Below are 72,089 nucleotides of genomic sequence, written 5' to 3'. Positions count from 1 at the left end.
CTTTACTAAAAATCTAAACTCCTTACCATGGCCACCTCTCTTTACCCTCCAGCCACACTGCTGTCTTTCATTTACTTAAAAGGGCCACGCTCATTCCCACCTCAGGGCATTACCTGAGTTAGTGCACTCTGCCTGGACCCCTCTGCCCCGAGGTCTTTGCGTGGCTGGTTCCTTGTAATCTTCTCCTCAACTACCCTACCTAAAGGCGTGCCCAGTCACCCATCACTCAGCATCACGTCGCCGTGTTTTATGTTCTTCCTAGCATTACTTTCTCCCTTTAGAATGTAAGCGTCATGAGGGGAGCAACCTTGCCTGACTTGTTCAGAGCTGGACAGAGTAGATGCTCAATAAGCATTTGTTGGGTGAATCATTTGTTTGAAATTTTACAACTAACCATCTCAGTTAGAAGTAGCACCATGCCCGGTATCATTAAATGGGATTTCAGGTCATTCCTAATTTTATATATTCAGAGGATTAAATTTGCTTTACGTTTACGGTACTATGCCAGCCTTTTCTGGTTTGTGCTCCTATTTTCTAATTATTTTCTCATTAGAACAAAAACTATTCTTGTTTTGTGGGAGAAGACCATGAGTAATAGAAATAATGCAAAAGAGTAATATTTTCTGTCTCAAAGCAGGGACACGAATAGACATTTGCAAACCAATGTTCATAGTAGCATTATTTACAATTTGCCAAAAGACGGAAACAATCCAAGAGTTCATCAACAGATGAGTGGATAAACAAAATGTGGTATCTACATGCAATGGAATACTATGCAGCAGTAAGAAGGAATGAGGTCCTGAAGCACGCAACAACATGGATGAACCTTGAGGACATAATGCTGAGTAAAATAAGCCAGACACAAAAGGACAGATATTTTATGATTTCACTAATATGAACTAACTAGAATATGTAAACCTGGGGTCTTAAAACATAGAATATAAGGTACCCAGAGATAGAAAGAAGGTAGAGAAAGGGGAGCGGATGCCTAATATGTACAGAATTTTTAATGAGGGTGAACTTAAATGTTTGGAAATGGATGGAGGTAAAGGTAGCTCATTACTGGGATTATGAGTACTAGTGCTATATGGTAGGTGAATTTGGTTTAAAGGGGTTGTTTAGAGTTATGTATGTCACTGATTTACACTACAAATAAAAGTCCTTGCATGAACTAGTACAAATATATGGTACTTGTAAAAAGAGTTAATAATAGAGTAGTTTATAGGGAAAATTACCTGTGGCAGGCTACAGACTATGATTAACAGTAATACCTTAATGTCCTTTCATCAACAGTGGCAGGTGTGCCACATAGATGCTAGGGGTCAATAATAGGGGGGATAAGGGATATGCGGTGTTTGGGGTTTTTGTTTTTTAATGTCTATGTGATATTTTTCTTCTTGGAGCAATGAAACTGGTCTAAAATTGAGTGTGATGATGATTGTACAACTTGGTGATGGCACTGAGATGTTAATTGTATACTTTGGATGGAATATAAGATATGTGAATATATCTCAATAAAACTTACAGATAAAAAACAGTAATATCTTCTGTATATCTCTTTGACTTGACTTTTCACTGTAGACAAAAACAAAAATAATTGTACCTCTGCTATTTAAAAGAACAGTGAATCTATAATTTCATTCATCAATTAAATAAGAAATTGAAAATATATCTAAGCCAAATATCTTTTATAAATAAAGCCTTTGTACTTCCAAATAACATTAATTTAAAATATTAATAATAATAGCTAACATTAATTAAGTTCTTTCTCTGGGCTGGGCATTATCCTAGGATGTTATTTGTTTTAAATCATTTAATCACCACAAAAACCCTATGTTGAGGTATTACTGTTTTCCTTATTTTATGCATAAGTCACATAGTTGATAAGCACTGGCACCAGAATCCAAACCCAGAGTTCCAAATTCCAGGATTTGCAATCTTAATAGTGCACTATATAGCTCATTAGATTAGAGAGAACACAAATAGGTTAGAGATAACCTATATAAAATTCCCATCATGAAGTTTGGAACATCACAGATACTCAATACCTAGTAGATAGTGTTCTTATCAACATTTTATTTTCAACATTATTTGAAAGAAAGAGATTCAGGGGACACTGGTCCTTACCGGGGACAGGTCACAGGTTCTGTACCCTGAGCTTGTGAGGAAAGATTTATCAGAGTTGAGACCAGCCTATCAGACTGGGGTCAGAAACACAGAGGTCAAGGTTTAGGAATAAACTGAAGCAGAAAATAGGAGGTCCAGTGAGTAATGTAAGATATGAGATTGTCAGACCAATATCAGGTACACTATGGAATAAGGTCTTTTAGATGAAGCCAAGGTCAGGAACAACAGAAATCAGGGTGTGGATTAGAAAGCAAAGTACAGGCTGGACCCAACAGTATCAGAGAAGCAGAATATGTCCGGAGAAAGGAGACGAACTGAGGGCTTTTATATCCAATGACCTCTAGGGGTGTTTCCTTCCATACCTCACTTTGACTCACAGGCTAACTCTGTGTCCTCAGAACCCCCTGCATGCCCCTGGTCCTTACAACTCCATTTTAAAATGGAAGAAACTAATTTGTGTTTGTAGACAATGTCAGTAATGTTCCAGAGAAACCACTTATCATTCATCATGGGAATGGAATTTACACCTAGGTGCTTTTCAGAGCAAAAGCTAAAATGACTGAGAGAGAGGACTATCCCAGTACAAAGAGAAATCACATCATCCATTATTTTTCTTCCTTATTTTCCTTCCTTATTGAAGGGCAAAACTTGAGAAAAAGAACGAAAGGGGAAAAGCCAGGAATAGGAAGGACAATTAGTCTCACCAGTCTTGTTGAACAATGGCTGAGGGTGACTTTTTCCCCTCATCAGCAGTGTCTCAGCTATGTCTGGCTGGTTCCAAGGGGAGAAAATGACTTCCATTTAAGTCTTTGGGAAAGCCAGGACATGGCTTATGTTTCCAGGTATATTTTTAGTAAGGCGTCAGAAGTAGGATGCAAAAAATAAGGATTAAATATAATCTGAAGATCTGTCAGATGCAGAAATACACAGATACACACACACATCGTTTTAATTTAAAAGACAAAAAGTAGTTCTTGCCTATTTTGAGTATTACTAGAAGGCATCTCTCTGGGTGAACAATTATAAGAGGATTCCTTACAAGTAACAACTCTTACTAGCCTCTTGATTCATTTCTTATGTCCCATTGTTTGCAAGTCTCTATGAAACTGAATAAGAACATGTAATCATTTCTAGGTTAGACCTAAAGAGAAAGAAGACAAGGAAAACAGTTCTTTAAAGTTGGAAGCACTTTCTCAGATATGACCAAAAAGAGAGTCAAAGATGTTGTGAGGTAATACATTAGATTTCTGAACAATGTAGAGATTTTCTGAATTGTGTGTCTAATCCTATATTTTCCCTTAACTTCTTCTGGAATAAGCTTCCAATTTAGAATCCCACCAGTAAAGCAATAGAAATTATCTACTCACAGTCACCAAGAAAATGAAATTTAATGTTATGGCAATCTGGTAGTTCATTATCTGATGAAAAATGTCTACATAGTCAGGATTATGAATGTCACAAATATGTCTAAAATCAGCACGTGTCAGTCATCAATATTCATATTGCTCAAACAAAACAGCTCATACTGTAGCTGCTCATAAATCTGGCAGAAATGGGGGAAAGAAGAGAGAAAAGCGAAGAGATAAAGAAAGAAAGAGCTCAGGGATATATTGAACACAAGAGGGGACTCCATTCATTCAGTCTAACATCTGCTCAGCCTGAAGTGGAACCACCTGTTAGTTTATTAAATTGCAGAATTAATTTGTGTGGAAATAAGAGAGGAGGGGGAAAGGAGGCTTTAATTCATACCAAAACAAAAATCCCCTACTTATTCCCATCTGAAAAAAAAGCCTTTCATGGGCAATAATCAGTGCCATGAACACCTAGCTCCATTATATAATTAATTGAAAAAAAATGTGTGTTTCCCATGACTGTTACATAAGTATATTGCCTGTAACATATTCGTCAGCCATTTCTTTGGTTCTCCTGGAAGATAAAACCACTGGTACCGTCCTTAGAGATTCCACACCAGCAGCAGCAGCAACAAAATTAGCAAAGGCAATTCCATGAAGGATTTTAGAAGCACCAAGGAAACTCTTACCTTCTAAACACCCACCTACTTACCCAAAGTTTGCAGGAGATATTTTCATTTCTCTTCAGCAGAGCAGATGAGAACAATATAGCAGCAGCTAAGGGATCGTAAGAAACCTGGCTCTGAGTAATGCAGAAGTCTCCATTAACCTCTCTGCCTCCTCTAATGAAAGACATACTGCTTTGCTTCCTCCAATATTCTCAAATCTCAGGATCTCAAATTTGCTGAATTAAAGTAGTGGATATTATACTACAGTTGATTTCCTCCTAAGTTTGCCAAGAATGTCAGATGGTCATCAAGAAGGACAAATATGAAAGGAGATTAGAAGAACTATCCAAACTTTAATATGAATGTAGATGGATATTTCCCAGCATCTCTCACATGTCATCATGTCATCTTTTTATAACCAACCTGTGGTCTGATTATCCAAGTTGATCACACATACCTGAGGGACTGTATATGACATCCTCTGTCAAGGTTCAATTACAAACCACAATCTAGGGGTTTCTTTTAAGGGTGTGCGTATCTGTGTGTTTCTCTTTAGTTGCATTTTATTGTTTATTCAGACAACTAATGCTGCCCTTTTCTAAAAAGCATTTTTTTGTGTGTAACCTAGACCTTATGAGGCAACTTCCTTAGGCAATGCTTTTGTATGATTAAGGCCCATAAACTCACTTGGGTAAAAATGAGAAGAGATTATTTAAAGTCACATCTTTTTGGTCTCTTGAAAAAGTTACCAAAAAATTGAGGCCAACTTTCCATAAAGGTTTTTATAAAATGTAGTGGAGAAGCCAGCTTTCCCTGGAGACTTATCCAATTACACAGACTGCATGGTCTTACCCTAAGAGAGAGGAGCATTCAAAATTGTGTTTTTCTGATCATGGCATTGAGTGTAAAAAGAGAAATCTAAGAAATTCAATTATCTCCCTAGATGCCACTCAGCTTTGGGACTAACATAATTGGCTATAAATAATACGAGCACATTTCAGGCAGAACCTCAGTGGGTTTCATTACAAATCCCCTTGCCACTGAGTTGCTAACAATTTGGGCTTGCCATGTAGCTTAGCTGAGGTTTCAACTGCAAAGAGTAGTTTTCTCATATTCAGGGTCCTCTTTACATACTTTAATTAACATTCCCAATGTAACATTTTAAGCATCTATTGCCTTTTCAACATACACCAAAATGACCTTTTAAAGTAATCATTTAAAAGCCCAAAGCAAAGCTTAATTAACAATTTAGTTCCACATAGTATAACTTTTCTCTTCTTGCACTCCTGAAATGTAATGGCATTCTACAATAGAAAATGTATGAATGGCCGATGCAATAGAATTCCAATTCCCAAAGGATCATGCTAGTGGTGGCCCATGCTTACTTTGTCTGTATGGGGATTTCCCTTGACCACACTCCAGTAAAGACTTCCCCAGTTGTGCAATGGAGAAAATGTGGCTCTCTATGGATTGCATGTAGTAGGCAATCAACAAAATTTGTTGATTTTAACTAAACCTTTGAAAACTAAAACATATTGATAGAATGTTTGAATAGTGCCACAGAAGACAAGAGTTCTGTAACCATACTCACGTGGATAGAAAAACCCAGATGTATTTCGAAGTTGTCCAGTGTTCTAAAAGGTTTTTGAAATGTTTTGAGTTTAACCAAACCCTAAACACATTGTGCCAAGTACTATTTTCCTTTAAGTTTCAAACCCATGTGAATTGTAAGGGAAATTAAATCCACATGTTTCTGATTCCTTTTTACTTAAATCATTAAAATGCTGTTTTGGATGAGCCATTTGACTTCCAAGAAGCTTTTCTTCACAAACTCCTTTACGCCTTTTTGGTGTGGGGTCAAAAACAGGAACATACTCCGACAATGATAAATTAATTGTGACATCAAACACTGCAACTCCAAACTGAAGTACTCTAACAATATCTCAGCAGTTGACGAATTCATTTTCTTAATTTTCTGTCAGAGAATGCATGCATTTTTCTTCACTTTGCCAATATAACCTAAGAAACAAAACGTCTCACCTATAAGTGCTATGCCATATAGAATCCCAAGCTTTATCCAAATTCAGCTATTTTGAATAAATGTCATATAAAACTTGATAATAAATTACCTGGAACATTGCAAAGAAAACAGTCCATCTCATTTACCTCTTGAGTTCGTGTTTCACATATTTTACCCTTCACTCTTAAACAGCTTTCACTCCTATCGACTCTAACTTCAAGTGTTCACAAGCCTTCCCCCTCTTTGGGAAAAACAAAACTCTTGACCTGGTAACCTGCTCTAGCTATCTTCCTGCATCATTCCTTCCTTCCACTTCCAAACTTCAAAAAGTTAATGTCACTAATCATTCTCTCCTTATCACGAGCTGCCTCCTTAACTTCTTCTGCTAACATTTTGAATATACATTTTTAAGCTTGACTCCAAATCTTTCATTTTCAAATACTTACTGAACAATCCCACTTGGATATTGTGAGGGACCAGGGTCTGGGGCCCTGCCCCCTCTTCCATTACTGAGATAGATGCAGCCTGACCATGCAACCTGACCAGGCAACAGGCCTCTCCCAACCAAGGGGGCAAATATTAAAACTTCCCTCACCTAAAAGAGAGAGAAGATGGCAGCATAGAGAGCAGTGGAAGTTAGCTAGTCCCCCTGGAACAACTAATAAACAACCAGGAACAACTAGTAAATAATCTGGAATAACTGCTGGGGGACAACCGTGACTGTCCACACATTGTACATCAACATGGATTGGGAGGAATGCCTGAGATCGCAGCATAGAATCTGTAAGTAAATACTGCAGACCCGAGCCAGGAGCCCCCTCCCCCAAGGCAGCCCGAACTGCAAAACCTCGCTGTAGTAGAAAGCAGCACTCTCTGAACTAGCAAATATACCTCAGTCCAGTTCCAACTATGGTTTTAATTAACAAATGTGGACTGCTCAATACAAGCTACAAATCCCCAACAAGCAGACAGAGGCTTTTAGCAACAACTGACCTTAAAGAGTCAGAAGAATTCTCTGTCCTGGGAGCGGTGCCCAGAGGATGAGGTGCTATCTCTGGCTGATGAGTGAAACTGGGGGGCCATGGGCTGGCTCCCTTTTTCTCTCTCTCTCAACCTGAGCGGCTCAGTGGAGAAAGCCCCAGCCAGTTTCAGTTTGCAGAGCTCTGACCCAGAAAATGGTGTAGATAGCAGAGTCAAAGAGACAAAGGAGCTATTCAAATGCAGATGATAACTCCCTAGGGGTGTATCTTCCCTGAGAAGAAGGAGGTGGTGCCCAGTTCTACTACCACCTTCCATTCAGAACCAAACCCCAGAGCCTGGGGGAAAACAGCCAAAACAGAAACTAAGTAGGCCACACCTCCTTTCACCAGTTGGGAGCAACAGGCTGACAGGTGCCACCTGCTGGGCAGGTTAGGAAAAGCACAGTGGCTTGAGGCTCACACGGTGTGTCAATCTTCAAAGACACACCCTCAGGGAAACCTGATACTGAATATTTCCCCCTTCTGAGACTGAGCATGTTCTTGTCTGGGAAAACCTGATTGGGGTAACCAAGGAAACCAGATGCCTAGACAACAGAAAACTACAACCTACACTAAGAAAAACAAAGTTATGGCCCAGTCAAAGCAACAAACTTACACTTCAACTGAGATACAGGAATTTAAACAACTGATGCTAAATAAATTCAAAAAGTTTAGGGAAGATGTGGCAAAAGAGATGAATCATATAATGAAAACACTGGGCATACACAAGGTAGAAATTGAAAGTTCAAAAAAACAACTGGCGGAATCTATGAAAATGAAAGGCATAACACAAGAGATGAAAGACAGAATGGAGACATACAACAGCAGATCTCAAAAGGCAGAATAAAACACTCAGGACCTGGAGAGCAAGACACCTGAAATCCTCACACAAAAGAACAGATAGGGAAAAGAATGGAAAAATATGAGCAACATCTCAGAGAACTGAATGACAACATGAAACACATGAATGTATGTGTCATGGGTGTCCCAGAAGGGGAAGAGAAGGGAAAGGGGGTAGAAACAATAATAGAGGAAATAATCAATGAAAATTTCCCAACTCTTATAAAACACATAAAATTACAGATCCAAGAAGTACAGTATACCCCAAACAGAATAGATCTGAATAGCCCTATGCCAAGACACTTAATAATCAGAATATTAAAAGTCAAAGACAAAGAGAGAATCCTGAAAGCAACAAGAGAAAAGTGATCCATCACATATAAAAGAAGCTTGATAAGACTCTGTGCAGATTTCTCAGTAGAAACCATGGAGACAAGAAGGGAGTGGGATGATATATTTAAGACACTGAAAGAGAAAAATCACCAACCAAGAATCCTATATCCAGCAAAACAGTCCTTCAAATAAGAGGGAGAGTTTAAAATATTCTCTGACAAACAGACAATGACAGAGTTTGTGAACAAGATACCTGCTCTACAAGAAATACTAAAGGGAGCACTACAGACAGAAAGGAAAAGACAGGAGTGAGAGGTTTGGAACACAATTTTGGGTGATGGTAGCATAGCAATGTAAGTATCCTGAACAAAGATGACCATGAGTATGATTGAAAGAGGAAGGTTAGGGGCATGTGGGACACCAGAAGGAAAGAGGATAGATAAAGACTGGGAATGTATAACAGTGAAACCTAGAGTGCTCAACAATTGTCATAAAATGTACAAATATGTTTTTACATGAGGGAGAACAAATGAATGTCAACCTTGCAAGGTGTTAAAAATAGGGTGGTACTGGGGGAAAAATACAATCAATGCAAACTAGAGACTATGATTAATAGAAATATTGTATTATGCTTCCTTTAATGTAACAAAGGCAATATACCAAAGCTAAATGAATATAAGAGGGGGACATAAGGGACGGGTATGGGACTCTTGGCATTGGTGATGTTGTCTCACTCTTTATTCTACTTTAGTTTAATGCTATCTTTCCTTTTGTTGCTTCCTAACTGTCATTTTTTTTTTCTCTTTCTTTTTTCTTTTTCTTCTCTCTCTCTACCTTCTTTGACTCTTCGTCCTTCTTTGTGGAAGTAATGGACATTCCCTTATATAGATAGTGATGATGGTGGTGAATACATAAATACGTGACTGTACAGGGAACCACTGATTGTTTACTTAGGATGGAATGTATGATGTGTGAACAAAACTCCCTTAAAAAAAATTGGTTGATGAAGAAACCTTGAGGGCACTATATTGAGTAAAATAAGTCAGACACATAAGGACAAATATTGCAGCATCTCACTGATATGAACTAATTATAACATGTAAACTCATAGACATGAAATATAAGTTACCTGGATATAGAATGGGGCTAAAGAATGGGGAGTAGTCACTTAATACGAGCAGAATGTTCAAGTAGGTTGGACTTAAATGTTTGGAAATGGACAGAGATGAGGGTAGCACGTTGTGAGAATAACTAACAGTGGTGAATGGTGTGTGAATGTGGTGGAAAGGGGAAGCTCAGAGTCATGTATGTCACCAGAAGGAATGTTGAAGGTTAAAAATAGGAATGTTTAAAACAGTGGATCTTGTGATGGGCAATGTTTGTGGTTAACTGTACAAATATTAGAAATTTCTCTCATAAACTAGAACAAATGTATGACACTATAACTAGATGTTAATAATAAAGGGGCACATAGGAAAAAAATACATGCCTACTGCAAACTATATACTACAGTTAGTAGTATTTTAATATTCTTTCATCAACAGTAACAAATGTACTATACCAATACTGTGAGTCAATGATGGGGGGCGGGTAGGGATACGGGAACATTTGAGTTTCTTTTCTCTTTTTTTGTCTTTATCTCTTTTCTGGAGTAATGAAAATGTTCTAAATATTGAAAAAAAAATAATTGTGGTATTGGATGCACAGCTCTATGATGGTACCAAGGGCAATTGATTGTACACTTTGGATCTTTGGATAATTGCATGGTATGTGAACAATCTCAATAATAATAATAAAAAAAAAAACTTCTCTTCTCTAATCACTGTTAGTAACTGTGCCGGTTTAAATGTATTATGTCCCCCCAAAAAGCCATTATCTTTGATGTAATCTTGTGTGGGCAAACATATCAGTGTTGATTAGATTGTAATTCTTTGAGTGTTTCCATGGAGATGCACCCCACCCAACTGTGGGTGATGATTCTGATTGGATAGTTTCTGTGGAGGTGTGGCCCCGTGCATTCAGCATGGGCCTTGATTAGTTTACTAGAGCACTATATAACCTCAAACAGAAGGAGCGAGCTTGCTACAGCCAAGAGGGACACTTTGAAGAATGCACAGGAGCTGCGAGAGTAGCTGCAGTTGAGAGACAGTTTGAAGATGGCCATTGAAAGCAGACTCTTGCTCTGGAGAAGCTAAGAGATGACAAATACCCGAAGAGCAACTAAGAGTGAAATTTTTGAGGAACTGCAGACTAGAGAGGAACATCCTGGGAGAAAGGCATTTTGAAACCAGAACTTTGGAGCAGACATCAGCCACGTGCCTTCCCAGCTAACAGCGGTTTTCTGGATACCATTGGCCATCCTCCAGTGAAGGTACCCGATTGCTAATATATTACCTTGGACACTTTATGGCCTTAAGACTGTAACTGTGTAACCAAATAAACCCCCTTTATAAAAGCCAATCCATCTCCAGTGTTTTGCATTCTGGCAGCATTAGCAAACTAGAACAGTAACCAAATCTCAGGAAACCTTGTTGTAACCAAATCTCGCAAGAAACTCCATTGTCACAAACCTTTATAAGTACCCACCTTGGCACTCTCTCTGCAGAATGGCAGAATACTGACTTCACTCTCCCAACCTGCCATCATTGGGAAAAATCATCTCCAGTTTTGTAAGTCCCTAATTAAACTCATGGGTAACACCATGCCAGGCATTTTCTTTGGTCTTGGGGCTAATCTGGGTTGGAACAGATATCTTGCCACCACTTCAAATTAATCTGATGAACATTCAACCAAAACTCACATCCTAGTGCCAAATTTCACTATTGTATAATTTGTACTGAGCTTGAAATGACTCTGTCATATATCCAGCGGGTAACCAATTTTTTGACAATTCAGCATAATGCACCTTGCATTCTCCTTTTCTTACCATTAATAAGTCTTCTTCCACTTCATAACTGTGCCTACTAAATGATATGGCTGTCTCCAGTTTTCCCCTAATTTCAAGCTATGTTTGGCCCACAGATTAATCTTTCTGAAATACTACCGTGATGAATTTACTCCCTACTTCAAAACTTCACTGGCTTCCCACTGCCAACAGAACAAACTCCTTAACTTTAATACATAAAGTAGTTAAAAGCTCTGTATGGTCTGTTTTTAACCTAACTATCCATGAATTCTTTCTTCTAAGATAACTGATCAGATAACTGTTTCCTAAACACAATCTGATGGCACCCTACCCCCATCCTTTTGCCTTCCTTCTACTCCACCCCCTAAATCTTCCCTATCCAGCAAGGTCCAGCTTTCATCCATCCTCATCCAGGAGGCTTTCCCAGATTACCACCAGTCAAAAAGTTCTCCATTACTTTATACACATAGCCTTTATTTTCTCTATTATAATAATTTATGCTGTCATACTTTCTATAGAGTTCTGAATTTGCTGTTATTTTCATATGGTTATAGCGCTAACTACACTGCAAACTCCATAAAGCCAGGGGTCGTCTGTTGCTCAAAATGTCTAGCATAATACACAGTGTTTCGATAACTATTTGAGTACTGGACTATTGATATCAAAGAAAAAAAAGAGTAAGGCATCATCTTTAAAATTAAATAGTTATTAGTTTCAAGATTTTAAACATGCTTAGATGCTTTAGTCATTGTCTTATGCACACCTCAGCACTATAAATCTTAGACTCATATTTCAATACCATGAAGTGATAAACTGTTGAGAAAGAAAACTATTCCAGTCATATAATGATTCCATATGCTAACACAAACAGATCATTTCACTACACTAGAGAAGTAGAGGTATGCAGAAATATTTGAAGACAGGGGAAATTTATATGATAAAATGGGACTGTGCAAGTCATTGGTAATGGTCCATGCCCAAAAATTTAACAGCCATCACATCAATTACAGGGAATATTCTATATTCTAGTCTCTTTGCAAAGCCCTTTACACATATTATATCATCTAATCATCATAATAACTCTGTAATGTATACGATTATTCCCATTTACCATTGAAGAAAGACCAAGGCTCAGAGAGGCTAAACAGTGTGCCCAAAGCCACAGAATCTGCCAAATATGATATCTGGTTGAGAGCCCAACATTAGCTGAAACCTACACCAGATATTTTAAACCCTAAATTATCCATGTCACTCAACTACATCTATTTGGAGTATGCACTAGATATGGTCCATTTTGTATTCACCAAAGATTAAACTTTTCACTTTCAATTTTATTTCATCAGTCTCCTGCCTAGAAAACAATGTATTGTATAACATAATTTTTATACAATGATTTCAAATTAAGCTTAGTTTTAGATATGCCAAAAACCCAACAACATTTTATAGTGTCTTAAAACTGAAGCCAAAAACATCACTGATCTGAATAACAATATATCCCTGTCTGAATGTCACTTAAGGAAGAGTACATTACATGTAGTGTAATGAAAGATGTTCTAGATGAAAAGCCTGGAGATGATATTTACATAGATTACTCAGCCAAGATGCATGGCCTTTCTAGGCCTTTTGTTCTTCATCTGTAGAATGAACTAGGTGCTCTCTAATAATCTCTTTCAGATTTAAAATTCTGTAGTCCTACAAACATTCACAAGTTTGGAAGCCATGAGGGATATCAAACATTTTCTGGACATATTCCAGACTCCCAATAGCATTATATATAAAATTCAAACCCTGGGTTGAATTCCCCATTACCATTACAATCATGCTGTTTCATCATACCTCAGTCCTGTGGAACTTCCTACCTAGACAATAAGCTCCTTGAAGAAAGGGACTGAGTGTTATTTAATCCTATATCCTCAATGCCTGGCACAGGATGTGGGCTTCCTACTTACTGGCTGAAAGAATAAATGGAAGCTCAGGGATCTATAGACTATACAGGTAACAATAGTGACCTCAGCTAATACAGGAAATGAAGATTAGCAATAAATAACGCAAAAAAAAAAAAAAAAAACTTTTTCCAGTACAAATAGTAATTGCAAAATAGACACAAAGTATGCCTTTCTGATGCCCATTCTTATCTAGCAGTTCTCAAATGAGGGCTGCAGATGATTGGGGATGTGAGGAGTTGCTCTATCTCAACTGATAGAGTAATTTTGGTAGCTCACGGAATCAAACCTGATCTGATATTGAGCTACATTTGTCCTCCAGTTTCAAGAGTTAAAAGAATCTTTTAGCCTAGTCCTAGTAAGTCTCTGAGTTTCAGTCCAATGCCTTGATTCAAAAATTTATGGACTTGAACTTGTTACTCCTTTTCTTTAAGTTGCCCAGGCCCCATAGTTGCTATACCTAAGGATCTAGGGGTTGAAGGCAGGAGGCTTCCACATTTTGGTCTATGAACTTGTGTATTATTTGAACTCTTACAAGAATGTATCTATCTCTCATTTCTATATTAAAAAACGTAAGATGCATGAAGCTGGTAGATGAAGCTTAAAAAGAGACTAGGTCCAAGTGTAGAGGTACAAGGCTGGAAGTATAGACTTTCCCTGGAACTCTATGGATCAAAAGGAGCACAGATTTTGAAGTTAGGTGAGATCTGGGTTTGAATCTCTGCTCTACCACTTCCTAGCCGTGTGCCAGTAGAAAAATTACTTAACCTCTCCGAGCTTCAGTTTCCCCATCTGTTTATAAATTGAAAATAATAATAGCATTTTTCACAGGGTGGTTGTAAAGATTAAATAAAATACATAAAACTCAGCACTGTGCCTGGCCCACTATAAGTGAGCAACAAATAGTGGCTATCGTTTTTTAATAAAATGAGGGAAATATAAAGCATCACCCTCTATTTTGAAAATACCTTCTATTCAAAGAGTCCAACTATATAATAAACAATTTATATAGAGGGTTATTGTCATTGTTCTTATGTCCTTAGTTTTCAATTCATACTGAGTAAGGCAAGATGTAATAATGATCCCCACTTTCTGTAAAGGAGGAATTAAGTCCCCAAAAGACAAGTCCTGGTCTTGGTCATAAGCTGCAACACTAGGAATGGATCTCCAACTTCCTCCCCAGATCCCAGTCCCCCAACCTTACCCCTTTTCCAGTCTAACCTTAATACATGTGATGCTTCAGAACATGTAGCAGAAGACCTAATAAAGCAGAAGAAACACCTAAGAAATTTGTTTGACATATTTCCATACAGAAAATCACCCATGGCTTTGGTTTTTCACACAAAAGCCTCTTGCTAAAGAAATTCTTCTAAAAATCCAAAATCTGATCAATAGCAGGGGAGCTGTAGTACTGCTCCCTTTCACCAGAGGAATTTACAACCAAATAGGGCTTTAGAGCCAGGATTCACTCAGCAACAAAATGATGTGGCCAGAGAAAAGGGGGAGGGAGTATAAAGAAAGACATCAGTGATATCCTTGGGATAGCTCTAAGCTCCATTACACTATCCAGAAGAAACATAATAGGATTCGAGGCCCAATTATTACTTCCTCCATCTAACCCCCTTCATTTAACATATCATTAGTATTTTTAGACAGTTCCCTGGGGGCCCTCACACTTTTGTAGGTGAATCAGACAGCGAGAGCCATGGCAGCTATCCAAGGAAACTGATCCCCCTTTTAATGGTCCTTTCTGGTTACCTGCTGTAACGCAATGATCATGTACTGCAGCAGTTTTCGGGAAAATGACTTGACAAGAACTCTGTCATTCTGTAAACAAGAACAAACGTTGTAATTGGATCTTAATTACATAATGGTCTGAGAGGTTATTTTTATTTCTGTTTGTTAATGCAATTATTTAGCTTCCCTATTTTAGCCTTGACCTTGCAGGAAGAGGGTATTTTCCAGTCAGCATAATGCTTTATCTTTGAAAGCTACAATCAATAAGGATAATTAATGATGCCGGCTGCAATGATAGCCTCAGCAATCATTATCCCACATTAATCCCTGCAGTCAGGCTGGGGTCAAGGCCATCTAAATCATTCACCTAGGGGTGGAGAAATTCAAATAATTTACCAATTTAAATCCTTGCAAACAAATCCCACTTTATTTTCAAAGCAGTTTGAATGCTGGCCAGGTTTGTTTTGTGTATTTTCGTCAGGCGGGCTTTTTTTTTTTTTTTTAATGGCAGAATGTATGCTTTATATTAGCATTGCAGTTTTGCTATGTTTGTGTTTTGATAAATTAATGTAAAAACATGCAGCACATGAAATGCTGCTGTGCCTGCGGGCACATCTAGCATTTCACACATTGTTCCCTAGTTTTAAAAGAGGAAGGGAGGAGAAAGAGAAAAGAGGGAAGAGGGAGGGGAAAGGAAGAAAAGAGGATGGAAGACAGAATGAATGAAAGCAGGCGGCCTCAGGATGGCAGAGATCTGGGAGAAAAGGCTGAAAAATACAAACTAGAAAATGTTTGGGATGGAATCTCAGGCTTACTCAGCATTATTGAGAAGGCTGTAGAATGTGAAACTTCATGATGGATCTTGCAAAACAGCTTCTACTACCAAGGTCTATTTTTCTCTCATTTCTACCTTTTTTTCCTGCCTTTCCCTAACACACAAGGTGGATGATTTGATGTATGCTTCTGATTGTCTGTTACAGATCACATCCTGTTAAAAAGAATTCCACCATCTTCCCAAATATTTTTCAGTAGTTTCATTCTAATTAGTGCTTTGCTACAAATCAGATCCCTAGTCTGTGGAAGTTGGAGATGATATCAAAGTGATGCTTGGCATCTCCCTCTTTCTCTCTTTCTCTCTGTCTTTCCAGAAGTGAATTAGCAAATGAAGAGAGGTCTGTATTCCATAGGATCTCAATAAATATTCATTGATATGATATAGCCATGCTTACTTCAATCCCCTTTTCTAAGTCATAATTTCAAGAAATTTTAGCAGCTAAAGTAAACTTTCCTGTCAGTCATTAGAGACTGAATGTTTTTGGAGGTTCAGAGGAGATGGGAGACAACTAAGAGATAGCTGCTGGAAGCAGAGTAAAATATCTGTAAAGCCTCACTCCCCTCAGGATGAGAAGTTCTATACAAAGATGGTGCTGAAAGCTGCCGAGAATTTATCACCCGTTGCTTTTTCATTATGAACAGTGACTGCTAAAGAGAAAGCACTTAACATGTCTGAGCACAATTATTATATTCATGAGAAGGAGCAATTTCTAATGAGATTTTATCACTATTTCACCATCTCCCAGATGCAGATCCTTGTTTCAGCCTGGGCAAATAAAAACTGAAGACATTTTTTGCGTCTTGGGATATATCTGAGTGGAAGGGGAAAAATGAACTATATATTTGAACATGGAAAACCATGTCACTCTAAGTTGGACTATGAAACAGCACATTCCCTTCCAGCTCCGCAGCTGTCTAACAGCCTGCCATCTGTCTTTTCTACACTAGCAACTTTTGATAAGAAGCCCAGGCTTTGCAGGCTCTGTCTTCTTCCTTCTTCGCTCTACCCTATCGGGCCTCTTCATTTTGTACTCCTGAAATAAGCAATTTTTGTTAAGCACATGCACGCAGGGCTAGCTACATAATTTCCAGGGCCCAGTGCAAAATGAAAATGTGGGGCCTCATCCAGGGCAGTGATGTCAACCTCCCCTTCCCACAGACCAGCCACCCAAATCCACAGCAGTTAGGCAACCCCCAAGAGATTGCAAACTCCACACTGGGTTGCAATCCTATCTGGATCCGAGAGTGGGTAACAGTTACTTGCCCAATACCCCGTGGTGCTGCCAGCCTGAAGCAGGGAGAGCGGCTGCCTTGCCCTACCCTGAGATGCCGCTGTGCACACACCCAGCTCCAACCCACTGGGGGCACAAGGTGAGAGCAGAAAGTAGGCTTCCTCCATCTCACCAATGTGATTTGGTCACCACCCCAAGTGGAGGGTGGCAGCAGTCACAGCTTGGGCTGGGAAAGGGAGGCTGGGCATGGCTAGGACACCACGGGACAGAGAGCCAGCAGTCAAGAACTTATCCTGGAGAGGCTCCAAGCCATTAGAGCATGCTCCATTGTCCCATCAGACTTCACTTAAACAAACTCGAAGGAAAATGCAAATCCAAAGGTAAAATTATATTAGACACTTCAATACAGCACCTTGAGGAGCATTGAACTTCCTGAAGTACGGGGCCCTTCTGAGCATGGGGTCCTATGCAACTGCACTCATCACACACTCATTTAGCCATTCCTGCCTACAAAGTACCAGGGGGGAATTCCCCTGCCTGTGCTGGTTTGGACATACTGTGTCCCCCGAAAAGCCATGTTCCTTAATGCAATCTTGTGGAACCAGATTGATTAGTCTGTTGATTAGAATAGAACCTCTGATTGAATTATTTCCATTCAGGGTGGGTCTTGATTTGTTCACTGGAGTACTTTAGAGAGCTCAAGAGCCAACACAGACCCTCATGCTTGGAGACACTTGGAGATGCAGACAGAAGGACATTTGGAGATGCTAAACTAAAAGATGGAGCCCTAAATTTGCACCAGAGATGCTAAGAGAGGACTCCTAGATGTTTAGAGAGAAATGCCCCAGGAGAACCAAGCAGAGAGCTGAGAGAAGCTGAGAGACCAAAGGCCAGATACATTTTGGAAAAAGCCAATTTGAAACGCAACCAGGTGCAAAGGACCAGCAGACACCAGCCATGTGCCTTCCCAGTTGACAGAGGTGTTCTGGATGCCATTGGCCTTTCTTCAGTGAAGGCATCCTCTTGTTGATGCTTTAGTGTATACTTTTATGGCCTTAGAACTGTGCATTTGTAACTCAATAAATCCCCTTTATAAAAGCCAATCCATTTCTGGTATTTTGCATAGAAGCAGCACTAGCAAACCGGAATACCACTTCACCAAAGAAATAAGACTCAAATCCTTGACCTCTGGGAGGTCATTGTCTAGCAGGAGACAGGCACGTAAGAAGAATAGCTACATGACAATGGGAGTGCAATTCATCAAGCATCTACTGTGTGCCAGGGATTGTGCCGAGCATCTTACCTGTATTGTCAACATAATCCTCACAATAACCCCACAAGGCAGCACTATTACTAACCCTATTTTATAAGTAATCAATTGTAAACTGATTAAAGCTGTATGACTAGAAAGAAAGTGAGCCAGGATTTACACACAAAACAGGTACTCCTAAGCATGGTACCCTGCTGCTTCCCTGCAGTAGAGATTTGTGCAAAGTACTCTGTGGAGTTCCACAGGTCACTAAAGCTGCCCTGCAAGAACTGAGAAAGATACTACAAAAAGTGATGAACTTGAGCTAGGTTTTGAAAAAGCAAGCAGGAATTTGTCCATCAGGGAAGGAGGAATGCTGTATGTATAGTCATGGAAAAACATGAGAAATTCAGGAAGTTCTTATGGGTGACATAAGGGATAGATGGCAGAGAGCCAAAGGGAATGAAAGCTGGGGAGGCCCCTGCAAACAGTGTGTCCTGTTAAGGAATTGGGCTTCATTCTGTAGGCTGTGGGGGTCCCAACAGTTAAGCTGGATGGAAATATGTTCAGATCCCTAATCCTTCAAGGAGCCAGGCCAAATTTATATGGAACACGAATAAGAAAACAACACCAAAATGATTATCATCTTTTTGGAAACCATTCTCAGCTATGCCAGGGATTTTACAAAGGCCCTTCAACAGCAGAATCATTCTTTGAGAATAGCTGCCAGCTCAGAGCAGAACTGAAACTGGAATTTTGGGAAAGACCCCTAAAACAGAAGAAAATCCATGAGATCAGAATAGCAGAGGAGCAGGTTCTTTCTCTTCACAGCAACAAAAGAGAGTGGCCACAGAGTAAAGTCTCCTTTGTTAACTGTTGTACCGATGGACTGATCCTGTCCACACCGATGTTTGAAATGGACTAGTGCAATGGAGACCAGTGTGGAATCCTAAAGTCCTAGTAGCGTTGTTTTGTTTACAACCAGTCAGTGTCCCTAATCTGGACTGGAGTCAAGCAATGCCAGTTCTGCCTCTAAAAAGTTCTGCAGTCTTGGGCCTGAATAGTACATTGGGGATACAATGGTAAGCCCTGTCCCTGACCTCAAGGAATTTACTATTCTAGCAAGGTAGTAGTTTTATAGCAATTTTTTAGGAGCAAAAACAAGGAGAATGAGTTGTCCAACAGCTGCCTTTGTGTGAGGAATGCTGTTCAAGGCTCCCTGTCTCAAAATGTCTCTCCTAATGCCTGAAACTTCCCTATGACAGCTAATTCTTTGGAGTTTGAATTATTGAAAGACAGTGCAAATTCCTTAAGCTATTCTTGGCTAATGTTTTGGAGAAATTAGTTAACAATTCTCTAAAAAAGACAAGGGAATATGAGATAGAGGGATAGATGCCTACAACAATTGCAGAAGTGGGAAGGCATCAGAGAGAAGATGAAGAACACCAAACATCATCCTATACACCTGTGCTAGGGCAGACCTCCCTTCCCCCAACTCTTACCTAATGACCAACCTATCTGGTCAACCTATTTGGGCCAATTTCTAGGACACAACTTTGGATTCTAGAGGGTTGTTGAGAGAGAAGGGTTGAATATAAGATACACTCCAGAATCCTAGACTTTCTATGTTTTCTATTTCTAACCAAGCCCCATAACCTAAGTAATTTTAGTTTCCAGCTTTTCCTCGCCTTACACTGACTTCATTAAATCCCAAGTAAAACAGAAGGGCAGAGCACATACTTAAATAAACAAGAAAGGAAGCAACTCAATTAGTATAAAGGCTTTTGATTTTTTCTTTACAATTATACCTCTCCTCATTCTTAGATTCATTAGTTTGGATTGTGAGGATGGTTGTGACAAAATCTGAAATTGCTGGAGTTTTCTTCTTTTAAGAAGTTCAGGGAAGATGCTCAGAAATGAGTCTCCTATATCAAAAACATGAGTGGAGATAACCCAGTTAAATTAGTCCAGGAGCTACATATAAATCCAGGTGTCCATTCCTTTTCAATGTTTGCTTTTGAGGGATTCAATGTCTTGACATCTCTCTGTGAGAAACAGAGACCCCTCTTTCATTGTTCTGTCCTAAATATGAGATCTGGGATTTCGCCAGCCTCTTGATAACTTCCTGATGGCTCTCAGTGCTGAACTGGCATTTCTTTGGCCTCAGGAAGGAATCAGAGAGAGGACTGGCTGCTCTCCAAAGGAGAATAGAAGCAGAAGAAAGGGGGAAGGGCAGATGTTCCCCTTAACTTGAAGATCAGATTTTTAAGAATTGCACCTTGTCTCTAAGGCATTTTAGACTCCTCCTCCTAATTCTTTCAGAAACATGATCTGGTAGGTAAGAGATAGTTCTGTCCCTAATATTACACACATGGTCACTTAAGCAAATTCTGTTACACAATAGAGAGAAACAACATTCTTTTAGCGAAGGCCATTCCAACTGCTATTCCACTCAATGTACATGGGCCCCAAGTGAGGATGAGAGGAGGGACTTAGATCAGCTGATCCCCAGGTCTTGAGAGTATCTCCCCATGCTGAATGGCCCCCAGTGCTTGAAGTGTTTTTGTTTTTGTTTTTGCTCTCTGCATGCAAACCAGTCTCAGTTCTCCACCTGTTATACAAGCCAAGGAAAAAGGTGTCTCAATTTTGATGATACAACAATTCTTGTCTCATCTATTGCCTTTGAAACCTAAATCATCCTTGAGTGATGCCTCCAATATTCTCCATCTAAACTCAATTTCTATTAGGCCACAGGGAACCATGGAACAAAAGATGGCATCAACTCTTAAAAACTTAGAGTTGGAAAGAAAATTAGTCTAGTCTTAATTTCAGGGGAAAACACCATGGCCATGGAAGTATTTTGTCCAACCAACTGACAGAACTGTGACTGCAGTTTTGACCTCTGGAGCTTATGCTGCAATTAAGAAAAGGAGGCACTTTATGTTTCATTTATAGGAAGCCATTCTTCAGCTCTGCCCTGTGGGGTCTATATGTAGACTACAACAATTATCAAATTTGGAGTGTTCATCATCAGCTGGAAACAACAAACGGAAAATCAATCAGTCTACTATTGGGATGCCAATGTGACGCATTCTTATGTCTTAGTCTAAGAGATACCTTGCCCCTTCTACTGATTAGTCTCTGAAAACAAGTGCTCTGCTCTAGCGGATAAATTCAAGATCAATCTATCAATAAATAAAGATGTATTTAGCATCTATTATATGATCTACTAAAAACAAAATATGATGCTGGCTAATGTGGTAGAAACACAGCAGCATAAATCAGAGTTTCTGTAATTTTAGAGTATAAAAATCTAATTGGGTAAAATAGATAAATGTGTTTTGTGTTGGAATTATAATAAGCAATGAAAAGCTGTCTATAATATAATAAAAAGCTCTCTATGATAAGTGACCAAGACACAAAGATGTCATTGTGGGTTGTGAGAGGATTTCTGGAGGAAGGAGAACTTGAAATCTGTTAGGAAAAAAACAGTTTTAAAGAGGGAAAGGAAAAGAGAATGGTATGGGCAAAAGTGAGGAGACGTAGATGCATAAGGCAGGTTCAGAGAGAGCACAGAGTCTCAAATAGTGAAATATGAGGATTTTAAATGCCTAGTGAAGGATTAAAAATCACATGGCTCCAACCTAACGTCAAGGGAAGCTGGGAAGTATAGTCTTCCTATGGGCTTGAGAAGAGAACACTGCGGTGAAGCACACCTTTGTTTCCACATCTATTCTAACTTGAGTGATGCAAAAAAATTTCTTTCTTCTTTTTGAAGGTGGAATAGAGATGGATAGACAGACAGATAAATCTCACTTGGTCTGCATACAAACAAAAGTCAGGCTTCAATTCCACTTTACAGAATACGATGTAGATATTCACAACTGTCTGTAAGTTGCCCCAGATTGCACAACCAGCTCGTAAAAGCACTAGGACAGAACACAGGTTTTCTGACTCAAAGCCCAGTGCTCCTCCCATCACAACAGACTATGTCTTTTAGCTTCCGAAGCCACTCAGTAAGACAATTTTATGCCATTACATTATCATACTGACTTAGAAAAAAATTATTTGGGAAAGAAAATCAATGAGTTCCCAAAATTTCTAACCTACAGACAATGAGATTTACTCATCTGGCACTATCTGGCTGAGATATATTAAAATACCAACCTTACAGCCAACCAATAGCAGTAACCTAAAAATAAATTTCCAATCATCCCTTTAAAATTAGTTTCTCAATCTCCAACCAGCTTGCTAAACTTATTGATAACATTATTAGATTTGAAAAGAGGAAATTTAAAATGGGTATATGCTTACATACAGATCCTCCATAAAACTAAATATTTTCATCTCTTCATACTTTCAATAGTTAGCAGTATATGATTTTTTTAATATAAGAAAATTTTATTTTATAGTATATTCATCATGGTGGGGATAGGAGGCATTCAGTTTTAGCAAAAATCCTGTTTTACAGAAAATTAACACAAATCAAACATGATTTGTATTTGCTTGTTTTTTTTGTTTTCTGTTTTTATCTTCTACAGTACCTGGCAGAATGCCTCACACAAATAGCTGTGATCAATAAAGTTTTGTTAAATGAATGAACTAATGAATGCACCAAGTACATAGCACAAATGTTCAAATAATTTTAACACAGTAACACTTCAATTAGGCCAAATCCCTGCCCCCAATGTATGCCATAGATTTTTCTAGTAAATTCATTTATCTCTTCATTTACTCAACAAACATATATTGAGCACTTATTATGAACAAATTATGGTGCTAGTCATTTTAGGAGCTTATAAAGATAGACTTAGTTCTTGTCCTCAGGGAGCTTGTCATCTAATAGGAGAGATGTTGGACTCTGAGAAGGATCTGGCAAGGATGAGTGATCAGATGAACGGTCCCCAAATGCTTCTTCCCTCTTTTAGCAGGGAACTTTTGCAAGAGGGTAAGAGTTGATATTTCTCAAAGAGGCCTGAAGGTTTAGGTTCCTTGGAGAGTCACAGCCATGGTTAGTACTTATTCTCTCTAATGGAGCAAGTGATCCCCTGGAGGCCCTGCATGCTAGGACACATACAGATCCTGGGGGTACATGACTCTTGACAACTCATGTGAAGTTTAGACCAGGCTTGTACAAGCACAAGTCTAGAAACTCCAGGACGATCTGCTGGCCAGAGGAAAGCAACGCACATCAGAATCACCTGGGAAGCTTTGTAGATACCAATGCCAGGATCCCACTCCCAGATATTCTGATTTAATTCGTGCGAGTCAAAGCACTTGGAATTCTTCAAAACCTCCCTGTGTGGAGGTGGTATTTTTATTTTGTTTAAAAAGTGGAGTCTTTGTTTTTTAGAGATGTGAAATGAAATAGTCATAGATAAAATGCTATTCTGTCTGGGATTTATAATGAGGGAGGTGTAGGGAGTGGGTGGGGTATAAAGGAAACAAGACTGCCCATGAGTTGATAACAGTTGAAGCTGAGTGCTGGGTACATGGGGTTTGATATACTTTTCTTTCTACTTTTATATGTGTCTGAAATTTTCCATAATAAAAAGTTAAAAGGCAAACCAATAAAAGCTTCCTAGGCAGTTCCAAAGCACACCCAGTGTTGAGACCACCTGGGAGCCAGGATCCTCTGTAAGTGGAGCGCTTCTCCTGGATCCTCCAATTCCATCAGCCTTTGCTGTCAGATTTCCACAAAGATCCCCTCCCAAGTCGCAAGCAATACTTTATTGCTTCTTCTAATTCTTCTAACCCAGAGCTGAGGGCCCTAACAGCAGTCCACACTTCCATCTTAAATTCCCAACAACAAATTAATAATACATGGAAATGGCAGAATTACCCACAGCAATCATGCTGCATTTGTTAACCCCTGATTGCAAGTAACAGGCACAGTATGCCCCAATGTATATACTCTAAGTCCTTTGATTGAAAATAAGCACTTCCTTAAATTGTTTCACTTTAGACACATACTTTCAAAAGAGATAGATTGGAATACTCCTTCCTGATTCACTCATGCATGGTAGGTAAAAGAAGAAGGGGACAACTTGCAAAGAACTGTGATTTGATAACATTCTGGTTATTATACTATTATAAATAAGGTTCTTCCCAATTAAGTAATACTTTTTCCCACGAAGCTTTCCTTAGAACAGCATTTTAAAACAACAAACCAAGCTCCTTCAAGGGGTCAGGAGCAGCTGGTAGGTGAGGACCAGCAATTTTTTAAAAAGATGAAATACAATAGAACAGAAAATATCAGAGAGCATCACATGTAGTAGAGATAAGTATTGTTTTTGTGAACATTCATCTCAGTAGTTATATATGTGTATGTGCGTGTCTGTTTGTGTGCGAGTGTGTTTATTTGTAAGAAAGTCAAAATGGTTTTAAATCCGCGGTCTTAGAACTTCACATTTTGTGCTTAGTTCCATGGCAAACCCCCTTTCCCTTCATTTGAGGTTGGATCAGAGAAGTCTGCAGCTTAGGACAGATCATGAGTAAATGAAGAAGTTAGGAGTCTAGAAGATGAATGAGATCAATACTTAGGAAAAGGCAGTCAGGGGAGGAAAAACAAGCAGCAAAGCTGGATCCAGCAAGCAGAGCAGGTCAAACCAGACAATTAAAGATGCCAGGCAAATCTGGTTGCAGGATTAGGCAGCCCTGGTGTATTAGTTAGGGTTCTCTAGGGAAACAGAATCAATGAGAGATATCTATGACTATAAAATTCATAAAAGTGATTCACGCAACTGTGGGTATGCACGAGTCCAAATTCTGTAGGGCAGTCAGAAAACTGTCAACTCCAAGGAAGATGTCCAATGAACTCCTCAGGAAACGAACCGGCAACTTTAACGAACTCCTCAGGAAATGAACTGGGATCTTCGACAAACGTGTTTGATGAACTCCTCAGGAAACGAACTGGCAACTTCAACAAACTTCTCAGGAAATGTTTCACTGGGCAGCCAAAGAAGAAGTGAGGGTCCTCTATCTGTCTTGCTTATAAGTCTTCAGCTGATTAATTGGATTAAATCCAGCCAATTGCATTATCTCATTGTGGAAGGCACACCCTTTGGTGAGTCATCAGTCACAGCTGCAGCCAACTGACTGGTAATTTAATAAACCAGCCACAAACATCCTCGCAGCAATTGTTAGGCCAGTGCTTGCTTGACCAGACAGCTGGGTATCATCACCTGGCCAAGTCGACACATGAACCTAACCATCACACCTGGCAATTCCTACATTGGAGGGAGGGCAGGAACAGCAATCTCACTGGAAGGAGTATTAGAAGCTTAGAGCTGTATTATTGTAAACTCAGACTGTATGTTTCTGGGTTGAGTCTAGTGGGTTCTGATAGAAATTATGGGGAAGAAAAAGTCCCCCAACCCATGGCACCAAGCATCCCATTGGCACCACCAACTAGGGCCAAGTCAAAGGCAAGGTGAAGCCTGAACCCCAGGCCCCAGACTGAAATCTTGCTCTGGTCCTGCTGCTTCTCCAGCTTGGAGTGCCCTCCCCCCAGCAGCACTGGGCCTTAAAGCCTCTAAAGAGGCCTTCTGAGGAGACCCACATGGGCTCTCTCGGTGAGGCCTAACAACTGCCTGAAATAGGTCAGTCTGTAGCAAAGGAAACAAGGGGTGGGAAGAGATTTGAATAGTATTCAAAGGCAGAATTGGCAGGTCTTTTTAATTTGCTTGAAGTTGGGAGGGGAAGGCAGTGAGGCAGCCCTCAGAGATGGTTCCGAACTAGGGTCTCAGTTACTGGGTGGTCTCCCCTTTGAGCAGGCTGTGCCCAAGGTCACAGGGCTACACTGATTTACTCACCCGAGGACAGCATAAGTGAGTCTATTAGAAACAACTCAGGAAGACATAATGGGATTGGAGGTCTCCACTGTGAAGTTTAAAGGACTAGCATAGGGAATTTGCTTTAGAATAATCAAAGACTATTAGGACAGTCACGGTGCATAAAAATAATAATATCCAACCCTGTACATGACCACAAGATAAGGTCTGTAAATACACTCAGCCCAGTCCATAGTTCCTAATAGAGGTACAGTCAATATTAGTTACCTTTATAGTGTATAAAGTGCTTTCCCAAACATGGACATTATCCAATTTGAGTCTCACAACAACCATCTAAGAGAAACAGTGGTGTTAACCCTATTTTGGAGATTATGAGACTAAGACTTCACCCGGTTAAGTGACTTTCTCAAGGTCACAATCCCAGTAGGGCGTGTTGGACTATACCTTAAGTCTTTTTCTGCCTCACCTTGTGGAAAACCAGCACAGGAATTTGCTCCAGCATTCAGGATCAGAGAAACAGGGATCTGAGAAATAAGAGAATCAGATCACAAAATTCAAGTAAGCAGCTCCAGTAAGTGGCTGAGTAAATGGTGAATTATTTAAACATTGAGATGCTGCTTATCAGTGACAATAAAACTGAGGAAGAGAAGCCCAGAAAGACAACAATCTAAGGGGAAAACATCTGGTAAATATCATTAAAGAAATAGAAAAAAAAAAAAACCATATCCTTTGAACTCAGGAATATTTTATTTATTATATTTGGACTTGCACTGTTTTCTGTTCTTTATTTGAGTTGTTTATGATGAAAATGAAATTAAATCATTTATGTTTCATTATTCCAAACACAGAAGGTCCTATTTCTCTAAGGTTAATTGGTACCTGAAAAGGTTTTAAGTCCTCTTAAATCGGGGACATAATAACTAGTGGGAGGGGTATAAAACTTCTATTATACATTTAAGCTGAAAAAGAAATGAAACTGAAATTACGAAATAAGTTTATTTTATACTACATTTAACAAAGAATAGATTGTAATTGTAACCAGCTGTTAATTCTTAGAAGGAACAAAGAATGTATCAAGTTTGATAGGTTTGTTTGGATTTTATGTAATTTTTCCAATAAAACTAACAGAAATCTTCACTTTATACATGACCCAGAGATTCTAGGAAAGGTCATTTTCACAAATATACCCAAGAGCTTCAGCAGAAAAAAGGGGGGGGGGGGGGTTTAAATCATTTGCTTTTGAATATCTATGTGAAGTCAATCCTCTTGACTTTTTAATTGTTAACCCTGACAACTCTTCATTTGTCAAAATTTTACATGATTCAAGAAGTTCTCCAACATCACTTCTGTCATCTTCATGATATCTTGCATCTTTTGCAAAATTTCCCATTTTCCTCAGCAATCAATTCCCTTAGCATGTACCTTTTATTGTCAGATGTTGGCCATAGCAGAAACACAGCAATAGCTGACAGGAGCAGGGATAGACACTAATGTTGAGTGAAGGCTAATTTTATAGCAGGTCACTTTATTTATACATTGTGATACAATAGCTCTTATGCAAATAAAGGAAATTTAGATACTGAATAGTCAGATGATGATCTACTGTAATTACCTTTCCTTGTATCTGCATGCTAAGTGTGGAATGCTATAGCCTATGTTCTGGAGAATCTAAGTTATCTATGCCTAAATGTTACCACTTCCCTTTCTACCCACACTTTCTACCAGAAGCCGTAACTCTGATCACCTGGCAACAGCACCACGGTTCTAGACATTGAAGAGGACGTTCAATAGCCCCAATAAGGAAGTTTCTGAAGCCTCAAATCATGTGAGAAACATGAATCACGGGGACATCTGACCCTGTACACCAGACTCCACCCTGCAGACATCAGCACCATTCCTCAGGTCTGCTCTGGCGGCCACTTCTCCTAATGCCATCCCTCGAGCAATGACAAAACCTGGCTTCTCTCTTAGTAGCTGGGCAAACTTTGAAGATCGCATAAGATCTGCTTATAGGAATTAGCAGATCAGGGGAAGAGAAACTACCAGTCCCATACTCTAATCCATAAATAGAGACAGTTTCACGTCTGTCTATAGAATGGAGTTTAGAGGAAACGAACGCACCTCTTAAGATAAAGTCAATTGAATTAACAAAGCCACTGGTATTCTTAACAACCAAAGAGGTCAACAGAACCAGAACTCCAGACTTTGAGGTCAGGAAGCAATGACTTGGGTAAGGGTCTTCCTTTTAGCCATGGTATCAGCAGAAGTCTCTCTTGTGACTCTTACTCAAGAAAAGATTCTGGTTGGATGAGTCAAGTCTTTCTAGGCCAAGAAGTAGAATTGCTGAAATCCTTAGGGTAACACATTGGAGAAACAGTTCAAAACTGAAAACTTGTAATTCTAGCCAATCACATCTACTATAAGGATCACTGAGATGACGTTTTCCACTTGACAAATATGGTGAGAACTTAAAATAGACAGTTCTTTGGAGGTAATGAAATCTCTCACATTTGTATGTGGCATTTCTAGTAGATCACAAAATTGGTGAGGACTTAAAAACAAAAGTCTGTTTCCAGGATAGGTAGATTTGGGGGAGAATCTTGCCCAATATTGGAAATACGTAAACTAAGTTGGATTCCTAAATCCTGGATAACCTTATCAACAGAAGGACAAAGTAGCATCTACTGGTAATGAATAGCAGTAATGCAAGTTCAAGCAGGATATTTATTAGAATGTAGAGGTGAAGCTAGTAAATATTGTCTAAAATAAGAGTAAATAAATAAGTTTCAGTGTGAAAAGAGTGAAAATGACTACCTGCAGAAATAGGTAACTTCCACTAAGTAATCATATGTCCCAATCCAACTGCAAGAGATGCTGGGGAATATAAGGGAACACATGGAATATTTCATAATAATTTATTATATCTGCTGCAATCCACCCTTCTCATCACCAAATACTCTTTTGTTTCCTTCTTCCTATGCAGAATACACTTAACCCCTCCACAAAGGAGACAAGCCACAGTTCCATTCAGCTGCTGCTTCAAAGTCAAAGTTCAAGATATCTGGGCAATGTGAAGTAATCTCCCCATCAAGGCCAAATAGATGTGACTTTCTTGGTCTTGAGGTCCTTATTTTAAAAAGAAAGTTATGTAATTCACATATCCACTAAGGTAGATCAGGTTCAGAATAATCGCAATCAATACTTCCATTTGAAAGGGAAGAATGGGAGACACAGAGCAGTCACTGGGCTGTAGCAATTCTGGAGTTTGGCACAGGGAAGAGCCACTACCCTCCAAATGGAAGGCTCCTTGGTTAGGCTATGGTCTGCTCTCCGTGGCCCTTAGATCCATCCTCTACGAGGTCCTTCTTTTCCCTTTTTCCCGTTAGCCACATCTGAAGAGAGCTTTGGGGAATTTAGCCTCCTTGAGTGTTTCCCAGGGTTCTCAGCTTGCTTCCTACTCATTGACTGTTATGAGCCCCATGGTTGTTTTCATTTCTGAATAGTCATATACCTTTATGTATATAGTTCCCTAAAAATTCTCTTCACTTAACACTTCACCATGCAGTAGGGCACATCCAAAGAACTTTTCAGCATGTAGCACTCAGATTCATTTTATTTTTTGCTTCCTCACTCCCATACCTCCTTCTTTCAACTTCATGATGACTATTAGAATTAGGATATTAGGCTGGAATGGAAAGGCCACATCTTCAGATATATTTGCCTTAAGGCATATTAATAAACTGAGAGGCATTTTCCCCCTCAAAGCCTTATTTAAATACTATCTCATATTTTTGGGGTTCTACAAGCAGTCAAATAACCCAGGCCCTGAATTTTGAACTCTCTCTCTGTACCTTTTCTTTTCCGCTTTACAAATTGACCACTTTTCTCCTGAGTTAACATCTTTTTGTAATATATGGACAAACATAGCCAATAATAGCACACATTACAAAGGTCTTCTTTCCATCCTCTTCTCATGGAGCTACATATTCATTAGGTAAGTAGTCTGCCTACCTCATTATTATAAGCAATAGTTTAAATATTTTTCCACAACATAACTGGGATCATCATCTTCTCAGCTTCCAGTAATGGTTTCCTCACAACCTTGAAGATTAAGGCTAGGTATTTAGGTTTTTCTAATGGCAGCACCCCACCAACATACCAATTTCTATATTGACACAAGTTGCCACAACAGATCAACCCCTAAATCTTAGTGATTTAGTTCAACAAAAATTCATTACTTGTTCACACAAAGTCTCTCATGCAAATCAGCAAGGGCTGCCTTGTGATTCAGTGACTAAGGAGCCTTACTCTTCTGTCACCCAGAGCCTGATCACCTGTGGGTCAATTGATAAAATCTAATTGCTGACCATGTAAAGCTAAGTGCCAGACCCCCGGTACATGGTGACAGTCAAGGGGCAGAGGCCCAGCCTCATTGGACATAGGTACCTTCTGTCCTTTCAGGCCAATTTTATGGGGGCAGCATCTGCTTTTGTACAGAGCACCATTTTTAAGTACTGGTTCATAATTTTTTGTGGGTCATAGTTAGGGTGACCAATTATCCCTGCTAACATGAAACAGAGGGTTTCCAAAGTACAGGATTTCAATGCTAAAACCTGAGAGTCCCAGGCAAGCTGGGACAAGTTGACCACCCTACTCATAGGCCTCTTTGAAAAACAGATAAAAACAAAAAGATGCCATGTCTGAAGAAACTGTGTTGGAAGTCATACAAAGCATCATCTCCATTTTCTTTCCACTATTAACTGATATGGCCTACTTTCCAAAAGAAGACACAATCTCCTGGACAAACAGCCTGGCCTACATTTTTGTGTGACTCTGATTAAGGAAGTTTTGTTGTGGTCTTTCAAAATTTAAAACATGCACAGAACCTTTCCCCCAAACACAAAGCATATAAAGTCATAACAGGATTCAAAGAGAGAAGTACTAAACAGGATATCCACAGGCAAGACTTCTATCCCCAAAAAAGAGAGCAGGGTCAGGAGCTCTACATTGAGCAAGAGTTCAACAAGATCCTGAAGACAGACCTGCTTAGCCCTGGAGTTATGCTGGAGGAGGTCAATTTTCAAAATAAACGTTCATTATATTTTATGCTTTGAAGAAAAATGCTGCTTGGCCTTAAACAAATTAAGAGTGCTCAGGCTTTTTATTTGGGGCGTTTTTTCATTGAATATTATTAAAAATAATTACAGGCTGCGGATTTAATCTAAAACACAATCAGCACCCCCAAAGTCCCCTACAGTGAGTTAAAGCATTCTCCTTCTCAAAATTCAAAATTAAGTGGAAATTCAGATTAGTTTTGATTTATAACCACATTATGAGCTATTTAATATTTTCAAGAAGTCATTCCCTGTGCCCATATTAAATTAATTTACAACAGAATATTATATAATTTATATATGCATACATATAATAAATTACAGCCCAACTATATAATTCTACATGTATAATTAATTACATTAACCATCTACATTTTAAGCCTACAATTAGATAACCCTAAAAGACAACCCCGTTAGCATTTTTTAATAAATACTTGTGTTTGGAGCTGTTTTACAGAGCACCTGATAGCTGATAGAGCAGTGTTAACATCTGTTCTATTATTTCCAGAGGACGTTGGTTGAACGCAATACTATTCACATAAAATATGCATTTGTTCTTGACTGTCAAGTATTTCTATTATTTTATTAAAAAGTCAAAAAAGAATATAATCAGACTTCATAATTTATGTGTGACATTTTCATTACAGAAAACTTTATGCAAAATTGAATTCTAAAATTTAATTTCCTGTGATGTTTAAATTACTTACTATCTGGCTCCTCTCCAAACATCGTGATCATTGAAGGCCCCATATGAATTCTATTAAGAATACATTTTCCTGCTGCCAGAATACACAGGGTATTTTTCTAAGAAACTCTGAGAATATGCTTCTTGAATATATTTTGTGCCAGTTTAAATAGTTTTTCTCACACAGGAAAGAAAGGCAGGAACTTTCTTTCTTCTCTCTCTCTCTTTTATTTAAAAAAAAAAAAAAAACCACAGACAGATTTTCTCTGTTTCTCTCCTTCCCACCCTGCCTGTGACCTCTTATTCCTGATACCTTAACCCAAAAGAAGCCAGGCTGATCCAGCCTTGTCAGTTGAGGTTCAGCACATCTCAAGACGATAACCAGGTTCCCTGGCTTTTTCTTTCAGGCAATGCCGCAAGAGAGGCTTTGTTCCCAGTAAGGCTCACAGTAGGGAAGTCTGACCCTCTCTCTTCTCCACTCGATGTGATGGCGGGCAACTTTTTCCACCATCCCCTACTGCAGCCAAGGCAATGGGAGCAACTTGACTTAGCATGATCATTCCCAAGATGCTTTAAGAAGCCTGAAAATGTCACCGCACCTCACAGCTGCCAGAGGAAACAGGACTGCTAATAAGGAGTGATAATTTAAATAATGAGCCTTTGAGGGAAAGCGGTTACCACAAGCAGAGTTACCTTAATGTAATCTCTGGGGGAAAATAGATTTCCAAAATGTCACGTTAAATGGGGAAAACGGACCCATCAGCAGTGAAGGGGGAAGGGAAAACGTGAACAGTTGTCAATCATCCAAGGTGTGGCCGGATTCCCTGCCCAGGCTGCCCCACTCAGCCAGCCAGCAGTCCTTGGATTCACCTAGCCATCTGTTCTCCCACAGGGAGCCTCCCATGGCCAGGCACTGTACTATGGGGCTTGGAATGCAAAGAGGAACAAGACAGGTTTCCCGCCTTAAAGAATACTTAGTCTAGGAGAACAGTAACTCCTTATGTTTATGAACAACTTTGCATTTTACAAAATGATTCGATGTTGTTTCATTGAACAGTCTGTGAGGCAGGGGGCCAGGGATTAGCTCCTTTTAACAGATGAGGGAACTGAGCCCCCTTGAGTGATGGGACAAAGGTTATACCACTACTAAGTGGCCAGGTCTCCAAGTGCCCAAGCAGTCCTCTATGCTCAATCCTAATGTGGGCTCCGATGGAGGGAACCATGATATGTTCATGTCCTGACAATGGGCATGGAGGAGGAACACCTCACACTCTCACTCCAGCACCTTTCCATGGCCTTTTGAGCTGCTACCGCAGCAACCTCAACTAAAATATTCATTCTCACAATTCTCATCCAGTGTGCCACAGCAAAGTGGATTGTGCAGTCTGATTTAGGTGTTCTTGAGGAGATCACTCTGCCAATCTTATTCTCCGAGGCTGTTACCCACTGCCTGAAATTCCACGACTGTGGAGCCCCTCTTTTTTAAACCTCTTCAAGCACTCTCAATTAAAAATTGACCTTAGGAGGGCTAACCCAGTTAAGCCACAATGAGTTAGTAAGGCTCTATTGAGGATTAATTCATCCGATGCCTTTTTCCCCCATTTTTAAGCCCAACTCACCCAACACACCTTCTGACCATTGATGGGGAACTGCAAACACCCACCAAGGTTTGGGAAAATGTCTCTATAATAGCTGCTTTGTCTCTACCTGCTTTCCATCTGGCTTTCCATCTCCCACTTACGGTCCTGCTTTTTGCCCTTTAGATTCCCATCTGGCTTGTGTCCCAATCATTGCCTTCAGTTCCCAACGTGAGCTCCGCTCAGGCATGAGTTTGCCACAGTCTCCCTGGCTGTAAGTACAACATGACTTTTCAGGTCCCTATCCACCACTTGGTCTCTGAGGCACCAAGAGGATGGAGAATTAAAGTAAAGCAGGTGAGACAGAGACTTTGGGAGAAACAGTGCGATGCACAGAGAAGACTGGGACTGTGGGCCTTCCTGCATTGGCCCAAGGTGTGAGTGAGAGGGGAAGAGTGGAAGGAGGAGAGGGAAGAGGGAAAAGAGAGGTTTCCAGATTGGCCTAGGGCAATGATTCCCTGCAAAGACAATACATCCATTCCCCTGCTTTAGCAACACAGGAATTTGGAGGAGAGCCCTTACAAAAAGCAGTGTAGGAGAATGCACTGAGCAGAATGACTGATACATCTGGGTGCTCAGTTAACAGAATCGACTGCTAACAGTAACAACATGCTGATATCTTTAGGTTAGTTGCTTTCTAGAAAGTTAGACAATAGCTTCTACTTATGTTCAACAGGTGGATGAAAGAGAATGAGCAGGTGACAAGAGAGGCAAAAGGGAGTATTCCAAGGAGAAAGCCCCACATGTAAAGACAGGGTGGCCTCGCATGGAATAGGGTGGTGTGTACGTTACCACAATTGATTCACCTTTGCTGTGTCAAAAAGTGTCAATTAAAAGCGACAAGAGGAGAGGCTGGAGAGGGTCGCAGGGACCACTCTTTTGATGAGGGTGAACTTTAGCCATTTTGGCAACATGGAACGAAAGGAGGGTAACATTCCAACCAATAAACAACCCTTTAATTGCTACCTAACATTGTCTAAAAGCCCCCAAAAGGCAAAACTCGGTACATGTGATAACTCAACAAGATTTACTCTGTTCTTGAAAACTAATCATCTGTTTTGGCTTACATATCACATCCTCTAAGAAGTCTTTCCTGACTCATTTAGACCTAGTTGGCAGCCCCAGGTATAGCTGCAGCAGACTTTTGGGCCTGCCTCTTTCTTTACAGCACTTAACTGTGTGCCATCAAGACAAATGTGCTCACTCGGCCACCATCGTCACTGCAGGCTTCATGGGGGCACAACTGGTGATTGGCCTGCAGTAGGTGCTCAACGTTTGTCGAAAAAAAGCTTCCCATTAACCATACAAACAACCCTTCCAGTTGCTAACCAATGTGTCTCCTCTCCTTTACAACAAAACTTATTCAAAAGAACTGCCCATACTCACTATCTCCACTTCCTTTCTTCTCTTTCTCAGAACCACTTCAATAAGGCTCCTTCCCCACCTGACAATGAAACTGCTCTTGTCAGGGTCTCTGATGACCTCCACATTGCCAAATTCATTGGGAATTTATCAGTGTGCTTCTTACTCCCAGTAACACTTGACAGGTTGGATCCTGCCCCCTGTCCTCTTTTCTTGGTTTCTGAGACCCTTTCTCTCTTGGTTCTCCTGCCACACTCAGCAGCTCTTCTCAGGTCCCTCAACTTGTTTCTCCTCATCTCATTGACCTCTAAGTGTCAGAGTGTCCCACAGAAAAGCCTTGGATGTTTCTTCTCTATCCTCACCTACACCCTGGATGATCTTATCTGGTCCCATGAGTTTAAATATCCATCTTTATACTGGCCACCCCCAAATCTATACCTCTATCTTTAAACTCCACTCTGAATTCCATACACATTTTTCCAACTTATACTCAGTATCTTCACTTGGACATTTCTTAGGAATCTCAAATTTATCATGTCTAAAACCAAACAACATACACACACACACACACTCACACACAAATATGCTCTACCTCATCTTGCCATCACAATAAGTGTCAATTACATTCTTTTCCAGAGGAATAGAAACACCTGGCATCATCCTTACCTCCATTCTTTCTCATGTCCCCACATCCAATCCAAATCCTACCAACCTTGTCAGCTCTAGCTTTGGAATATATCCAGAATCCAACTAGTCTTTACCACCTTTACCAAATCAGAGTATCCAAGCTGCCATCGTCTCTCACCTAGATGATTGCAATACCTTCCTATGGATCTTCTGCCTTCCACCCTTAATCACACATAACAGCCAGAATAATCATTTTAAAACATAAGAAATATCATGTCACCCATCTATTCAAAACCTCCCAAAGGTACAATCTTTCCCTCTCTAACCTTAAATTTTACCACACTCCATCCCTTGCCTGCTACAGTCCAGCTACTCTGGCCTCCTTCCTATTCCTAGCATGCCAATGATGGTCCCACCCCAACTCCTTGTGCTGTACTATTTCCTCAACCTGGAACACTCTCTCCCCAGGTGTCTGCAAGATGTATTCCCTCACTTCCTTCAGGCCTCTGCTTAAATGTAACCTCTTCAGAGAGGCCTTCCCTGACCTTTATAAGATCACTTCCTGCATCATTTTCTATCATCACCCTTACTTTGTTCTTCATAGTGCCTGTCACAATCAGACATATTTGTTTCTTCTTTTAAAAGTTGTATTTCTTTCTCCACGAGAGCAAGAACTTTGCTGTTTGTTCACTACTGAATCTCCATCTAAAACAGAAGGCACTCAATGAATGAATGAATGAATGAATGAATAGAAGGAAAGGTAGGCATCTTGAAACAAGGGGTAGGAAAACACTAGCATAAGGGCATTACCTTCAGAGATGCTGATGACAGTTTCCTTAATCAACCTAGATGAGTCTTTGTGATGGTGGTGGTGGTGATGGTGGTGATTTCTTTCTGTTTTTATTCTTTGTATTAAACTCAGAACTACTCATCATTTAACCCTGCCAGCAAATACGAGTTTTCCCTGCTGGTGCTGTGATCACTGTGGTAGCATCAACTAGGAAATGAAATCTTAATCATTGCATCTGCCATGCACCCTTCACTTACCAGCCCCCAAATGAAACTCCAGCAAGGAAATCTCATTTCAGTAAAATGTGGTTGAATACAATAACTGGAGCCTTGAGCTCATAGCACATCATTATGCCCTATGCTGCTTAATCTTGAAAAGCTTCAAGGTTTATAGTGCCCTAACCCTTAAATTAAACAGAAAATCATGTGCTAGACTACTTACTTAGCAACCGACAAGCATTCGTATTATATAAGTCTACATAGTGACTTTTCAGTCTTAACTACCTCAGTTCCTTCCCAACCTAAAAGAGACAAGATTTTAAAATCTTTTAGGACACATGCTTACCACTATCAAGGCCAGGTTAAGAGCTATTGGTATTGATATCAATGGAGAGAAAAGAGGGGACAAGTCATACCAGATCTAGCTTGGCCTACCCATAAACACATAAACAGAGGAAGAAGGGGAAAGTCGGGCAATTGTATTCATCTCCAGAGGATGGGAAGGAGGCATCACAGAACCTTGGAGACTTGGAGGAAATAGCACTAAATCAGAGAGGTGCACATCAACAACAGTCCAAAAGCATCTCAGAGCTCCTGCCTTGCTTCCCATTCCAACCTGAGGGGCTTGCACTATGATTTCCAAGTACTTAACTGGGACCAGGACATCAAAATGTTGAGCTCTGTGAAAACTGATTAACATTCCAGAGCAAATGTGTTACTGGCAAGACCCAGCCATTTCCAGGAGCACCTGGCAGCTTAGCCAGGTGCAGGTTGGTCCCTATGACCTCAGGGAGTCACTTGCAGATCAGATGTCAACAGGTGAGAGCTGCAGTCACTGGACAGGTGACTTTATTGATGAAATTGGGCTTACAAATTACCCTCAAGACACACTAAGATGAAATATTGTATGCCCATTCCCTAGCAGGCTCCTTCTGGATTTGAAAGAAGGAAAGGCAAGATATTCCCTTTCCTAATAGCCATATCCCTTACTACAGTAATACTTATCCAGAAATAGACTGAGTGTTCTTCGGATCAATGATTGTGAAGATTTGTGGCATAAATAAAATCTAAAAATCCTGTGGTCCTGTAGTTGATCAAATGAAATCAAGGAGAGTAATTACTACAAGCTGGAAGATTCCAAAAAGCATTTATAGGCTGGTTCATAAGGTGTGGAAAACTTCTTTTAATTAATTAAATAAGAATCAGGTATGTTTTACAAACCACAACACTCCCAATATCTTTCAACATTCACATCCTGGTGGTAATTCAGGATAGAGTGCTTTCCTTAATCTCAGAGAAAGCGATTGCTTGAAATGGATTTGAGTCCTTGAATGATGGGCTACAAATGGTGGCCCTCAACCATGGCAATGCATTGGAATCACCAATTAGAGATCACAGTCTCTAGAGATGGGGCCAGGCAGTGGTAGTTGTAAGGATTCCCTCAATGATTCAGGGGAGCCAGAGATGAGACACGCTGCGTTACAAGAACAGACTTTGTGGCTCGTTTAGCCCAGCGTTTCTCAAACTTGTTTGATGATGAGAATCACTGGGTGAACCATGTTAAACATATGAACTTCAAGGTCCCTTTCCCTAGAGAGTGATTCAGTAAGACTGGGACAGGGCCCTGGAATTTGTGTGTTTAGCAAACACCCCAAGGAATTTTTATGACCAGGAAAATTTGTGAACCATGGACTTAATGCACCTTATCATTTTATAGAGGCAGCCTGATGTGTTTCCTATCTGTAAGCTCTTCATGGGTAGAGCCACTCCTAATGTTTCTTGATATTGTTCTCAGTGCCTCACACAAATAGTAGATGCTCAATAAATAGTTTTTGGATGAATGAATGGAATAATGGGAAAAGTAGGTGGCCCAGTTTCAAATTTTTGATTCTGCCTCAATAATCACATAACCTTGGCCAAGACAAAAGACTTTCTTTTTTTAAGACTTTCTTAATTTATTGGATGAAGAAAATGAGACTGAATCCACCTACTTCCACAGGGATGAAATAGGATTTTGTTTTCAAGATTTTTGCATATAATGTGCCAGATGTATATTAGATATTGTCAATATGAACGAGGAAAGTAAGGTCCAGAAAGGATAAGTAAGACACCCCACCACCACCTCCTACCACAGAGTTCATGAATAGCAGAGCTGAGTCTAGACCCCAAGTTCACTAAGTTCCAGCCAAGGCCACTCTGCTACTCTGCCACCGTGCACAGAGTGCTCTAGCTAGTGGCCCAGTGTAGTAGCACTATCTCTTCAGGGAGGACATCTTTCCTCCAGTCTCCACAGGAGCCCATCATTCTCAGAACTCCAAGCTTCAAGCCTCTTAGTGAGAAACCCAGAGCCACTGCAGAGGAACATCCAGGTTCCTGCATTTTTCTATAGAGAAGGACACAGGAGTGAAAATGGAGCTGTGCACCTAATGCTGCCTACACCCAAATAGGTCCAGCAGAAAAGGAAGAGAAAACCATGGGGGAGGGAGACCTGTGAGCTGAGGACTTGGTCATTATGTTCTCTCAGAGATGAAGTCCAAGGCAGCTATATGAGGGAAATGTATCTGAAGAGAGAATCAGAATGATCAAGGCAATTTCAAGTATTTTCCTCAGTCCTTTTACTCTTAGAATAAATTTTCAACACAAGTGTGCTGAGTCTACATATACTGCAAACTAAGTCATGGGAAAATTATCACATTAGTGACTTTGTTGGGTACAGAATCTGAAACCTAGTTCTGTACTGAAGATTCACTGTTGCAGCCTTACTGTTTTCTGAAGTAGCTAAAAGTGTTTTGGTTTTGCTATATCCATCTCTTCTACACTTTGAAGGGGGAAAAAAGTTATCAACCACAGAGTAAGACCAGGGTAAATAAGTAAGAACTATGGATTGTCCATGAAGCTTGGCACATTGTCTTGAAGCCCCTGAGATGTCAGTAAAAAGCTGACACATTTAAAAGTAAGCCAGGATATTCCATATCCAGAACATTAAGGCAGACATGGATGCTGACCTAGCCCCTAGGAGTGATGAGAGGAGCATAAAGTCAGTGTAGAGCAGACTTTGATGAGCCAAAAGAGTCCAAATGGTAAAGATCCATTCTACCGGCACTTCATGGGCCTGCTGCACTGGCTAAGAGCTCATAACAGGCTAAGTTCATTTTTTTCCTTTTAATGATCACATGTTGTTTTTAAGAATGTTAATACGTCAAACTCAAGAAGAATATTGTACTTTGAGATTAAAAAAAAAGCATGCCTGTGTTGGCAAATGCATTAACTAATAATTGTGGTAAGACACTAGGAAGGCTTCACCCCACTGTTCTTCTAAGTTCTGTTCTCTTAGTTGGCTTCCATCTTACACACAGGTAGTGATGTTCAAGGGGGCTGGTGGAGGCCAAGGAGTGGGAGTAGAGCAAAGTAGTTTCCCACCACAGGAAAAGGTAATACAGAGTGCACAACCAGCTAATGGCATATCAGGACATTGTTTCTGTATCAGAGGCTTAGAATCTCTAATCCATGATCTAGATATAGTCCTGGGCTTTATTTCATTTGGCTATTAAGAAAAATACCAACTTAAAATACAGAGGTGATCATATCATTTTCCTGGCTATTAATTCCCATTGCCTAGGGGAGGGCCTCAGCTTTTTAGTCTAGAATACAAGCTTTGTGCCTCTATACTATTTTCTCTGCTCCAAATAGCTCCCTCCCCCCTCAGCCTCACCTTTGGTGACCTCTTGCTCTTCCTTCAAGATCCAGATGAAATGCGATTTTCAATGTGGCTCCTTCCCTCAGTCCGCATTTGAACAGGCCTCTTTCTAGGGGACTCTTGAGAGGCAGTGTGACAGTGTGGGGGGGAAGGGGGTAGGGCAGATCACAGTTTTACAGTTTTTAGAGACACAGACAGAAGTCGGCAACTTACCTTGGGCAAATCGTTAACCTTTCCGAGAATCAGTTTGCTCATCTATAAAAAGGTATCGTCTCTGAGATGGCAGTGGCATGGTGTGTGGTAAGATCAGTGCCTGTGCCCAGTGGTGGTAGCAGCAGCTCTTCGGTGGAGCCTTCCACAAGTGTAATTTGGAAATGGCTCCTGGTTGTACAGCCTCCAAGCCTGATTCTCTGGCCTTCCGGAATCTCTACCTGCCACCCAATGTTATTTAGAAAATTCCCCTTCTATTTAAACTGCCTAGAGGTAATTCTGCTGTTTGCAACAAAGTACCCTAGCTGATGAACAGATATAACCAACTAGCTATGTGGCCTTGAGCAAGTCATGTCACCTCCGTGGCCCCAAATTTTCCCAGCTGAGATGAGGGGTTTGGGCTAAGCTATCTGAAATGCTTTCCAGTCCTAAAAGAATGTATTTATTTAACACTGCAAGTTGGTTTTTCAGGGTGACTTTTCAGGTCAATTCACAGACTAGCCTTCAGAGGACTTGCCATTTGGAGAAGAAAACCAGCACACAGCATGTTTCAAAGTATGGTTTTGCCTCCCAGAAATGAGCATGTTTCCATGGCATCACCATTATCCCCCTCAATCTACAGGAATTGTGAACAATGTGTTAAGCCAATATTATCCCCATCAAGGAGGGTTGCCACATCACTACAGGAGGCAAACGAGATGGGGGGAATTAATATTTCTGAATACCCATTCAAGAAGCAGTGTGTTAAGAACCACTATGTATTTGACTTACCTCATTTTAATCTTCAGAATAACCCAGAGGTAAGAAATATGAATTTCATTTTACAGATAAGAAACTCAGACTCAAAGCCATCCAAGTATTTGTCTAAGTTCTCACAGAAATGAATAATAGAGCAAAGATGCAATCTGGGTCTTCTTTCTGCAAGTTCAGGGCTTGGACTACTCAATTCAGGATAAAATTTGGTATAAGAATCCATCTTTGCCCTCATTACCAAGCTTACTCAAAATGGACTTGAGATTCTTATGCATTATATAAATATCCCTTTTTAGTTTCTGGTGTATTAGAATAGCTAGAAGGAAATACCTGAAACTGTTGAACTGTAACCCAGTAGCCTTGATTCTTGAAGATGATTATATAACTATATAGCTTTTACTGTGTGACTATGTAATTATGAAAACCTTGCAAATGACACTCCCTTTTTCCGGTGTCTGTACAGATAAGTAAGAAATTAAGGACAAAAAATAAATAAATAATAGGAGGGGATAAGGGGTATGGGATGTTTTGGGTGTTCTTTTTTATTTTATTTTATTCTTTTTTTTTTAGAGTAATGAAAATGTTCATAAAGTGACTGTGGTGATGATTGCACAATTATATGATGATAACATGAACCGCTGATTGTACACTTTGGATGATTCTCTGATATGTGAATATATCTCAATAAAATTGCATCTAAAAAATGGGCTTGAGAGTTGAAATAATTGTCTGATTTAACATTAGGCATATGTTGGTTTTGCCTGAATATCCTGGAAAATTCCTAATAAGGCTCATGATGAACCTTCACCCAAAATGGAATCTTACAGAGGGTTTCACTGATGGAAAGAAAGACAGTTGGATGCATACCAACAATGAAAAGGCACAATAAAAAAATACATATTCTTGTTTCCCTATACCTTTTTTTAAAAAATAATCCCCCATCCCCCAACCCCCACCCCACCATTAACCCAATTCACTTACTAAAAACAGAAAACAGAATGAAAGCCTAACATCCAAATGTATGTGCTGCTTTTGCAGGAAACTACTAAATGTTTATTAAGGCCATACCAACATGAAAGCAGAGAAGGCAAGCATCAAGCCTGGTTCACATATTGTTACAAATCTGTAATGTTAGAATAAAGGGAAAACTGATTCCTAGCAATTATGAAAATGTATAGGATTAAATCAATTGCTCTGCCAGATCTAACCAGCATCTGGGCTGAAGCAGGGGCCAAACAGATCTCATTTGGGATATTTATGAAAAATCACTTCTAAAACATAAATCAGGACAATAAACTCATCATCTGATTACCAAAAATTTTAAAGGCAGCGAAGAAAAGTGTAGTTGAATGTGAAATATGGCTTGGGAGAAGGGAGGAGGCAGGCAGCTTTAGCACAGAACCAGAAGCAAAATTCAAAGAGCAAGGAAAGGGAGGGATGAACGTCTAACACAGATAATTTAGACTGTGTCTTCCCGGACGCCAAGCAGAGTGAGGAGTCAAAGCAATTAGCCACCTCTTTCCAGACTTCCTTGCAAACCAGCACTTTCATTTCAATTATGTCTGAGGTCAGCCAAAAGGAGGCTTACTTATCCAAATAATCATTTTGGGTTTTTAATTCCCCCTACAGCCTTAAACCCAAGAAAATCGAAAGGATAATTTATGAGTCCAAATTGTGAGAGGAAGAAAATTTTGGCATATTTAGAAGTAAATAGGAAAGAGAAGATAAGCACTTGGCTTAGACACAGTCGTAATTTGTAACAGAAATATAAAGACCCTGGTTGTTGAATCTTCCCGGGGGTCAGGACTTCAGGAGGACCATGTAGGTTCTTTTAGCCTTATGTGCCCCATCCTCTGGCCCATAACTGACAAACTCAAAGTCAGAACAAGATCACATTTTCTCAGTTTCAAAGAAAGCCTAGTTCTAGACTCTACCTGAATAGATGTCTATGATTATATGATTTTTAATTAGATAATTTCAAAGGTCTGTACTTCCATATCTCCCCAACTCATGAAGACATTTATAATAATCCTTTCTTTAGCAGGGGATGAGGGGATGCCTCTGAAGGGGGAAAAACGACTGAAAATTACTGCCTTTACAGAAATCTTTTCACTGGCTGGATATATGAGCATCCCAAAACTATCATTCAAAAGAAAAATTTTTTCAAATTACAACATACAAACTCAAACAGAAAAATTTATTCATTTTACATTGTTAGCACTTACTGTATGTCATGTACTATGTTAGAAGCACAGGATGAGGAAATAATGTTATCCTCTGTGAGGGAATATGCAGTTTGGACAGGGGGATAAAGAATAGTAAAGAGATTATTTTAATGCAATATTGGAGCAAATATGGGAGAAATATGTTGAGAGAGCTATAGGGGCATGGAGAAACTGGGAGATCAAAAGCAACTTCCTGAGAGAGATGATTCTTAACAAAATCCTTATGGATGACCTGGAGTAAGCCAGAGAAAGAAGGGGCACATGATGGGGAAAGTAGGCCCTCTAGGAAGAGGAAAAAACCTGGGCAAAGGCATAGAGACAAAAGCAGTGCAGTGGTTGTGGAGAACAAAGGTGATTCAGTGTTCTTGGGGTGTAAAGTGAGAAGGAGGAAATGGCAGATGATGATTTCAAAAGGGCCAGACCAGAGAGTGCCTTGAATGTCATGTGATGGAGGGACATATCTTCTCAGAGAGAAGTTCATTCACCAGACAAAGGGCTATTTTTTAATAACTCAAGAAAATGCTAGAAGATTCCATTTATCATAAGCAAAAAAACAGCAAGGGGGAGAAGAGGAAGAAGATGGCAGCATAGAGAGAAGTGGAAGCAAGTTTGTCCCCCTGGAACAACTAATAAACAACCAGGAACAATTAGCAAACAATCTGGAATAACTGCAGGGGGACAAACATGACTGTCCACTCATCAGACACCGACCTGAACTGGGAGAAATGCCCAATATTGCAGCATAAAGTCTGTAAGTAAAAACTGTGGATCCAAGCCGGTAGAACAACATCCCTCCCCACCCCCACCCCACAGCCCAAACTGCAAAGCCTCATGGTGCTAGAGAGCAGTAATCTTCCAGCAAGTGAATATAGCTCAGCTGAGCTCCAACTGGGGTTTTAATTAACAAGCATGGACTGCTCAATACAAGATATGAATCCCCAACAAGCAGACAGAGGCTTTTGGTGACAACTGACCTTGGAGAGCTGGAGGGTGGCCATGGATTGGCCCTGAAGAGGGCTTTCTGTCCCTTTTTCAGCTCAGTGGAGAAAGCCTCAGCCATTTTCAGTTCCCAGTACTCTGACCCAGACAAGGGTAGAGATAGCACAGGCAGAGAGACTATTCAAATGCTAATGGGGGTGTATCTTCCCTAAGAGAAAAAAGGTAGTGCCAAGCTCTACTACCCACCTTCCATTCAGACCCAGACCCCAGAGCCTGGGGGAAAACAGCTATGGGCCACACCTCCTTACACCAGTTGGGAGCTACAGGTTGACAGGTGCCACCTGCTGGGCAGAAAAGCACAGTGACTTGAGGCCTCAAGGGTATATCAATCTTCTAAGACACATCCTCAGGGAAACTGAATACTGAATACTGCTTCCTCCTGGGACCTGAGCCCATTCTGGTCTGGGAAAACCTGATTGAGGTAACCAAGGAAATCAGAAGCCTAGACAACAGAAAACTACAACCTACACTAAAAAAAATGAAGTTGTGGCCCAGTCAAAGGAACAAAGTTACATTTCAACTAAGATACAGGAATTTAAATAACAAATGCTAAATCAATGCAAAATGTTTAGGGAAGATATGGTAAAAGAGATGAAGTGTATAATGAAAACTCTGGGCATATCGAAAGTTCAAAAAAACAATGGGCAGAATCTATGGAAATGAAAGGCACAACACAAGAGATGAAAGACAAAATGGAGACATACAACAGCAGATCTCAAAAGGCAGAATAAAACACTCAGGACCTGGAAAGCAAGACACCTGAAAGCCTACACACAAAAGAACAGACAGAGAAAAGAATGAAAATATATGAGCAACATCTCCAGGAATGTAAGGACAAAACGAAATGCAGGAATGTACATGTCATTGGTGTCCAAGAAGGAGAAGAGAAGAGAAAAGCAGCAGAAGCAATAACAGAGGAAATAATCAATAAAAATTTCCCATCTCTTATGAAAGACATAAAATTACAGATTCAAGAAGCGCAGCATACCCCAAACAGAATAGATCTGAATAGGCCTATGCCAAGACACTTAATAATCAGATTATCAAATGTCAAAGAGAGAATCCTAAAAGCAGCAAGAAAAAAGCAATCCATCACATACAAAGGAAGCTTGATAAGACTATGTGTGGATTTCTCAGTAGAAACCATGGAGGCAAGAAGGAAGTGGGGTGATATATTTAAGATCCTGAAAGAGAAAAACCACCAACCAAGGATCCCATATCCAGCAAAACTGTCCTTCAAATATGAGGGAGAGTTTAAAATATTCTCTGACAGACAATGACAGAGTTTGTGAACAAGATACCTGCTCTACAGGAAACACTAAAGGAAGCACTGCAGACAGAAAGGAAAAGACAGGAGTGAGAGGTTTGGAAAACAATTTTGGGAGATAGTAGCACAGCAATATAAGTACACTGAACAAAGATGACTGTGAGTATGGTTGAAAGAGGAAGATTATGACCATGTGGGACACCAGAACGAAAGACAAAAGATAAAGACTTGGACTGTATAACTCAGTGGAACCTAGGGTGCTCAAAAATTATAATAAAAGGTACAAAATATGTTGTTACATGAGGTAGAACAAATAAATGTCAATATTGCAAGGTGTTAAAAATAGGGTGGGATTGGGGGGGATACAATCAATGCAAACTAGAGACTATAATTAACAGAAACGTTCTATTATGCTACCTCTAATATAACAAAGGCAATATACCAAAGCTAAATGCATATGGGGGGGGCATAGGGAAGGGTATGGGACTCCTGGCATTGGTGATGCTTTCTGACTCTTTATTCTACTTTAGATTAATGCTATCTTTGATTTTGTTACTTTCTAGCTGCCATGTTTCTTTTCTCTCTCTCTTTTTTCTTTTTCTTTTATCTCTCTACCTTCTTTGACTCTTCCTCCTTCTTTGTGAAAAAAATGGAGATGTCCTTATATAGATAGTGGCGATGGTGCTGAATACATAAATACATGCTATACAGGGAACCATCAAATGTTTACTTAGGACAGAATGTATGATGTGTGAACAAAACTGTCAAAAAAAATGGATTGATGAAGAAACCTTGAGGGCACTATATTGAGTGAAATAAGACAGACACATAAGAACAAACATTGCAGAGTCTCACTAATATGAACTAATTATAATATGTAAACTCATAGACATGAAATATAAGTTACCAGGGTACAGAACGAGGCTAAAGAATGGGGAGCAGTTGCTTATTATGAGCAGAATGTTCAACTACGGTGAACTTAAACATTTGGAAATGGACAGAGGTGATGGTAGCACACTGTGAGAATAACTAACAGTGCTGAATGGTGTGTGAATATGGTGGAAAGGGGAAGCTCAGACTCACGTATGCCACCAGAAGGGAAGTTGGAGGTTAAAAGATGGGAATGTATAAAACAGTGAATCTTGTGGTGGACAATGTCCATGATTAACTGTACAAATATTAGAAATCCCTCTCACAAACTAGAACAAATGCATGACACTATAACTAGAAGCTAATAATAGAGGCTCATATAGGAAAAAACATACTTATTGCAAACTATATACTACAGTTAGTAGTATTTTAACATTCTTTCATCAACAGTAACAAATGTACTATACCAAACTATGAATCAATAATCGAGGGGGGTGGTTAGGGGTATGGGAGGATTTGAGTTTCCTTTTTTGTCTTTATTTCTTTTCTGGAGTAATGAAAATGTTCTAAAAATTGCAAAAAAATTAATTGTGATGGATGCACAGCTGTATGATGTCACCATGGACAATTGGTTGTACACTTTGGATATCTGGATAGTTGTATGGTATGTGAGCAATCTCAATAAAAAATAATACCGTAAATTAAAAAAAAAAAGAACAGCAAGGGAAAACTGATGCTGACCATTTTTACCCAGTAAGACACAGCTACAGCCAAAAGTGTTCACAAGGCACCCAGAGTTCAAAAGGGTCAAAGAGCCTTTTGATGCCAAAAGAAAAGATTGAAACTGGAAGATTAAATTTGGGAGATTATAACTAGTCTGGGTAAAGAAACTGAAAAATGGTGATCTAGAGCCAGCCGGAGTCAGAAAGGCAGCCAGTTGAGACTATCTTCTTTCCATAGGTTGTTGCTGGCAGTTTGTACTTTGTTGGTTGGTCAGTTGGTTGGTTGATTTGAATCAACATAAAATAGAGGATAATTCTGAAACTTCTAGTTAGGCACTGCTTATCTACCTTAACAAATTAGCATTTGAAAATTTAAGACCTTCCATTTATGTAGCAATTTGTTCTTCTCAAATATTTTCATAGACTTTCCCTTGTTTGCTCCTGTGATATAGATGGCATTGGGGATTGAATCATGCTCCCCACAAAAGACATAATCAAGTCCTAACTCCTGAAGCTGTGGGTGTGAACCCTCTGTAAATAGGACTTCTGGAGATGTTTTAATTAAGGTGTGGCCAAACTGAATGAGAGTGGGTCTCAATCCAATATGGCTGAAGTAATTATAATCAAAGGAAATCAGGCACAGGAAGAGGAACCAGACGAGGAGTACCATGTACTGGAAGTACTGCCGGAAGGTCATCACTAGAATATTGCAGGCTTGGAGAAAGCATGGCTTTTCCAACACCTTGATTTTGTACTTCCAAGCCTACAAAACTGTGAGCCAATAAATTCCTGTTTTTTAAGCCAACCAGTGTGTGATATTTGTTATAGCAGTCCTAGCAAACTCAGACAGGAGAGTCATTAGTCCCATTTTTCTGGTGAGAACACTGATGTCCCTTCCAGAAAGGATCACTACCTTGCTCTAGTGGCTGGTGGGTAAAGCAGGTGTTAGAATCCCACTTCTGACACTGAACCCAGGCACTTTCCTTTAGGTGACTGTGTCATAATAACTTATGAACAAAAAGACTGATGTTGGCTTAATTATTCTATCTTTTCTCAGGAACCTGATGTCCACACATAAAACTCTATTTTGGTAGTTCCAAAGCAACACAAGAATAAGATTAGAGGAAAGAGCGCAACTTTGGGGTCAGGCAGACCAGAATCTGACTAGCTGCATGACTCAGGGCAAGTTACCTAATTCTTTTAAGTCTCAGTTTTATCATCTGTAAATTGGGAGTAATTAAACAGTCCTCACAAAGAATTAAAAGTAACAGAAGAAAAGCATTTTAGTCGAGTGTCTGTTACTAAGTGTTGAATCAATGGCAGCTATCACTAATATGACCATTATTCTTCACCAATTTACACTCTTGTTCCAAAGGATAAGAATGAAACTCTGTCAGGAAATCTACAGAAATCTTTGCCCTATATACACTAAAAAGAGTTTCAAAATATCAAAAGCTCACTTTTGGCTGCACAGTGATGCATTTGAGCCCTCAGAGCACCCAGTAACCAGTTGCAATAATGTCCTAATGCCTCCATGAGCTATTTTATTATTAATTTCCCTCTGCTGATGAAGACAGAGAGGATACAAATCACTGACCACCAGCAATTGTTTTTCCACGTTTGGGTTATGATTAAAGGGTCTACAATGTTGAAAAAGAGATGATTAACGGGAGAAAAGTGATAAAACAGATGTTGAATAAAAAATACAATTTCCCATTGAATAAAGTAGGAGTTGTTCCCAGGAGGATTAGCTACACCATACATTCTTCCCTCGAGGAGTTCTGAGGCATTCTGTTCCTGTTCTTTTGCCCCTGGAAAAAAAAAGCCCAATGCCCCTAGAGAATCATGAATTATTCTGTTTATTACCCTGCTCTGTAATGTATTCTCTCTCTTTCCTTAAGTGTATAGACTTTCAGGTTAAAATCCAGTGCATTTCTTAATGCTTATTTCGGTCTAGGTGTCTAAAAAATGGCACCACGCCTTTCATGAACTTTAATGACAACTTTAGAAAGCTGGTTTGCTCTCACACTCAAAGAACCAAGAGTGAAATGTAATATTGCCATGCAAACCCTTCTGTTGCTGCTGTTCTGAGGAAAGTTACCAAGAGCTCTTTTCAAGTGGCTTTTTGCTAGAGACTATCTACAGCCTAATAACCAGAAGTGCGCCTCAGGGTTTGTCAACATTCTCCTCTCTGGGGATAAAAATAAATAAAATTAAAGGGGAATGGAGGGATGGGGGCAGAGGAGTCTAAGTAGAAATAAAACCAGAGACCTGAAAAAACACTGTATTATTCAAATGATTTCAAGTGTCCTGAGTTGATTAAAAAAAAAATCTAAACACCATCCACAGTACCAGAATCTAAAGAAGACACAGAACAAATTAACTGCTCTTAGGTTTATGTTTAATATTTATAAGGAGCTTTTAAACAGTTTCCTTACTACCCTCAATTCCCCAAAATACAAAGATGTTGAGTTGTACCACCTAAGGTTATCAGCTTTATTTTTAAAATTCTGTATGGAAAGTAGTTAAGATATTTTTGAGAGAAAAGGATGACACATGAGTGATTACTAGGACGTAAAAAAGAAAAGTTTGTAAGAAGAGCCTTCTTGTACTCTACCTACCTGGCACCAATTTCAGGTTAATCAACTTGTCGTCAGGAGTTAATATTCTGAAACCTTTAGATTAAAGCCAGAAATTCTTAAAGTCATTTCAGATTAAGCTGCCTATCATTGTTCCTCCTGTGGTAATCAATCTATTGCTCAACTATTTTGGCCTAACTTCCAAGCACATGGTAGGATTATACTTCCTGGATCCCATTCTGCTAGGTGGAGCCAGTGACTAGTTCTGGCCAATGACTTGCAAACACGTGCCACTTCTGAGTTGTGCATTTAATTACCATGCCAGACTCTCTAGAGATTTCACTTTACCTCTGCTATGAAAACTGAACACCCCAGAAGATTATTATTGTATCAGCCTGGGTCCAGAAATAAGGAAAACAATGATCAGCAATAGACATGCAATATATGAGAGAAATAATCCTTTGTTGTTTTATGCCACCAAGACTTGGAGATTTATTAATTTTTTTTTATTACAGCAGCATAACCTAATCCATCCTGACTGATACACTTTACTCTTCAAAACTGCACAAGTTCTATCTCACTGAAGTAACTTCCACCATTCAGGAGTGTTGTCCTATCACTCTCTTCTCCCTACTATAAATTCAGCCACAGCACTAATTCAATCTAAAAACCTTCTCTATCATACTGTGGTTAACAAATCTGATGTTGACAGAACACATTAATTTATGGCCAGGATCTTAATTTATTTATTGAGCACTTTATTAACCTATACTCTTTGCAGCCTGTGCATTTTTAATGGGTTTATAGTGGGATTTTTCTTTTACCCCTGTGTGTGAAATGGGGCCTTCATAATTCACCTGTGGCATTGCCAGACATTAATTATCAGGATTGGGGTCTCACTAATAGTTAGACCACTAACTGTAAAGATAAAATACATTCTCTTGTACTTTGCAGAATCCCCTGCCATTCCTAAGAGCAGTGATAGCACATTTTATTAAGTTTAGATTACTGGGTTTGAATTTAATTTAGATCACTAAACTGGCTAGAGTTTTACCAATATTATAAGAATGGGATCAGAAGGAGAAATGTGATTATGAATAAATAAATATTTTATTCCTCCCTTTGATGAAATAATTTAGAGAAGTATTTTTCTAGAATGTTTGGTGCTCTAGAAATATTTTTTAAGTGCCATAGGGCATTAAAAACTTATTTTAGGCAATTCCCAGATTATGCTTATATGAGACTTCTTTGATTGCAAGTAAAAGAATCCATCTTTGGAGAAAAGCAAAAATGGATGCCACTGTAATGGTATGGAAAAGCTCACAGGGTCTAAAAGAAGGCTGAGGAAACAGTTAAAAATATACAGGAACCAAGAAGTTCTAAAGAGTCTCGGGAAAAGGAATGGCTATGCAGCCTTCTAGGAACACCACCATCGGGGGAAAAAAATGAATTTCAACAATTTATTGGACCTTTAATTACTCACTTCAATATTCAAAGTCCATAGAGAAAATCTGATAGCTGAGCTTAGGTCACAGGCCCACACCAGATCTGTATCAAGTGGTGGCAGGAAGAATCTGGGGGAAGAAAAGTCCCGAGTTTTCCTTCAGCTTGCAGAGTGGAAGAGCAGGACCACTAATTTACATCCCAACCAAACTACACAAAATGGAGGAAAGAGCAGTCCCCAAAAGGATATCAAAGTGCTGTTAGTAGGGAAGATGGCTGCTGAGCCTCTAAAAACATCAAGTATCCACTGAAATTTACATAAGAACATGGACCAAGGTGTAGTAGATTGAATTACGTCCCCCAATTTAAACAGTCCTTGGTCTTGATCCACATTCTTGTGGATGTGAAGCCATTGTAAACGGGATCTCTTGAAGATGTTATTTTAGTTAAGGTGTGGCCCAACTGAATTAGGTCGGGCCTTAATCCAGATTAGTGGAGTCCTTTATAAGCAGAGGAAATTCAGACATAGTAGAAAAGAAAGCCACAGGGAGGAGTCAGAAATCAGACCTCTGCAGGAACCTAGAAGAGAAAGGAGAGGGCATCACCATGTGACAGGGAAAGCCAAGGAACCCCAAGGATTGCCAGCTAGCCGGAGCACTGCCCACCTGGGAAGAAGCAAGCTTTCAAGCCTCTGAAACCATGAGCCAATAAATTCCTGTTGTTAAGCCAACCCATTGTGTGGTATTTCTCATAGACTCCTGGAAATCAAGACACAAGAATTTTGTAGTCATTATTTAATCTTATAATATCTCAGTCAGAATTCAGTCAGGATAAAGAAAACTACTCTGGGTGTTTTGAACAGGAAGGACTTTAATTCAGGAAATTAGAGGCTTACTAAACCATTGTCATACAGAAAATCAGGTAGTACGGGACACAGCAAACTGTCACCAAAAATATCAGCAGCCTACAAAACCAAAAGAGATGACTTATAGGAGGTCATCTGAAAGCCAATGGCAACCATCATGACTGCTATCTGCCAAAACCTGAGATCTATCTATTTCTGACACAGGAGTAATAATGGGCTTTGCTTCTCTTCTGCCTTCTAAACTGCACACCTCACTTTGGTAAATTCTAACCTGAAACCTTTCTGCAATGATCCTGAGGAAAGTAATTCCCAGGTTTCCAACCCCTGCCAAGCAGGGGAGAATAAAGAATAGAGAAAAAGGTGCTGAGTTGCCAACAGGCAATCCAGCAAATTTAGTAATTATTTGCTCATTTTTACCTTTCAGGAACTGTCACATAATTGCAAAATGCATGTAAAATTGGGCTTTAAAATTATTAATTCCACTCTTCAGTTGGGTGTGTCTCCATGGTTCCTATGGAATCAATGTCTGCTCTCTGGGTCTCACCCTGGGGCCAGGTGAATAGGAAGCAGCCACCTGGGGCAGGCTGGTCTCAAAGTAATCACAGGTGCATAAGATGGCTAGCCACACAATAGAAGCACATTTCAAGCCTCTGCTTGCAGCACGTTTGCTAACATTCCATCAGCCAAAGCAAGTTACAACCTAACCCAAAGTCAAGGAATGAGAAATACACTCTACCCACCATGAATTCACAGAAGGATGTGAATGTATAATTCCATTAAAGGAGGACATGTGTATTGAGAGCTATGGTCCATTCTACCACAGTTGCCTTCAACAAACTGATTGCAAATGTTGCCTTCAACAGAAATTATCAAATCTGTTATTTCTGCTGTGGTGGAGCCATTCCTTCTTACTGTTGTGGGCTTCAAGTGGTCAGTGAGGTCCACAGTAAAACCATTAGGTGACAGGCTATCTGGGTTCTGATCTGGCAATTATTGCTTCCTATCTTATTGTCTCCTTTTAACCTTCTCCCTTCACCTCTAGCATTCTCTTTCTCTGATAGACTGTAGAAATAGCATGTCAGCCTGGTTTCTCCTTCAATCACCTTCCCTACCTTTCAGTGACATGAAATAAAGTGTTTCCAGGAACATTTTCAACCTCTCCTTTAACTTGCTTTTGCCTCCAGAAGCATCGCTGGTCTCAGATATTAGGCCACGACCCATGAATCCTGTCCAGTCAAGGATTCATATTTCTACTCTCAGCAGACTCCTACATCTCAGGATTTTGCGACAGTGTGCTTCTTGTTTTGAGGCTTGGGATGTGTCATTTTTCTTATGTCATTGAATAAAGAATATTTTTCTTTGTCTTTTTATTTTTATTTCTTCGTTTTGGTAGGTTTTGAGGGTTAAAGTGTTCTACTTTGCCATTTTAAATGGAAGTCACAAGATTATATATTGAATGTGCGATCCAATTAAAAACCCAGGATTTTTTTATATTTGGTTCTACATAGTCATGTCACCCAGTCCTCTAGCTATACAGTTGAATTTCTAGATTTAAGAGCTTAATCTCAATGTAAGTCTGTTAAATGATATCTTGTTAAATTCAGCCTTGTCCTGAAATTTTGAGGGATTCTGGTTCTGGCATGTAGTGTATAATCCAGCCCTTCCATCTTCACATCATTCATAAATTCAATCAGCTTACTGTTAATGTGCTCATCTAATCACTGCTAAAATCACTGAAGGGATTAGAACTATAGGCAGGCATTCTGATATCCCCCATGGTGTGTCAGTCACCATACTCCACTTAACCTTCATTTCTCCACCTTGTTTCCAAGGATAAAGTGATAAATTGTGTCATATGGCTATGAAATTCAGATGCTTTATTGTCTGTAGAAGTCACTGATTAACCAGATTCGGGAGCTAATAATATTAGGAGAAGGAAGCTGAGGAAGAGAGGAGGCGGGGGAAGAAGAGAAGAGGAAGAAGGAGTGCTTAGGAATTTGGTGAAGACTAATTTAATTAAACATAAATAGAATAGAAATACTGATAGTATAATACAGCCATGGAACAAAGGAGACCTGCAAAAATGTTTTATCCCCATTTCCTACACTCAGGAAAATAAATATCTAAACCAGAGTCACCAAAACTATGTTCTGCAAAACAGAATACTTAAAAGTGTCACACTACAGAATAGGTATTTTAGCTGCAGGACTTCTCAGAGCCTTTAACATGATAATATGTATTGATTTTCTCTGAAAAGAGATAAGGTCTTCAAAAGTGAACAGACTTATTTGATCAGAAACCTTTTTAACATGAGCCATCTCTTAAGATTAGTGTTATGTACAGCACATTTTATGAAATACTGATGTAAACAATCCATTTTATTGTTTGACCTACTTGTGGAACATATGGAAATGATTGCCAAATTCACCTTGCCTTTATGAAGAGGAATTACTTTAGGAAAGTAATTTTCTTTGGAAAAGGGGAAGGTAAAACAATACTTTGTGATGTTTAGCCCCAGAGACTAGAGTCAAAATGAGATTCACACAGGAAACCAGATCTGTGTTAGAGGAAGGCAGTAGGGGACAGACAAGAAAGGACAAAACTTGAAGGTACCTCCAAGCTCTGCCATTTATCAGCCATAGAACATTGTTTGCGCAAAGAATCTACCTCTCTCTTTTCTTGTCTGTTAAATGGGGAGAATATTCATTCTGCCTAGATCACACAGCTGTTATGGGTATCAGACAAGATGTCTATGAAAACATACTGTAAATGTAAAGCATTTTACAACTATAAAAATTGCCAGGGAATGCTAACAGCTACAACAAAAAGTTCTCAGTGCTTAACATAACAAAGATCTACATCTATGTCATGCAAGTCACATTCCACTGCAGATCCTTCAGGTGGGTAGTGGTGTTTGTGTGCTCTGCACAATCGGTCAGAGACCTTTCCATCGTATGGTGCTACCATCTTCATCATCTGACCACCAAGCTACTGTGGAGCTGGAACAGAGCATGGAGACTGGGCAAACACGGAAGTTTATCAATGGGACATCCCACATGGGCCCAACATACCTGCCAGGCTGCTGGAAAAGTAGCTTAGTTGTGTTTCCAGGAAGAGAGGACACGCGTACATCTATTGGCAATCTGTGACACAAGATACTACTGGTAGATGACTAAATGGAACAAAAAGGTCCTGTATTAAAGTACTATAAACCCTGCTGCCTAAGGCTCTTCTCTCTGAACCCATCAAAGTCTCTGATCCAACCTAACTAAGACTGACTCAAAAGGAGGATTTAACATTTCAAAGTGTAATTAAGTATACAAAGCACAATTTAAATCTATTCACTCTAAATAAAAAGAATTTTTGAGTATTGGAAACCAGGCAAATGAGATCCTTATTAGGATTTTCTAATAAGTAAGCTAATGCTGTCACAAAAAAAAAGTCCCTGCCTTCCTCACAGTATGAGGTACAGTATGCCTTAAGGTACTATTCCATTTTCAGAAAAGCTAAATGAGAAGCCCATTAACTATTTTTAATAATATTTTATCTTTTTACAGAAGTAATAAACATTCATTGTAAAAATGTTTAATCGAGATAGGCAGTCATACACAAAAATAACTATTATTAACATTTTCCTTTAACTATTCTATAACATATTAAAACTAAAGATTTGACACCTACTTCTCCATAAAGAAAAACAAGAATGAAATGGGCCTTTTGCTATCATTTGCCTTCTCCATACCTTAACTTTTTCTCACCCTCTGGCAATTGTGAAGAAAATCTACTCTTCACCCAGCTTATTGCTGCAACAGTAATTTCACCTGTTATTTCGGTTTCCTATTGCTACATACAAACCATCCCCAAAATAAGTCTTCAGGCAAAAACAACCATTTATCATCGCTCACAATTTTGTGGGTTGACCAGCCTCAGCTAAGTGATCGTTCTGCGTCACGCTATGTCAGCTGTGGCTACAGTCTTATGGACACTTGAATGGGTTGGAAAATCTTAGATGACTGACTCACATGGCTGATAGTTGGTGCTGGGAATCAGTCTGAGCTATCAAAAGAGCACTTGGGGCCTGTTCCACCAAGCAGAGAAGGTGGAAGGTGGGACGGCCGCTGCTCGGGCTCGGGCTCCAGCTCCCGGTGGCCCGCGGATGCAGCGGCGGCGTCCTTGGTGCAAGGAGACTGGCTTCCGGGCTGCTTCGGCGCACAGCGTGCTGCCAGTCCTCCCCCGGTTCCTTGGAGAGGAGCTGGGTGGCCTGGAGGAGCCCTGCCCCCTTGTTTTGTCGGCCCAGCGGACGTGAGCGGGCAATTGCTAATTAAGTTACTGTGAGTCTGCTAAACTGTGAAAACAGCTGTGGATCCAGCCAGCCAGAAAGGATGCAGGTCATAAATGCCCTGTTGAAAGTGAAATACTGCTGGAAAATCAACTTTTTCCTGACAACTTTGCAAAACGAGAGATTTTTTCTCTGATGGTGAAGTGTCCAAATGAAGGCTGTTTGCACAAGATGGAACTAAGGCATCTAGAGGAACATCAAGTACATTGTGAGTTTGCTCTTATGAATTGTCCCCAATGTCAACATCCCTTCCAAAAAATGCCATCTTAACATTCACATTCTCAAGGAGTGTCCAAGGAGACAGGTTTCTTATGTGAACTGTGCTATATCAATGGCATTTGAAGACAAAGAGATCCACGACCAGAGCTGTCCTTTGGCAAATGTCATCCATGAATACTGTAATACCATATTCATCAGAGAACAGACGCCTAATCATTATGATCTAGACTGCCCTACAGCCCCAATTCCATGCACATTCAGTACCTCTGGTTGCCATGAAAAGGCTTGTGCTTGGTTTTCAGATGCAGAGGAATCACTTGGCACGCCACCTACAGGAGAATACCGTCTCCCATGAGAATGTTGGCCCAGGCTCTTCAAAATCTAAACCTGGCTTTAACTCCCACATTGCAACGTGATATGCTTCCATATGATTCTGCCTCTCTGTGTCGGGTTCCCTCTGGGTATTACCCAGAGGTCCACAATTTCCAAGAAACCCTTCAGCAGTTAGAGGGTCCCCTTGTAAGACAAGACCACCAAATCTGGGAGCTCACTGCTAAAATGGAAACAGAGCATGTATGTAGGTGAGTTCAAATGAACTATTCGAACCCTTGAGGACAAAGTTGCTGAAATAGAAGCCCAGCAATGCAATGGGATTTACATCTGGAAGATTGGCGACTTTTGGATGCACCTGAAATCTCAAGAAGAAGAGAGACCTGTTGTCATTCATAGCCCTGGATTCTACACTGGCAAACCCGACTACAAACTGTGCATGTGCCTACACCTTCAGTTACCAACTGCTCAGCCAGCGCTGTGCAAACTATGTATCACTCTTTGTCCACACAATGCAAGGAGATTATGATAGCCACCTCCCTTGGCCCTTCCAAGATACAATACACCTTACAATTCTTGATCAGTCTGAAGCACCTATAAGGCAAAACCATGAAAAGATAATGGATGCCAAACCAGAGCTGCTTGCCTTCCAGCGATCCACAATCCCACAGAACCCTAAAGGTTTCGGCTATGTGACTTTTATGCATCTGGAAGCCCTAAGACAAAGAGCCTTCATTAAGGATGATACTTTACTAGTACGCTGTGAGGTCTCGACCCCCTTCGACATGGGTAGCCATCACAGGGAGGGTTTTCAGCCATGAAGTACTGATACAGGGGTATAGATTCCCCTCACTTGTCCAGAAAAACTGTATGAAGAAAGCAGTGCCTTTCCTTGCCCTGTTCTCAATAATAATGCACAAACAACAACAAAATAGTGGGAAAGTTGTAATATTCACCAGTGAATGTTTTTAGAGTGGTCACTCACCACTTCTTTCTGTCACGAATGTCAGAGTTTTCTTTGGGATCTACATGCTCCATGTTTTTCCAGAAATGTTACATCAGAAGTGCCTTTGGGATGTTACAGCTATTTTGTCAATTAGTATACCTCTTCGTTGTACTTTCATGGGACTTTGGTTCATTGTATTGTATTGTCAAAAAGCTCAGAATTGGAGTACGAAACTTCAAACCTTCCTTCTCCCAGAATAAGGATTTTCCGTAAAACTTCAGTCTTAATTTTATAGTATTGTATGTAATATATTAAACTTGAGAATCACTAAAAAAAAAAAAAAAAAAAAAAAAAGAGCACTGGGTTCTCCTCCACATGGGCCTTTCCACCTGACTTGGTCTCTCACAGAATAGGGGCTGGGTTCCAAGAGGGAGCGCTCAAGAGGCAAAGGTATAAGCTGCAGCTCTCCTAAGACCAGCCTCAGAAGTTGCACAGTGTCAATGTTGCTACATTCTTTTGGTCAAAACAGATCACAGGGCCAACCTGTATTCAAGGGGAAGAAACAGACTCCACCTCTCAATGTAAAAAATAACAAGGTCACATTGCAAAAGCACATAGGAGGGGCGGTATTGTAGTCATCTTTGGAAACACACTGAAGCTTATCTGTTTAGCAGGTGTATCCTGCCCAGGTCAGTGACTTTAAGGACTTCTTTCTCATACAGACCTAGAGCTATAAGCATCTATTAAAAAGCACAGCTATCACATCTTGTGCCAAATAGATTTTCTCCAAACCCTACACCCTCCCTTCTGTTTCAAGCCTTATACCTATATACTTCCTCTCTGTGAAGTTCTTGTAATTGATAATGCATTACAGGAGCAGAGGCAGCTCTAGCACATTCCTGGAGAAGACCTTAGAGACCTCAAACACGGTGTAAGTGGAAGTAGGAAACAGGCTGTTCGTACATGGACTGTAGATTTATTTGAATGACGGGGAGGATGCATGACAGAGAGCATGAAGGAGTTAAAGTCACCTGTGGTGCGGCCACTGAAGAACATGTTGGGAAAAAATTGAGGTGGGCAAGCAGGAAGCTTCTTCTCAAGTCACTGTATCTCCAAACATACAGGCATACACAGTCATGCAAATGCATAGGTCCACACATTCACACACACACACACACCACTCACATAAACACAAATACATGGTCATACACTCACACATACATTCACATAAATGGGTACATTCACAAATGCACACTCACACACATTCACACATGCAAACCACACAGTCACACACACACACTCACCTCTCACACAAACCCAAATACCCATACACTCATGCACACACACACACACACACGTTCATTCATATAAACACATACACTCATATACATTGTACTAGTCAGGTTTCTACAGAGAAATAGAACCCACAGGATATATATGTGTATGTGTCTGTATGTAAATATATATATGTATATATGCATATATTAAGAGATTTATTATAGGAATTGGTTCACACAACCATGGGGATTTGCAATTCTTAATTCCACAAGGCAGGTCTCAAATTGGAAACTCAATGAAGATGACATTGAAGTCCCTAGGAGAAGCCACAAGTTGGCAACTCCTATGAAGAGAACAATGATATCCCCAGGAGAAGCCGGCTGTCTGAAGTAGAGATAGAAATTCTTTCTTCTGACTGCTTTAAGGCCTTAGTTCTTGCTTTTTAAGGCCTCCAAATGGATTGGCTGAGGAGACTCATCTCATTGCTAAAGGGAATCTCCTTTGTTGATTGTAGACACAATCAGCTACACATGCAATCGACTGACTAATGCTTTAAATCCATGAAATATCCTCACAGTAACATTTGGGCCAGTGCCCACTTGACCAAACAACTGGACACTGTAAGTTGATACATGAAATTAACTATCTCACACAAACACACAAGCACACACCAACACCCACAGATACATACATTCAAACACACACTTGCACAAAAATACATAACCAAAGCCTAACCCCTAACTCTCTTAGAAAATCTAGAGGGGAGTAAGAGGGTCAATAGTTTCCCTTGAGCTCATTCTCCAAAAGTGGTACCTTTTCAACAATTTCTAGGCAATTTATGGCCATGGTGCTTACTGACTGTGACCCAGAGATGAAACAGCATAAAAGAAACAGGGTGAAGAGAATGTAGTCAAAGAGGGGTACTTTGTCTATGCTTAATGCCACACTGCCAAATGGAGCACCCCCTACCATGACACCCCAGACCCTCCTTCCCGTCGTTAGAACCTGAATGTGCTTCTGCTCAAAACCCCACCTGTCTGGGAGGGAGGGCAGACCAGGGTTCCTGGGGAGCATTCCTGGGTGAGCATTTGTGGTGCAGCTTTTCCCACAGAAACACTGATCATGGATTAGATCAAGCCCCACAAAATCCCCAGGGGATTGAATCCCAAGAAAAGATGATGTCGCAGAGGGTTTTCATTGTGTGGATGTCTATTGTGGGCTTCAGAAAGCAGAAGGAAGCCCATTCTGGGGAGTTTTCACAGAGGTCAGAGGAAGAGGAGGTCAAGGTCACCCAGGGCAATGGATGGAAAGTGAGTGGGAACTGACACCTGTTCTAAAAATTCACCAGCCCCTACCATTTTTAATATTTCTTTAGTATTGTGAAAATAAAAGGGTCAAAGGGAGATAAAGCTGAGCTTTTATCCAATTGAGGATACATACTGTTTTTGTGCCTTTGCACATTCATTTCATTTTAGTGTCAAAGAGAAACCAGCAAGTCGAAATCCCATGAACACAGAACATTTGTTTTATTGGGAAGGTTGAAGCAAAATCATTTGAAAAGACCACTACTTTATATCATGATGCATACGTCAACCTTTCAACTTCAAATGTAGCCTCCAAAAAAATCAAAGTTGGTATTTTTTTCTTTTTTGGCTAAGTGTACAATGACAAATGTACCAATTTTAGGCTCCAAAAGAAAACCTCAACCTCAGACTGACTTCTCATCATTGAAGGCTGGTAAATCAGAGGTAAGAAAGACAAGGACACTGCACAGTTTCAAAGTCTGTTCAGCCCAGCAAATATTTACTGAGTACCTTCTATACATCGGGCTCTATGCTGTGTGCTACAGATAATAAGATGAATAAAAGGGATCCCAATCTTTAAGTGGTTTATGGGTAAAAAGACAATATTATTTAAAAACCGTAGAGGCATGCACAAATGCTATGGGAACCCATACAGAGGAGAGGGCACTGGAGCTGATTGCTGTAGAATAAATAGGAAGGAGGTGCCCAGGCAAGAAAAAGCAGCTGACAAGAGGACAATCAAGCATAAGAATAGGCCAAGAGGCATGAAACTGCAAAGTATATGCAGAGGACAAACTAAATCATTCAAAGCCTCCAGGACCTTAAGCTTAGTCAAGGAGCAGCTGGAGATGAAGCCGGGGAGGTGGGCAGGGCAGGAAAGACCTTGTGTATTGGTAAGGAGCTTATACTTACCCAGAGGTGACTGGAGACAAGGGCTTCATGTGGGCAGATTAGCATTTTAAATAGAGTCCCTCTGGCACCAGTGGAGAGGATGGATAGGAGGAGGAAAGGCCTGAGGCGGGGAGACCAGGTGGTGGGCTCGTGTGAGAGCACCAGCAAGAGATGGCAGGGGCCTGAGCTGGGGCAGCCTTTGCAGGGGTAGAGAAGAGGAAATGGATTCAGAAAATATTGAGGACGAAATATCGGTGGGATGTTGTTAATTAAGCATGGGATGGGGAAAGAGGTAAAATTATCTGGGGATGGAGGGGAGATTGAGCAATTCTGTAATTGGGTAGATGGTGCAATTAATTAAGAGAGGGGCTATAAAAGAAGGAGCAAGGCTTGGGGGAAATTTGAGGTCAGTTTGGGAAACACTGATGATGAGGTAGGAGGGAGTGAGTTTGCCAAGCAGAGAAGCCCAAAGCTCAAAGTTGGGGAGAGGTCAGGAGGACAGAGTCAGTGGCTGAAGCAAGAAAACCTATGGATGAGGCAGAAAAATGTTATACCAGGAGCCTTGTTCAAGTAACATGGATGACAAACGTCTGGTTCTTATAGAATGTAATATGTATTTAAGAGCTTGGTGCCCATCGGTTTATGCTATTTATCGGGTGAATGCCAAGAAATTGCTTTCTAACCAGAGAAATCTTGGTGCCTAAGGTCAAATGAAGTCTTACAGCCCCTTTTCCTCTCATTTACACATCTCGCATTCTCTGATCTCCATCCTAATGGTAAATAATAGCAGTTGAATTTTTTGGTCTTTATGAACAGTGCCAGGCACTAGGTTATGCTCTAAAGTTATCAGATGAAAAAAGTGTGGTCTTGCCCCGGAGAAGTCTATAATCTGACTGAGATTTCTCTTGTTGGCTGGTTGCTATTTTACTCCTTGTTTTCTCATTCACTACAGTCAGTCCTTCATTTTCCTAACCTTTACAAACAAGTCATATTTTCAGTTCAGATTGTTAAAATCCAGAAGCCCCCTCTTTGGGCTTCTTTATCCCAAAATGTTTTGTGCTTTTTCTGCGTTGACCTGGCAGTTGCTACAGGACTTGCAGAAGGGCTAATTAAGATCTCTGTGGTAAGAGAGCTACAAGGCACTGGCTACTTAACGGCACAACAAAGAGCAGATATTCTCAGCGCTCTCTTTAGTCTCCCTGTCTCCCTTCCTCCAAGATGAGTTTCCATGGCTCCATCTCTCCTCTCTGCTCCCCCATTCTGCAAAGTCACCCTCTCACCACTTAAATGGAAAAGAGCTATAAACTCTATTGACACCCTAAGCCAGGACATCATCAGAAGGCATGGTAGGCCCCAAAGTAGAACTGTCTGCTTTCACCTTTATTCATTCATTCAACAATAAATATTGAGAACCTATCATGTGCCAGCATCTATAGTGCAGGGGGGCTGGCAGTGAACAAGGCAGACAAAAATTCCTGCCTTCGTGGCATCTATATTCCAGTAAACTTTAGCTAACAGCCCAGTAAAGCAGCACTCATACTTACACTGGGATCTAAACAGACTCCTAAACCCCACCTGCAACTTTTATCCACTGTCTCTTCTATGTGTGGTGACCTACTGACCCCTGTACTGAACTTCCTTGTCCTTTCTGACTCATTTCAGATGGGCTGCAGCTCCATCTTCCTTACTTTGGTTTGTCAGCCTTTGCTTATGAGATGGGTAAATCTGAGACAGATTTGAGAGAACAAAGGAACTCACTGGGTGTACACTTCTGTAGCAAAAACTGGCATTAGTGTAAAATTATAAAAATTAGGTTCAACTTCCAAGTTGCACTGATTATATGATGCAATATTTGCCAATTCTATGACATCCTGAGGAGGAGGAAGACTTCAAAACAGCTGCTGCTCCTGGAGACAAGAGGATGAACTGGTACTGCCTGTGGTGGAATGAATAAGAAAGCCAGGAAAGGGGTCCACACTCAGCCTCAACCACAGAAAATGCCATTTGACAAAGAGGGCAGTACATCATGGATTAAATCACTGATCACATTTCTTCAGTCCCCTATAATCAAATTATACATCCATTCCCTTGCCAGGAGATGAGGATACTTTCCTGCCTCCTGACCTTGGCTGGACTATTGACTTCCTGTGGCCAATGGGATGTCAGTGGCCATGACCCTTGCAAACACTGAAACCAGCTGGCAGAGTTTGACTTGGACCTCTTGTACTTCAGCAAAGCTATGAGAAGTTCTTGCCCCGGCAAACTGCTATCAGTCTGGGCACTAGAGTGAAACACATGGGATAGAGCCAGACCTGACCTGCACCTGAACCAAGCCCAGCCCAAATCAGCCAAACTCCAAATGACCCACAGACCCATGAGTAAGAAAGATAAATGTCTATTGTTATAAGCCACTGAGGTTTCCAGGTTGTTTGTAATGCAGCATTGTTGTGGAAATAACTGACTGTTACAGGGTGCTAACACTTTCACACTGAAGGGCTTCCAAGAGTATCCCACGATTACCAATTTGTTGCATGCATCAAAGACAAAAGGCATCTGCACTCTTGGTGGCACATATGCCTTTCCCTGCCAGGGAAACCTCCTCTTAAGACATGCCAGAGCCTAGCTAGGTCTTCCAGCTCTCTCTCCCCACTGCAGCCTTCATTCAGGTTTAATGAACTACTCTTCTATTTGCCTAATATCACTACTTTCCCCAACTCTGCTGTACAGTACCTGGACTGTCTAGAAAAACCCATTATCTCTATTAGTCTGCCAACAGCAAATCAGTAGAATTGCTTGTTCCTTAATTGATAGAATATACTCCCCTCCTCCTGATAGATTACCCTGGTCTAACAGCTCCAAGACCAATTCCCCAGTGTCCGACTACCATCCAATCCAGAGCAATCAGTTTATACTTTCAGTCATAAATCCTAACCTATCAATACATAATAGCCCTTCATAACCAACATCCACAGATTCTGTCTGAGTTCAGAAGCAACAACTAGCCATTTTTTACATGCCTATAATTAGCAAAGGCCAGATGATGTTTGTGCATTTTAGCACAATACCCCTCCCCCATCCAATAAAGATAACACATTTTACATAAATTCAAGCTGATTTAATTCCCTTGTCAGAGTATGGAGAGATAAATATATTTATGCATGTGTAATGCTCCGTAAATTAAAATAGTTCAGCTGACCTGAGTGCTGCAGTGAGAGAATCCAGTTCTACCTCTTCAGGAGGCTGACTGTGGGCTCCGTGCAAAAGAACTGTCTCATACAGATCAGCAAAGACGAGCAGCTGGAAGAGGTAATGGACATCATTTATTAAAGGTCCGTCCATCTAAGTGGGTTTTTATGACTATCTCATCTCTATCTAAAAGCAACCAGTCTTAGACCAAAATGCACAGTCCACTGACATTTAATGCCAAAAGGGTGCCGACATACAGATAACCTTTGGGAGAGGAAAAACAATTTGCATTAAGGGGGAGTGACAGAGAGGAAGGATGGGCATGACACAGCTAAATGTAGCTCCCTTGAATGCCCCTCGTAAGCAAGTTCACCAGCCATGAGGAAAAGAGGGGAAAGAGTATCCCCTTGCTTCTCGTAAACTGAATGACACAAAAGAAAGCTGGTGAGAGGAAGGGAAGAAAAAGTGGCCTAAGAAAGGTAATAAAACTATAAACTTAATGAGGGCCAGTTTACTGCTTTGCAGTCTCTCTACTTTATAATATGCCCTTCTGAGCAGCCTGTCAGGATAATGTAATTGAGAACTTGCTATAAAGCATATGTTTAATGGAGCCAGAGGCCAAGGAAAACAGTGTAATTGTAATAAGCAGCCTGGTAAGTAAAATGATATCTTTTAAAGGTTAAAATAGAGTTGCTTTCAGAACTGGGTCAGTCTGCTTCTTCAAATATTGCTTCGCTAATGATTTCTTCACTTCACTTACAAAATGCATCTCTGAGGAGATTTGTTACAAACGCAGTCCCTGCTTGGGAAGTAAACTGCTCACCATATAGAAGGCTTGGGCATTTATTCTCCGGTTTTATATAACTTGGAGAATGATGTTAAAATTGGCAAACGCATCTGAGGCACACCAGGCCACAGGATTTTTTTTTTAATCCACTCATTGTCCGATGCAGTTCAACTTGAAAGAGATACAACAGAGAAAAGATTGATCCTTTGTGGCCTATTCTCTTTCCAGAAGGTAAAAGCAATTCCCATCAACATAGCCCAGTGCTCTGTGGGGTCATCTCCATTCTGCTCTGGGGAATTCATTCCTCATCAGGGCTTGAATATTTTTTAAAAAAATAAGAAAGAAAAGGGGGGGAAATGGAAACTGATTCTGAGATCTAGAAACCCCTACTTGTTAAAGGCCCATCCCTCATCTGAACCCAGTACTTCCCAATCCTGACCGCAGAAATCCTCCCTTTTGGGAACTCATAGCTGAGCTTTCTCAATAGAAACTTTTTAAGTTGGTGCTTCTTGTGCTTTTGAGGTTGGCATTATAAAAAATGTTCAAAACCACTGATTGCACCCAATTCTCCTGGCTGTTGTTGGAGGAGGGAGGTGAGTGGGAGGGTTAACGGAACAGCCTGGCTCCTGCTAAGGAAACCCAAGGAGGCAGTATGCTTCCCTTGGAGGAGCTGGTGATTCTCTGTGTGACCCTTGGCACTTCACTCTCAGGACCTCAGCTAAAGCACCTTTAAGAAATAGAGCATGTATAAATGATACCACAGGAGGAACTGATCTAGAAGGTCTCTGAGTCACATCACTTTAATAAACTGATTGAGAATAATAATAAAATGATATGCAGGAGAGACAGCTAGATGGACATAAAGATCTGTCCTCTCTCTTCTTCTATAGAAATAAAACTCCTGATTTTTAGCTGCCCAGAGTATAGACTACATATCCTACCTCCCTTACAGTTAAGCCTGGTCATGTGACTAAGTTCTAGCCAATGGGATATAAGAGGTGTCACAAGTCAGCTTCCAGGAACCTTTCTTAAAAGACAATTGGCATGTGTTCTTTCCCGTTTCATCTATGAGGCTGCCTGGAAGGTAGATTCAATGGCTGGAGCTCTAACTGCCATTTTGAACCATAAGCATAACTAGGGATAGTGGACCAGGGAGCTGAAAGAGGGAAAGTTCCCTGAGTTCTTCATAGAGCTGAACCCTGATATCAGCCCTGAATTGCCCACCTCCACACCTCTATACATGAAAGAAATAAAATTCTATCTTATTTAAGTAACTATTATTTGGGGCTCTGCTACTCACAAATGATCTAAGCATTCTATGCAATATATAATTATATAACTAAATTATTCATCCCACAAATATTGACAAAGCATATGAAGAGTGGTCATTCAATAGAGTGATATTTTGAAAACATAAAAATGCATTATGTCACTTCCTTGTTTAAAATCCTCCAGCAGCTCCCATTATTCATAGAATAAAATCCAAACTCATTCTATAGCCTACAAGGCCCTCCTTGATCAGGCCTGTATGAGCATTTTCCATACCTTTTTCCAGCTTGGCTCAGTGTTGCCCCAAGCACGTGCATCTTCTTTCCACTTCTGGAAACTGTCAAGCTCATTCTGGCCTTTAGGCTTTTACAGTTGCTATTTGCTCTTCCTGAAACAGTCTTCTCCAGCTCTTTGCATGGCTGATTTGCTCTAATCATTCAGGCTTCTTCTCAAATATCACCTTCTCAAAGAAGTCCTTCTTAACCATTCTCTACACACATACACACTCACACAACACAGAGCAATTCTCCATCCCATGATCAAATCTATCTTCAAAGCACTGAGATGCTTTTATTGCTGTTTCTAATGTCTTCTGCCAATAGTGTATAAAGCCATGAAAATAAGGAACTAGAACCTGGCACTTAGTAAACATTCAGTAAATATTGATTAAATGAAGGAGTGATACAGAGCACTGTGCTTGGAATAGGGACAAGGGGTAAAAAAAAGAAGTACAAGATAGTGTTCCTCTGGTCCAAACAAGAGCACAGATGTGTTTATCCAGATCCTCAATTCTTCATCTGAAACCCTTGGATGCAGACATGTTTTGGAATTCAGAATTTTTCTAATTTTAGAAAGATAATTTAGTGCATTTATCATATATTGTGTAATGCCCTCAGTGGGGATTAGGGACATCACCCCATAATCAAACATCAATATTTTTGCAGAAAACAGAATATTCATACTAAATGGGATAGGGACTGAAAATAGCCTTTTGTCAGCTCAAGGCAATTTCAGTCATCAAATTTCAGTCATCAAATTTCAGTCATCAAATGCTGGTGAGTGTTTTATCTGAGTGTTTTCTCACTCAGATGAGGGGAGTAAGAAATTAATTTTACAGAATTCAACCCAGCTGGTTCAGGAGAAATGAAACCATGTAATCCACAGATTAGTCCTTCATAAGATGGCGCTCATGGCTTTTTGAGTGTGTTCATCTCTCTCCACCAGAAACTTGATTACCCCATGGAGCCAGGTCTACTCTTCTCACAAAAATTTATGGATATTTTGAGTTTTTAACTGTTTCCTCCATAGTTCTGATCCCTTATTCCTTTGAAGTTAGGAGGTCTTGAGCCAGATTTCTTTCTAGGACTGGGACGTATTACAAGCTAAAAGGTCAGTGATCACTTGTAAGTAATAACAAAACATACATAATAAATTATATTCATATATATTAAAACTTCTAAATGTTACTTCTAAAAAGATCTGTTGGGAAAAATAAATTCCATAGAATTGTTATCAAAGCCTCAAAAGATGTTTTCATTTTTTAAAAAAACCTTAAGCCTTTGTTGCAAAGATATGAAGCATCATAAAAACGATTGAAGGTGACTAGCCAGTCTTTTGTCATATCTCTAAACATAAGACAAACAATAATGTGGGTTTTTTCTTTTAAGAAAAAAAAGGAACTCAATATTAGTCACAGTAAGCCTCAACATATGGGAATAGGTGCAGGGTGGGGAGGGGGAGGGGAAGCTTTTTCCAAACCTTTAAAAACTGAAAAAATATGTATCCCTGCTTTCTGTATATGCACATAATGTAAAATTTCATCAACCACAATATTTTAAAAGACAGAAATCATGAGATATATCACATCTAAATGGAAATATCATCTAACGGAGGCACCATTTATCAACATCACTTTGAAATGCAGTGGAGGATGTGATGGCATTATGTAGATCTCAAATATCTATGGGTGAATGAAATTGGGTAACCTTAGCAACCCCAGGTACATCCATGCAGCTATAAATCAAATGTCAGTACTCTGAGCTCTGCACAAAATAAATAATTCTTTCAAATATTCATAACGCTATGCAGTGTATTATTTTGTAAGTCTATCCCAATAATGCATTTTTGAATATAACCAAAAAAAAGAGAAAATATTTGCATAACACCCCACCCCCACCCAGCCACCCACCCACCAACCAACATTCACAGGATCATCTAGAAACAGGCAGCTCTGCATTATATACTAATGGCCACAGTGGATTTAGTTCTTGCATGCAAGGAGGAAAGGAAATTTTATACACAGGCAAGCTGGTCTGACAGCAACCCAAATGGTTTCCTATGGATTATTCCATTAAAAAAATAACAACTAAATAAGATATGAGAATTTTGGTAAAAATGTCATGATATAGGTACATTTTTGTCTGTGTGAAAGTAATATATTCAATATTTCACCCCCTGAAACTGGAAGAGATTTGCTTTAGAGATAAATAAACAAATAAATTCTTCCTGGCAAGAAAATATACTAGTCTTCTAATCAGGAGTATCTTGTCAATATGGAATTGTAATACGCAGCCATAAAGAAAGACCTTTATTTCGTTTTCACTAAGTTTTTTCTTAGATAATATAGTTTGATTGTAGGGCCATGCTTTTTATATAAGTACATTTGTTAGCACCTCATGCTTAAAATTCTGTTCCTGCCTGTTCTGGCACTGATTCTGCAGTGTCTGAATATCGTAATACCTGTGATGGATTCCAAGTGCCATCAAATGCTAAGAGCTGTGACACAGGGCTCAGTACAACTGTAAATCACGCACATGTAAATATGCTGATACTACATAAGGAAGACAGAAATACTCATAGGTGACTAATTGTTTTGCTGTGAAAGTTTTATAAGCACATTCGGCTTAAAATATCCAGCACAGCTAACCAATTGAGTCATCTTGACGCATTTAAGTGGCTGCTATAGGAAACATCACTGCTTTTCATATACAATTAGTATAAGTGTCATTTTGCAAATGACTTCCCTTCACTTTAAATACTTTGAAAGTGACTCCAAAGGACAAGGGGTATCAAACCAGGAATTAAACAAGCCATTCTAAGGGAAATCATCTCGTTTATCCTCAATCTATTTTTTTTTTCCAAGTTACTATCCACTTCAAGCTGTATTAATTGTTCTGGATCTATAGCACATGCTTCCACAAAAATAAATTACTTTATTCCTGTTACACCACTAATGGCTGTGTGACTTAATTTCATTAGCTCGACCTGTTGAGAGTATTCAGATTTCCATAGCAGGACGCACTTAAAATGAAAAGATTCTTTCGATTCTCAATTAACGGAATCGTTCTCTTTCAACTGAAATGAATGTTATTGAAAACAATTAGCATAGACTGGAAAATCTCTCGCTAATGAGGGGAGTGTGGGTGAGTAAACAGCAATGAAAAGCTGAAATTAGAGGAGAGCCTCTTCTCGTTGGCCTGAATAATTACATGCTTAGTTGCCTAATTGTCTAGTGAAAAGCGCCGCGGTGATAGTAACAGATTGCCATGTTCATTAGGCGGCAAAAGGCCACCTGCTGCTAAGCTTCATTTTCCTGCAGTCGATATACACGTGTTTATCCCTAGGGACTGATATTTGGACACAACACTAGCTGGGAAAAGCAAATGAGCTTGCCAATATGCTGCAATATTGTGTCCTTTATGCCAAGATATAGAAGCTTAATATGTCAAATAGAATGAATAAAACCAACAGTGATAACGAGGTTTATGAGGAAACTGACCTTAGAACGGGCCGGTGTAGAACTCGAAACTGTGTCGAGTTCAACCTTTCAATACAGATGTTCCTTTCTGGCCTGAACGGCTCCAAATTACATAGTACAAAAGATAAATTACAACGGTTAGGGCCTCAGCAATTTTTTAGACAATGGTGTAATGAAAGCATGTGATGTAAACGTTAAAATTGAAAACAAATGTTCAATCCTGAAGGCGAAGTGTGTGAGAAGACGCATCATCCCTACCGCCTGGCTGCGGACAGAAGATCAAAGAGAGGCTCCTTTGTTCACCATCTACCCGCCTTCACATTGCCTTCATTTCTTCAACTTGTCCATCTAGAGTTGTTTTTTCAGGTCCTCTAGCCAGCTGGTATTTTATATTCCACACCATCAGCTTTTCCCTCTACCATCATACCAGCGCTGATTGTCTGAGAAGATGGGAAAGCCTAGACTTTTATTTTTAACATCAAGCTGCTTTTGTAGGCATTACTGTTTTTCTCCTAAGAAATGTTGGAAGAAGTTTGAATATCCTAAATCTTGCTGTTGATAAAATGGGCATTTTCTGAAACATGAGTTCAGGGAAATTGGTAAGGAACCTCCCTATGCTCACATAGCAGCACCTTCTGACAGAGTAGAATAATTGAGCAGTAAAAACAGTTTACGTTATTTGCCAACATTTAAAAATGGGGGAGATTTAACATAGACAGCTGCACGTGTGCTTCTCTTAGAGATGAGAGGCTTGGGAAACCCTTGCCCCTACTCCAACATGGCAGCAATCAGCTGGGCTGTAAGTACTGGCAGTCCCCTTAGGCAGCATATTAGCTTACAGTTTGCCGCAATCTCCACTACTCCCTACAACTCCCCAGTACTGAGGCAGAGCGCCAACTGCTGTTTCTCGTTGTTCTTGCATTGCTGTTTTTCCTATAGTGATGAAATAGTTCCTTGTACCCATGTCTTTCTCAAATGTGGAAAAATAGGTCAAGAAGGTTTTATCTTCTGAGAGAAATTCTTCTTTATTCTGGCCTCTTTCATTCATTTATGTTACATGCCTTGCTTCCGTAGGCCTTTGAGTTTGTGATTCCTGATTCTATTCTAATCCCTCATTTTCCAGAAAAAGCAGTTGAGGCTCAGACAGGGGAGGTGATTTTTCAAGGCTCACATAGTGACAGCTGGGACTAGAATCCAGGGCCTCCAACAATGATCTCTCACCTCTCCCAGCTCCCGGCATTCAGGGCTACCTCTGTTATGTGTGAATACTGAACCTTGAGAATTGAAAAGCATGATTTGGACCCTTAAGGAGCATGTCAAGATGCACACATACTAAAAGTAATAAGAAACACAAGACAACTCAGAGTACATACACTGTCAGTAGATAGAGTGCTGCATTACCACACACACTACCTGTACCAAAAGAGGTGTGAACACTGTCGGGAGAGGGGGAAGGAGGCAGGAAGCTCAGAGTACAGAGTAGTGTTGGGGTAGGGGCTTGGCTTTCTTCTCCCTATTGACTGAGGAGAGGGAAGAAGATAATTGAAATCTTGGTGTTAATTGATATGCCAATCAGCTCAACAGAAGCAAGGATCTCTCAGTGGCCACGTGCAGGGACCATCTATACAGTCCAGCTCAGGAACAAAAGACACCAGCGACCTAGGTGTA

General features: G+C 40.0%; 1 pseudogene; it reads left to right on the top strand.

Moving 5' to 3' along the window:
• Nucleotides 1–16,883: 16,883 nt before the first annotated feature.
• LOC119525107 lies at nucleotides 16,884–57,845 on the top strand (annotated as a pseudogene).
• Nucleotides 57,846–72,089: the final 14,244 nt, after the last annotated feature.

This window comes from Choloepus didactylus, chromosome 1, assembly GCF_015220235.1.
Source record: "Choloepus didactylus isolate mChoDid1 chromosome 1, mChoDid1.pri, whole genome shotgun sequence".
Taxonomy (NCBI): Eukaryota; Metazoa; Chordata; class Mammalia; order Pilosa; family Megalonychidae; genus Choloepus; species Choloepus didactylus.
Note: the sequence above shows the minus strand (reverse complement) of the source record. Positions and strands in the feature narration are given on the sequence as shown.